We start from the raw sequence: 71,807 nt of genomic DNA on the forward strand, positions 1-71,807 counted from the left end.
ATTTTAGATATTGAGAAAAATATATTCAAAGAAGTATCATAATAAATATATTTTTTATATACTTTTTTTGTGGGCTGACTTGCTAATCTGCCCTTAGGTAAAGCGAGACATGATGTTTTTAGTTCATTTATACTTGACAGACCAACTCAACTCAACCCAATTTTAGCGAACTCACAGTAAACTAAACTTAAATGTGTTGGACTAACCCGTTTTGTCAACCTTATATTTAAGATAAAATAAAAGTGATTACATATTTAAAAAGAAAATTATACTACATCATGCTTATAGAAACTGTGATTTGATATGTTAAATTTTGAAAGACTTAATTGCACTTTTATTTTGTAAAATGTCACAATTGTTTGATTTTAGTTTCGTAGTAATAACACTTAACGGCTAAACTAGTGAACTTATTTAATACACAAAGAAATATTATAAATACACTTTTGATGAAAACAAAAATTACGCATACTAAATAAAATAAACTATATATTATTATTGTTGTATTAGTATATTATTATTTTACAAATATTTTAAAATTATATAATTATAAAACTATTTAAGTTTTAAACATTATTAATTTCATTCATGCATAAAAAAAATTGTATATTTAGTATTACTACATAAATAAAATTTAAATGTGTTATTAATATTAACAATAATATTGAGTATTTACAGGTAAAATATTAAATAAATATAATATTTTATATGTGATATAAATATTTTACAATGAGATTAAATAAAAGTATGTGATATAATCCTTTTGGAAACACGTGATAAAATTATAAATATATGATATAAATATAAATTTTAATGACTAAAATATACAATTTAAATACACAAATCATATATTTATATTTCTTTAAAAGTATATCAATATATACTTTTATATTTATCAGATTATTAGTTAACCTATAAATATTTTAACAATAATATTTATATTAATTAATAGTATATATAATCTTTTATTTAGTAATATTAAATTTATGTTTTTTATATATGAATGAAATGTAAATTTTATATAACTTAAATAGGTTAATAATGTGACATACTAATAATATTATTAACATTAATTTGTCAATTATATTATTAATATTATTAATATATATAATACAATTTTTTATTTAGCAGTAATAATTAATAAGTATATGTAATTTTGGTTCCATTAAACGTATAAATATTATAACTTTTATTGGTATACAAAAATATTTTATTAGTTTAGATGTTAAGTTTTATTGTTGGACGTTAATGTGTGGGTTTCAATTTGAGTCTTTTATACTTTGATAATAATTTTTTTTACATCATATTATCATGTTGGTGTTTAAATATGTTATCTATTAATCAAGCATCACAAAAACTATTAAACGAATTTGAGAACTCAATTTGTTCATTAAAACTTATGAACTAACATCTTATAATTATTAAGAGATTGTTGAGGTTTCCGTTGAAGTACTTTTGTTATAATTGTAAATCAGTTTAATTCCATCAACGGTCTCAAACACGGCAAGTATACCGGCCATTCAAGTAGTAAAAATATCGTATCCACAGGGATTAGAAGGTAATATAAGAATTTATTGACTATTCGTGACTAAAGAATAATTCCAATTTCATAGTTTGTGCAGTGAATTCAAAGTTGTGACTATTGGAATGAAAGCTGTAAATAAATATTGTTTTATGAGTGGAAAAGGTAAGGAATGGTATTATGGTATTGTGAGGTTGTGGGGGTCAGATTTCACCAAACGTAACACTAATGTATCCTTAATCTCTTGTTGAATTCATTGCTTAGTCAACCCAAGAGTTTACTCAAACCTAATCCCTTAGAGAAAGAGCCTAGGTGCGGATATTGAATATCAATCCCTTGAGTACCCAATATCTACACCCACATTACGGGCTAGGGTTTAAGACTACTAATGGGTCAAGCTCTATCCCTAGATACAATCACCACTAGGCATATGTTTCAGAACTAGTTTCAAAGGTTATTTTCCAATACCCATGGAACCTTAAATCATGCAAAGGGTGATCAATCCAAAGCAAGCATTACGAATAGAAACAAACACAACAAAGAATAAAACAACATGTATATATATCATTAAAACCGTAAAGATTACAATAGAGTACGTTGGTTACATCTAACCCCACAAAATGGGTGAAACCACTCACAACGATGAGGGCAAATACAAAATAGAGATGGAAGAGGAAGTGAAGAACCGAAGGAAAGATCCGCACACGGACGATCCCAAGCCCTGGGAATCCCTTCCGCAGCTCCTAGAGGCGCCCAATGTGAGAATGGAGAGAAAGATCCCCGAAAATTGCTTCAAATACGAGCCTGGGAGATCATATTAGGGTTCCGCGCCCGGCGCACAATTCTTCGCGCCCGGCGCAAGTTCTTCCAGAGAAGTCAAGCATTCTCTGTCTCAACACAAGCCCGACGCAATTCCTTTTGCGCCCGGCTTAATTTCTTTTGCGCCCGGCTTAATATAACTGGCAGAGATGAAATACTCTGTTTTTGTCACGCCCAGCGCGGGTTATATTGAGCCCGGCGCAGAACCTCTTCTCTGCTCCTTAGCTTCTTAGGTTTCCAATCCTAAGAGTCTTCAATCCTCAAGTCACTAGCTCAATACCTGCACAAAAAATGAGGTGTATTAAGGTATTGTTAGCTGAATTTGGGTTAGTTATATCTGCACACAAAATGAACCAAAAAGAGAACAATTATATTGCAATGGTTCAGAGGATGAGTGTAATTTGTTCAATAAGTCTCATCTAAAAAGAAGTAAAATTGAGACTTAACAGAGATTAAAATGCAATTAAGCCAATTTAAAAAAATAAAAAAAATTTATATCGAAGTTTAACCCTTTTAATAAATAAAGGGATTAAATGGAATAAATTAAATAAAAACAAAAAAATGAATAACCTATAAAAAATTAAATTTTTAACAAGCAAATAAATTTATTTAATAATTAAAAATATTTATAACACAAGTATTTTTCATGAAGGATAATTTTTTTTTCGACAGCACATAGAATGACTTCACACAAGAAAGTTATCTCTCTCATGCTCGTTATGAGGATTAAATCTAGGTCCTTATATTTCTTATGAAGACGTGATGAAATTTCTTTTCCTTGTAACTATTTCTTATATGTTACGTATCAAATAAAAGATCTTTTATCTATACAGTGATTGAATATTATAATTAAATATATTTTTAAATTCAATTATTATCTCTATGCATTATTTTTATACTTTTAATTTTTATATTATGAATAAATAATATTTATATTGTGAATAAATAATTTTTATATTTATTTCAATGTTTTAGAATATTGTCAGTAATTAAAAATAATTTTGTATCATAATATAATTTACTAGTATTTTAAATTCATATCTAATTTAGTTTTTATTTATTATAATTATTTATAAATTAAACTTTAATATTTTAAAATAAATTATTAATAAACAAAAAAATTGTATTACAATATAAATTATTTAATATATAATTTATATATTTAAAAATATCTATTTATTTAAATTTAAATATAATTTATATATTCAAATATAATATTTATTTGCATACATAATTTATTTTAAATTTTTATATATAATAAAATACTAATAATTATAATATGCATTCCACAACTATAATGCTAATTTTTTTGGTAAAGATAAGAAAAATTACAGAGATGATCGCAATGAGGATTGAACCTAGGTCCTCATGCTTCTAACTATCTTAACCCCTCCCCACCCAACAACTATAATGTTGATTAGTATTTATCTTTGTATTTTATTAACACACAATACAATTTAAGATATTACTTGTTAGCTCAAACCACTCTTTAAATATAAATTATGATATTTTTTTAGAGCAATTTTACGATTTTTTTTATTATTTTATCTCATTAATCTATATTTTATTTATTTTTAAATTAAATTTAATATTAAATTTTATTAATAAATAAAATAATTACTATTATAATATAAATTATTTATCATCATTTAAAATATAATATATATGACAAAAAATTATTTGTTACAATTTTTATTTATACTATATTTTAAGTATTTAAAATTATTTATTTATTCTAAGTCTACGTGTTTTATTTAAATGAGATATAAAATTAACAAAATAGAAGATAAATGATAACAAATATAGAATAATAAAATGGAAAAATAATCATTTGTCGTTACAAGAAAAATTGTGATTAAATTATGATGATAAGTGATGATAGGTATTGATGAGTAAAAATTAAAATTTAAGTTTAAGTTATTTTTGAATTTAAATAAATACAATAATCAGAAAAAATAACTATGATATAAAGAAATGAAATTAGCTATTGAAAAGTAAAACTCTATTTATAAATTATTATAGATTATAGATAAATTTCAATTATATAAAATAAAATATATCTGCAGACAAAAATACTAGTTATACTCAAACAAAACTAAAAGAATATAAAATTTTAGAAAATGTTAACAAATGTTTATATTAGAATATAAAATTAAGTAATTCAAAATGTTTTTTTTTTTTTTTTCTCTTCAAAGAGATTGCTTGTATACTGTTACTAAATGCAGCCAAAAATAAAAGATGCACAAAAAAGAAATGCCGTTACTAAATTTTTAATAAAAGATGTTTATTAATTTCTTAAAAAATTTTCTAAATATTATTTTAAAAAATCAACACTCTAATTAGAAAATGCTGACCTGTTAACATGAAGGAGAAATAATCACTTCGTAGAGGTGTGGTTATCATTTTTAAAAATAGTTATCATTTAAAATTTGATAAATTTATAAAAAAAAATTAGAAAAATATAATTATTTTTTATTTAAAAAGATAATAATATAAATTAAAAATATATATTTTTAATTAATTTAAAAAAATAAAAAATCTAATGGAAAAAACATTTAAATTTTTTAAAAATCAAACAATTCAGAACAAAAATAATTATGTCTTGACAATGTAGATAAAGTTACACAACTTATAATCTAAATGATAATTTTTTTTAATTGGTTATTTATCTCTCCCTCCTTTTCTTCACAAATCAGTATCATATTTTTAGCATGTAAAAACTAATTGCATCTAAGAAACATTTGGTATCTAAAAATTCTCATGGTTATGACTTATCAACGCAATACAATATTAACAAACAACCAAGAAAAAAGAGAAAAGACAGCTAGGAATTCGGAGACAGGGTTTAGTATAGTAACAAAGAAATTCCACACACACACTTTCAATCCAATCCTTTTCAAACTGACAAATTTCACAGCTTCCTGTGACTTTCTCACTTGCCACCTACTTCATATTCCAATTCCTTTATTTATTCAAAGCAGAACAAACGCCTCTCAAATCTCTGACCCCGATAGTTTAGTCACAAAATATGCATGTTGCTTACCACATCTTCCACCTATTTCTTAAATGCTTATAGGACAGGGTAAGAACAAAGTTAAAAGAGAAAAAGCAAACACCACCCTATACCCTTCAATTCTCTCATCTCCTTTCAGTTACTTTTTCTGCTCAATCCATTAATTCAGCCTCATTAATGTGTAACTTATGTTAACACATTATCTTAATATCAAATATAAACTCAAACTCTTAACTTATTCTTATCCTCAGATTTCTGAGCAAGCATTTTTGTTTTTATTCAACCAATTCATTATATATATTTGCACATCCCCACTAGCCAGCACTGCCACAAACACGGTACATGCCATGCCCAATTTCCCGCCGTGAAAACCTGCAAAAAAGCTGCGTTTTCTTCTTTGGAACATTAATGTCTTCATCGGTGCATGTGTTGGTGAAGGAGATTTAACAAGTTTCAGGTTCTGATCCTTTTTGAAGGTTGGCTTTGGTTGGAAAGATTGGTGCTATGAATATGGGTATTCAAGCACCGTGGTATACAAATAATTCTGTTTCTCAGTTTTGCAACAACGATTTTTGGGCTGGTGGACTATCTGATTCTCATCTCAATTTTGACCAGAAACATCATCAACAACAGCAACTATCAGAACAGCATTTCAGAGAATTATATAATTTGAGTCAAGGAATTGTTCAGTCAAATCTTCATGTTCATAATTCAAAACCAGTGAATTGTCTTATGCTTGAGAAGGAGATTGATCAATATATCAAATCTCAGGTTAGAATTCATATACACCCTTGTTACGTTTAGTATGTTTTTGTATAAAGTCGACCGAATTTGTTATTTCTGCTGACTATTTTTTTTTTTTTTTTACCCACCATAACTCAAAGAAATCAAAGCCTATTTGAGTCAACTTTTAGTTAGTACTATGTCGAGTTAAGATTGTAATTTTTGATATGTATTCTGATTAGTAATTATTATTGAGACAGAATGAGGAACTGGGACATATGTTGCGTGAGCATGGTAAACAAGAAGTGAGAGCATTGTTGAAAATGTTGGAGTGTCGTTCACTTCATGTCTTAAGTAAAAAAGATGAAGAAATTGCGCAAGCAGTTAAGAAAAAACTAGACTTGGAAGAGTATTTGATAAGGTTAGAAGCAGAAAATAGAAAGTGGCAGAAAATGGCACAAGAGAATGAAACAATGGCATTGAGTCTCTACAAAACTTTAGAAGAAATGACAGAAAGAGGCTATTTTTTGAACAATGGGGTGGTGGCAAGTGATGCAGTGTCCTTTTGTGGCGAAACTGGGAGGAAAGAAGAGATACAAGAAGAAGCAACAAGGGAAAACCGTGTAGAATGTTGTGGCGAGTTTGAAGAGATTAGAATGCTTTGTAAAAGCTGTCATTCTAGGAGGTCGTGCTTTCTGTTTCTCCCATGCAGGCACCTTTCTTGCTGCAAAGTTTGTAACTCTTTCCTCGAGGCTTGCCCCGTTTGCAGAACACCAAAGAAGGCTACCATTGAGTTGAGACTCTGATCTGATTTTCTAGGCTGATATGAGTACAGGCTTTGATTTTCTAGGCTCATGATATTCCCGGAAAAGTAAATAGCAAAAATAGATAAAGAGCTTAGCTGTGATATTTGGATATGCTAAGATATAGATGTATGGGGACATTACTCATTTTCAATGAGTTCAATGTTTCTAGACTTGACCATAGTTTTAAGTTTTATATCAGATGCTTGTTTACTTTTGTTAGGCCCTTTATGTATTTAGATAAAAAACAATCTAGACCAATACAAGAAAATTTGCTAAATACAATATGTTTTCTTATTCCAACATTTGTGTTAGCTTTGTACATGTTTTAGTCTAGTTTTTGCTTTGGAAATTGCTGTTTTATGTATGGTCAATTAGTAAAATTGTTTTTCCCTGTTTAGCTGACACATGATTGTTTCTGTAGTAAATCTGTGACTGAACAACTTTATGGGGATAGTTGAATTCTCTTGTATGGTTAATTGGTCACTAGTACTATTTATGAAATATGATGACAGCACTTTTCTTAGAGAGCGGTTTGCATTTTCAATATGGGCCGGTGATGGTGGACATTTTGGATTGTATATTTTATTCATCTTTTTTGGGAGATACCAGTACCATTCATATTTTGTACTGATGATGCCTGCACATAAATATAGACTTGGCAGTACCTAATATAGTTTTCGTTTGTGAATTGAGGGATCCAACCATACACTTGTAGATTGAGAAAAAAAAAAAAACTATTCTATTTTTTAGTTATTATCTTTTTATTGCATTTTTCAAATCTGTATTGATTTGTAGTTTGAAAAAGTTAAGTTACACCATGTGAACTGAAAATAAATGTATTGACACTTCAGTGTTACTTTCAGAAAATGCATCTTTTAACATTCCCCAGTAAGGTTTTGATTATAAATTACTTCATTACATTAAGAAAAAAAATTATTCACTTCATCTTTACAGTTGTTCTCATTTTAAATTTTACACTTTATTTGTTTTGATTTAAAAATTGGAAGAAAGGACTACGAAGGGAAAGAAAATAGTACACGAATCAGTCCTTCCATTTTTGTTTGTTTTGTTGCAAACTTGCAATATTTTTATTGTTTGGACCTCCATGAAATAAGACAGAAGGAAGAGATTATTGCCATCTCATTTGAAAGGAAAATGGAATGGAATAAAAAAAAAATCCTTAATTTTGTAACAATTTTGTTGTTGTTGTATTTATTACTTTATATATAGGTTTAATAATCCATCTTTATAATTTTATAAGTTTTGTTTTTTTTAGTTTCTATAGCTAAATTTTTTTATTTTAATTCTTATACTTTTTCCTTTAGTTTTCACCAGATGTTAATGAAGGATAAAGTTAAATTTATAAGATTATAAGTTTTTTTTTTTAAAAAAAAAACATGCATATTAATTAAAATGAAATATTTTAATTATAAAGATTAAAAGTAGAAGTTCATAAAATCATAAAAATTAAAAAAATAATTAAATCTTATATATTTTTTCTCTTTCATTTTTATACAAATAAATAAAGGAAATAATTTTTTTTATCAAGTAACTTAAAAAATCATCTCACTTTTTTATTAAGCTGAAAATACTATTTGACCATATATTAACTCCTATATATAGAATAGGAATAAGTATCTTTTGCATGAAAACATTTTTTAAGATTTGTTGACAATAGAATTTTTAGAGAGTTTTTTAGTTTCATATATAATTTAATTTTTATTTATCATAAATATTTATAAATTAAATTTTAATATTTTTAAAATAAATTATCGATAAATAAAAATAATCTTATGCTACTTAAAATATTATATATATATATATATATATATATATATATATATATATATATATATATATATATATATATATATATATGGGTGTGTGTACATCCGCGTGTTTTAACTATGCAATGTATATATTAAATTTTTATTATATATAACTAATTTTTTTTAAAAAAATATGTATATAAATAAATACTAAGTTTTAATATATAAATTATATTTAAAATTTAAATAAATAGAGATTTTTAAATATATAAATTATATTTAAAATTTTTAATAAATATTATAGCACAAAACTATTTATACTTATTGATAATTTATTTTAAAATATTAAAATTTAATTCATAAATACTTATGATAAGATATGAAATCAACTTTTTAAAAGAACTCTTATCATCAAAGAAAAATTCTTAAAAATAATATTCCACAAAATAATTATTTATATTTTATATACAAGAAATTAGTATCAATAACAATTAATTTTGTTTGAAAGATTAATCTCTTCAGAGTAAACTGTGGAATTCTCAATCCTTGAAATGTTTTTTTTACATAAAAAAATTTAATACGTAAAATACTTTTTTTTTACTGCAAAATTATTTTTTAAAACCTACTTATTGTCGAGTTTAAAAATACTTACATAATATTGCTTTTATAATAATTCACATGATAAATGTTTGTTATATATAACTTAATCTATAATAAATTACATATATATATAAATAAAGAATCAAAATTTATTAACATCAAATATAAATCTAATTTTTTTTATAAGATTTTATACTCTTAATAAATTTTTGTATAATACAAATTTAATTGATCAAATTATTAAATTATGTGATATTATATCTAAGACTATATATATTAAATTTTATATGATTTAAATTTGTGTATATATATATTTAAAATAAAATATTTAAACATCATGTTATATGTTAAAAAAATAATATGATAAACTACTAAATAATTTTGAAATCATATGAAATTTAATATACATGATTTTGAATATAGTATTATATAATTTAATGGTTGGATCAATTAAATTTTATTATACAAAAAAAAAATATTGGAGATATAAAATTTTATTTAAATTTTTGAACTTATAGCAACATATCCTAACCCATAAATAAATACTATATTTCAATATATATATTATATATAAAAATTATATTTTAGATTTACAATAAATAATTATGTTACAAAATTAATTTGAATTATTTATGAGCTATTTTAAAATATTAAAATTTAATATGTAATAAATATGATAAAAAAAACTAAAATAGATAAGATGATATAAAAATCTCCTCATTATTTAAAAAAAAACGTTCTTATACAAAATAATCAACCACAATTAATATATAAGAGTGAATTTTGTGGCATTCAACTTTTTTGGTGCGCGGTAAACATATTTTTCATCTAGTTTAAGACTATTTTTTTAAGCATAGATATCATTCAAGTGAGTTTTATTTTATTTTTCCAGCAACTTTTCATATACTAAATTCAAATAAATTAATATTTTAATATGTGTATTATACCAGCTAAATATTTATTAAATAAAATTAAAATTTATAATAAATTATATATTTTAATAAATATTGTATTTTAAATATATAAAATATATTTAAAATTTATATAAATAAAATTTCAAATATAAAAATTAAATTTGATGAGGAATTCACTTATTTCAAAATTAAGTCTTTTTAGACTTATTGTACTTAATAACTTATGTTCTACATCAAATTTAAATGATTTAACCATTAGATTAAAAGTTTTTGATGTATATAAATAAAGTCTGCAATTTTTTTTTATAAAAATATTTGATATTTTATTTCATTAATTTAAATTGACAAATAATCATAAAAACATCTTATATATTAATTTGAATTAATAAAACTGACTATTAAATAGTTTTCAAAACTTTTAAAATTTGCATAATTAATTTATTTATTAAATTTTTTTAATTTAATTAAATTATTAAAATTTAATACAGAACATTAATTATTGAGTGTAGTAAGTTTAGATAAACTTACTATTGAATTAAGTGAATCTCTTTTCATAATATTTTAGTTTTATGATAAATAATTTATCTTGTGACACAAAAATATTTTTAATTATTGATAATTATTTTTCAATATTAAAATATACTTTATAAACAAATATGATAAATAAAATTAAAATAATTAATAAATTAATCTTTCTAGAAAATTATCTCATAGAAGGAAAAGTACTGAACAACTTTCATGTGAAGAGAAACCCAATCTGTAACAGAAAAAAATATTGACAATTTATTAGTGATTCAGTGAATCAGTATTATAGGTTTCAATTCATTTTCATACATTTTAAGTGATTACTTTTAAGAAAATTTTAATTAGCTATTCAATTCATTCTCATTGCACATCGGCCTTCATTATCCTCTTAATTGTCTACCAGTCTTAATTACTCAACGTGTCATCTATTGAATCATAATATAGTTAAGTGATAATTTATTTAATGTATAAATTTTGACTCAAAATTAAATCTCAACACTTTATTTAATTGGATAGTACTTTCAATATTTATTGTTGTTTACACAGCATGTGACACCCTTTACCCCAACATACATATACAACAATTATAAAAATATATATATAATTTTACATCAATAAAAATCAAATTTCCAACTACGTAAGGGTAAAAAGTTCACATTCATAAACTTAATCCAAATAACATGCCGGTAAAATTACAAAGAAATAAAACTAAATTTTCCAAAATAATTTAATAAGAACATCTTAAACTAATCTTATCTATGTCCCGATGTCACATGTCCTATCAGAGCAAAATCCAACATAGAAGCCTAAGCTTCATCACCAACATCCTCAGCCTCACACTGATGATCACCTGTATAATAGTCACAGCAAAACAACACGAGAAAAAGGGAGTGAGAAACATCTCACTCTGGCTCACAGTGTAGAAATGTATGCCGAATAGCCAAACACAAACAAAACAGGTATAACATAGATAAATTAATAATAACATCACACTCATCCAAGACATAAACTATCACTTTATCACATAACATTAAAAATGCATAAGTATGGACACGAACTACATATTATCATGCATGTGGCGCCAGTAAAACATCACATGGCATATTGCCACTAACAATACACGAAGAGTAGTCTAGGAGTACATGCCGGGTCACACCCTCTGCGCACTCTCACTAGAAGGATATACTACCAGAGTCTCGTCGGGATAGCTAAGTCGCGCAAAATACATCCCATGCACACAATGGGCGAGATTGGGACTTCCAAACCGAGCTATCCCTAAGGACTAATCCCCAAAGCTTTTACACTAGGGGGCCTTCTCTAGCGGTGTATTCCATATCGTACCCTTAAAACACTTATGCAAATGATGCATGTTGTAACACCCAAATTATTATTATTTTTGTTAATGGCATTTTCGTAATTTTAATAAAGTTATAGGGATATTTTGGGTTTCGGAACGGGCCGTTCCAAAAGTGGAACGGGCCGTTCCAAATGTTGAAAATGTGAGGTTTTTGTAGTCCCAGAACGGGCCTGGAACGGGCCGTTCTGGTATGGAGAACGGGCCGTTCCGGAAGGAGAACGGGCCGTTCTTCTGAGATTGAGAACGGGCCGTTCTGGTTTCAGAACGGGCCGTTCTGGTTTTTTGGGAACGGGCCGTTTCGATTTTGGAACGGGCCGTTCCAGTTACAAATTTTGCCCAGATTTGAAGGATCCGGAACGGGCCGTTCCGAAATCAGTACGGGCCGTTCCGGGTGCGTCAGATTGCCTATAAATAGGGGCAGGGGGGTGAAATTTTTTATACAGAGGAAGAAAGTGAAATTTTAGAGAGAGAAAGAGAAGAGAGAGAGAGAGAGAGAGAAAGAAAGAGAAAGAAAGAGAGAGAGAAAGGAAGAGGGAATCCAGAGGAGGAGGCTCTGCCTAAGTTCAGCTCCGCTTATCCAGGTAAGGGGGGGAGTGAGAACCTCGCTCAGGGGTGTAGGGATAATTGTTGGATAGTTGTTTGTCGGATTGGCCCCCAATCCTTTGTCGTTATTCTGTTTAATTTCTATTTACTCTACTTTGCTTTTTTGTTGGAGGTGCCGTTGTTCTGTCTAAATTTCTATTTACTCTACTTTGCTTTTTGTTGAAGGTGCCGTTGTTCTGTCCGATTTTCTATTTATTCTACTTTGTTTTTGTTGAAAGTGCCGTTGTTCTGTCTGATTTTCTATTTACTCTACCTTGTTCTTTGTTGAAAGTAATAAATGAATATGAAATTAATGTTAATAATAAATGAGTTTTAATATGAATAAGAATGCTCTCTGGATCTCTGTGAATACCTATGCGGACCTTAAGAGGAGTATTGATGACATGACCATGTGAAATATGGACAAATGACATGAGACCTAAGAATTGACTATTGAGACAAACTATGATTATGAGACTATGACAAATGAGGACATGATGTACTAAATGAAATCATGTAAAAAGTTAAATATTGAGTCAATGAGATTATGATGGTATGACATGCATCATATGCATATATTATTCCAGGTGTGCCGCTGAGGCCGCATACCAGTGATGTAACATGCTAACAAGGTGTATCTTAGGGTCACCAGTGATGTAACTTGTAACCAGGTGTACCTTAGGGTCACCAGTGATGTAACCAGGTGTACCTTTGGGTCACCAGTGATGTAACCAGGTGTGCCTTAGGGTCACCAGTGATGATATGTGAAACTTCCTTATGGCGCCACATGCATGCATTTATAAGTCAAGATCATGACATCATTGCATGATAAATGAATATATATGTGATATTGATGATGTATGTGTATTATTTATAAGTGACTTATATTTGTTGTGTGTGTGAGTGCTATCTAGCCTTTATTTCTGCACCTGAAACTGAGTGAGATGTTTCTCACTCCCTTGTTGTTTTTGTATATGTTTAAATTATGTTGCAGGTGATCAGCATCATGAGGATGTTGGTGATGAGGCTTAAAGGCTTCAATTGGGCATGCTCTGATAGGATGTGACATCGGGGCATAGTTATTTTAGTTTAATATGTTATTGTTTTTATAACTTTAGTTTCTCTTCTTTTGTAATTTCTAACGAAGAAATAACGTAGATAACATATATAATTCAAGGAAAATATATGTTAAGAATTGTAATTTGAACGTTCTTGATAAAAGACCAAGATGTACATTTTTGTTATATTTTTTATTATATGATTTGGGAGTATAAATTAATTCCTAACCAGGAGGCACTGCCACCTTTACTGGAGTTAATTTATATTTCCTTTATTATTATTTGTATATATATGATTTCTTGTTTTACACTAAATTGTATTGAAAATCTTAACTTCTTTTCTTTTATAATTTTTACACTGGAGTTATGATTTATGAGTTACGAATGTGAATCTTCTACCTTGTTATATTTGAAATATTTGTCAACTATGAAAGATTTCATTTACCCAAAAAGAAGATAAGAAATATTTTATTGTTACATTTGTTGTATATTAATAACGGGGTAGAGGGTGTCACACATGTCATTTAAGACTCTATGCATTCTCATATCTCATTATCATTTCTCATGGTCATTTCACATCATATTTCATTATCACATTTCATATCTCATGTTTCAATCACATTTCACATTATCTCATCATATTCACAAGGCCTCCACATAGTACTTTAATTTATATCAAAACTCATTTATTTATAAAATTAAATACATATTTTTTCATCTTATCAAACAAGAAATATAATAGAGCAATCAGAAATCAAAACAAAAAATATTTATATTTTGCCTATTTCTCATAGGGTTTCCCATAGGAACCCATAGAGCACTCTAAATCATATCAAAACATATTTATTCTCAAAATTAATCACATACTTACACATCACATTCAACAAGGAATATAATAGAGCAATCAGAAATCATAACAGAAAATATTTATATTTTGCCTATTTTTCATAGGGTGTCCCATAGGAACCCATAGAGATCTCAAATCATATAAGTAATTGCATATAAGAAAAATTAATAATAAACAAAACATATACAATTGGGAGAAACCCCTCATACATGAGCATACAAAAAAATACAGCAAACACAGGATTGAGGGCCAATCCCACTACCCAGCATATATTCCCACATCCAGAGCAAGATTTCTCACTCCCCCCTTACCTCGATAAGTAGGAGCTAAATCTTGTTGGTCGCCCCCTCTAGGTTCCCCTTCGTCTTCAGGGAGAAAGGAGGAAAAAGATAAGAAAATGAAGAAAATGAATTTTAAAGAGTGCAAAACGCTCTATTTATAGGCACCAGGCCGCGAACGGCCCGTTCCGAAATCGGAACGGCTCGTTCTGGGCACACAGAACAGGTACAAAAACCTCTCGCAGAACGACCCGTTCCAAAACCAGAACGGCCCGTTCTGGGGTTTCCGGAACGGCCCGTTTCAAGGTAGAACGGCCCGTTCTGAGTCAATACCATATTCTTAAAAACGACATCCAGAACGGCCCGTTTCCAAAGTTGAACGACTCGTTCTGGGTTAAAATTTTACCCATCAATGCTCGCGTTGGAACGGCCCGTTCCTAAAGTGGAACGGCCCGTTCCGGAGCTATGAAAATTCATAATTAGTAATTAATAAATAAATAAATAAATTATATATATATATATCAAATGAAAATAAAATTAAATATGATTTTCTTCAAATAATAATTATAACAAAATATTATAATTAATAATATTATACAAAATAATTTTCATAAATGATTATTATTAAAAACCTTTAAAGATTCAATCAAACCCATTTAATTAATCAAAATAATTATAAGGAAATAATCTTCATAAATATAAAAATAAATAATAATTATTCGTAATTTTAGTAGAAAAATTCGGAGTGTTACACAACATAAATGATATATATATATATATATATATATATATATATATATATATATATATATATATATATTTTATCATGAACTCAAATTCGAGGTAAGATTTATAATTACTCACTTATAAAATTTTCAATTTTTGTTTCTTCATTAAACATACATACATGTTACATGTTGATAGTCAAAATTGTAATGTTGACAACTTTAAATAAATAATATAAAATTAATATTTAATAATATATAGAACAAATTTTACTTTTAATTCTCATTTTTATGAAAATAAAATGTCGTTTGCCTAATATCACAATTAAAACTATCAATAAAATTTTAACTATCAAATTAATATTTAATGAAAATATCAAAATGACAAAATTTATAAAATTAATAAATTAAAATTATAAAATTGAAAATAAAAAGATCACAATTACATATTTAGTATTATAAAGAGAAAAAATATAGTTTAACTTCTTTTTTAATTTATTGTTCATATTTTTTTTCATGACTAACCAAATATGTTACATTTTACCAATATTATTATCAAGGGATTCTAACTCAAAGTGTGTAAGTATTATAATATTGTTTTTATTTTGATGGAATAAAAATATGTGTTGCACTACTTTTTTTTATATTTATAAAAAGGATAATTTTAAAAAAATATTATAGAGTTAGTAAAAATTAATATATATATATATAATTTATTTATTATGTGTGATTTTTTTAATAATAGAGAAAAGGAATAATTATTAATATTAAATTCTTATAAGATTCTGGTAATCACACAAATAATAATAATAATATTTAAATAGATCACATGCTGAATTTTAAAAAAAAAATGGAAAGCTTCTGAAGTGGGAGAAGAATCACATAAAGAATAAATAAATAAAAAATTATAAAGAAAAAGAAAAAGGAGAAAGTAGCTGTCGCTCAAAATAAACCAAGCAGTGCCACCTCAAGTTGTTCCCTGCTATCCGTCGTCGCAACCGCCACTTCCGTCGCCGGAATCCTCCGCACTCTCTTCGCCGCCGGTATCGTATAATTCTCTCTCTTCTTCATTCCTTTCTATTTCTCTCCCTTGTAACCCAACCTGCAACTGCAAGTGGTTTTCGATTCCTCCAATAAAATAATCCGTATAAGTACACTCCCCTGCCTCGTGCCTTCGAAGATTCCGTTCCCATGGAACGTCTTCTCGCTTCGGAATTCGCGAAACAACTGTTTCCGCGTCCGTTCAGCTAGCCAGCTAGGGCTGCAATGAATTCTCAATTTCGCGACTTCTAGATTTGGCATGCATTTGTGATTTGACTTTCGCTAAGTGATTTCACAACATTAAAAATAGGTTGAGCTAATAGTCAGGTTACATTTCCAGAAACTGCTGTGTGGAGAGGGGAATTCATATTTCTGTAGAAGAATGTATACTAATGAAGTTCGCTTTTATTATTTTGTGTATCTTGATGGATTAATAGTTAGGTAGATGAATGCGACTTACTGCATGTTATGGTTATATGTGCGTGACATGGAGTAATGGGAGTATCTATGTGAGTACGTGTCTTTATAGATTTGGATTTCTTACTGGAAACTATGTATGCAGGAGAATATTTGATTGGCAATCCTATACTTATTAGTCAAGTTTTAGAATACAGAGAAGCTTCAATGGCCAAGAAACCAAGACAAAGATCCAGTAAATTATCTGTGTACCTTTACATTCCTAATATAATTGGTGGGTATTTAATTATACTGCTGGATATTTTGCTTTATTTCTCTCGTGTGTACTTACATATTGTAGAAACAATGGGGTGCTTTAATAGTACTCATCTTTTTGCTCTTAGTTCTCCATCAATGCACTGTCTTAACTCGTGACCATGTCCATGGTGATGCAGGATACATCCGGGTTCTCTTAAACTGTTTTGCCTTCTCCCAATGTTTAACAAACAAAATCTTATTCTCCTTTCTCTATTTTTTAAGGTGGGATACAATTTCATTGACTATCTCTGGTATTGAGCTTTTTCATCATTAATATTTTTGGGATATGGAACGTAATTTGGCTGAATTTGTGTTGTCAGCTTTGTATGTGATGCTGTTGATGGCTGGTGTGCCCGCAAATTCAATCAAGGTATAAACTTATTTATTGATGTCAGATCACAACATGTTTATTTATCTGTCACGATTTTCCTATTGAATCATAAATAATGTCAATGCTCAACTAAGAAAATCCTTGCTCACAATTTATCTATGTCCACAATGGATGCCGTTGCATTTGCATACATCACACTAATCTTCTTGCTTGGTTGATAAACTTGGGGATAGCTATGTTTTGACTACTTGTGGTTTAGAGCATTATGAGTATGATCTGTGTTACTTTTTATTTTTTGGTAGCATTAGCTTCCTTCTTTTTTGTGAGAACAGGTACAGCTTGGTTTTTTGTTGACTCCTTTACCGATTAATCCTTCAAAATCATCTGGAACTTTAAATCCGGAAAATCAGTATGAAACTGAAGGAATGTCAAATATATAACAGCTATAATTTACTTAGATATTTATTTGAGACACACATTTACAGTATAAATTTGAGGTGATAATAATTTTCACACAATGATAAGGTTCATTCCAAATAACGTATTTTTCCACTTTTCACTTAACTAAGGTTATTTTAGTGCCAAATGATGAAAATCTAAAGAGTCGACCAAATGTGGACTCATCATGTGCTAACTGCTCAGGTTAAGGATGTTTTTCTTTGTTACCATAATTCTATTCTGCTGACTGTTTGACTTTCACATTTTTTAATAAAACACTTGGTAGGCCATAATCAAGTATTAAACTAGAAAATAGAGGTATAATATGGCATATATGCTTATGAGGGTTGGCTTAATTGGTATGATCAGCCATTGTTTGCGAAAAGGCCTTGGGTTCAAATCCTGCTGGTAGTCTTTCATTGGTATGTGATGTGTCAGTACATCTAAAAGCCAAGCGTGTAGCATGACCTAAATGTGTAATAGGGATAATTACCCATCTCCCTAATTATTTATTTCTTTGCAAAGAAAATTATTCTGTATAATAATTAAATAAATTAATCTAGCATTTTTTATTTATTTTATATTGTTATTTTCTTGATTCAGTGTCAACCTTTGGAGCTGTACTGGACATGGTAACAGACAGGTTTATTCTCTGCTCTCTCTCTCTCTGTATGCAGACCAAAGAAATGTGATGATTGATGCTGTTATAACTTCTTTTTGGTGTTCAATTCTTGTGTGCTTTGAATTAACTTGGCTTCCTTTATACCAGAATTAGCACTGCTTGTCTACTTGTTGTTCTTTCCCAACTATACAAGTAAGATATTTTTCCTTTCAAGCTGTTCATCAGTCTCTGTAATTATTAGCATTTACACCTGACTTTTGGGTTGAACTTGTGTAAAGGCCTGGCCTTATCTTCTTGTCATTGCTTGCTTTAGATATTGCCAGCCACTGGCTGCAAATGTACAGGTAATGTATGTCAACTGTGTTTTTTTCTCCTCTAATTCTGATCGTATGTCTTCAGTTACCGGGTTTAGTCTTTATGTAGAGTTCATATTTGGATTTATTTTCATTAAACGCAGCACTTTCTTGACGGGCAAGGCTAGTCATAAAGATGTAAAAGACAGCAGCAGCTGGCTTTTCAGGGCATACTATGGAAATAGGATGTTTATGGCTTACTGTTGTGTTTCATGTGAGGTAAGTGTGATGAATCTTCTTGATCTTTGGTGAAAAGACTTCAATAAATAGCTTATTTTGGGGAGGATTCTTATCCTTTATATTCTATAGGTTCTTTACCTAATCCTGTTTTATCTTTCGGAGAATCAATCAGAGAAATTGCTGGATGTAAGTGCTCCCTACTGCTGTTAGATTATCTAAGATGTTTCATTTGCTGTGATCATCATAGTTTCTCAATTGTTTCTATTTTCAGGTTATATCAAGTAATTTGCAAAAGATATCATTTCTCTCTCTCCTAATGGGTACTAGTATATTTGGATGGGCAGTCAAGCAAATTATAAATTTTATTCAGGTTCGTACATGATATATTTATTCTGGATTTTTTTGATGATGAGGTGCTGTATATATCTAGATTTTGACCAACCCACTCCTTAATGAAAAAATGGGGATGAAAAAAGAAATTAAAAAGAAGCAACACATCAAATAAGAAAAGAAAATCCCAAGTCCAAAGAAAATAGAGTGGCACACTGGCACTAAATATTTTTTTTTGTTAAATTCATCGAAAGGTTCCTGAACTTTTTGTAAATTTTTAATTAGGTCCCTAAACTTTAAAAAATTGTAGTCCTTGATCTTTTACAATTTTTGTAATTGAGTCCCTGAATTTAATTTATGATGGCTTGAAACTGTCTGAAAAATAATAATTTGTGGCTTTTATTTTTTTACTTCAGGGACTTAATTACAAATTTAGTTTATGGACTTAATTAAAAATTCCCAAAAGTTCAGAGACATACTGATGTGTTACCTTTTTTTTATTTTTTATTTGGAATATTCATCCTGCAAGTATCACAGCAGTACAAAATTTGGAATCTTCAAAAGCCTGTGCATTCTAGTTTTCCTTTCGGTTTAATTATCACATTTCACATGTCAACCTTTTTTTTTTTTTTCCAAAAAGAAGTTCATGTGTAAACATATTTTTGTGTAGTAAGTCGGCACGAAACTTCGCACACTGTATTTTACTGACTACGGTTTTAAAAAATATATTCTACTGCAAATGGTGACATTAGTTCAATTTGCAGAAACCTTCAACTTATGTCTAGGATTGTGTTAGACAGTTAAAATGTTGATTAAGATTGTATTACCAGGTTCTGTGGTGCCTCAATGCACTCTTGCTTGAGTTTGAATGTATTAATATTAATTCTTTAGCATGGCTCATTAACTTCATATTGTGATAATTGAAAACAATTTTCTTTACATTTTTGCTATATAAAGAGTGTCTTGGAATACGAACTGATTCTTCATATATTTATCTGACGTTTTTTTTATTATTATTTAGTTGTTCATGAATTTGAATCCTGCATTTTAATCTGCTCTAATGCCCTTGTGATTCAGATGAAGACGGCAGCAGATGTGTGTGTGCTTTATGACATCGACAAAAAACATAACCACTGATGTTTCTTTCACGACCAGAATCCCTTGCTGTTGTCTTTCAGTACCAAGTTTTGCGCTCAAACATTAATACGAATTATCCTACATGGCAGTTGAACTTGAATTGTTTAGTTTTCTATCATTTCTAATGAGAGAAACAGAACATACTGAACTAAAGAATCTACCTTTCCATGTAGCAAAAAGATTCATTCTGTATTACAAGGTTCAGTGTTTTTTAGTTTACTCGCTGTTAATCACGCTATGTCGCTACTAGAAATTTATTCGGTTCTGAAATTCCAAATCCCTTTATGGGAATAGGATTGGCTGATTGTGAACTTATATTCTGTCTCTTGGGTTGGATGACGTGGGGGTGTATAAACAACTTTATGACAGCTGAACCATTCATTCATATCGTGCATCATTTCATATAAAACTCCCAAGATATTGTTCTACTTGTGTGCGCATGCGATTGATGTATGAATTAACAATGTCACGTCATATGTTCCAATATATTTTGCTAATTTCCGGTACCATTGAAGATAGATGTCATTGCGAATCTTGTTCCCTGAATTGGTATTGATAGATTAGTTTGCTAGTTTGGGTTGGACATTACTTGAGCAAAAGAACAAGTACAAATTTTTTGGGTTGTAATTGGGTAACGGGTGATACCTACTGCTACCTATTTCTTTATGGTGACCAGCATTTTGTTTGTTACATGCATCGTTGAATGCTACTCTTCGGCTACAAATTTGTTTCTTTATTAGTTACTGTTTTTATAAGTTTATTAGAATGCCTTTTATTTTGGTTCAATTGCGACTAGTTGAGGACATGTTTATATAAGTTTATCAATAAGCATTTTTTGGAGAGAAAAATAAAAAGAAAAATTAACGAGTTTCTCTATAAACTAAAATTAATATATACATGAGTTAAAAATAGAATTTTGAAAAAATTAATTAAAAAAATCTACAAATTAGTTTACACATAAATTAAGTTTATCTTATAAAGTTTATTTCATTTTTTTTAATTCTGTTCTCTTAGAAATGTTTTTAAACAATTTTATCCACACATGCCCTTAATATTTTTTAGTATAGTTGTGGTTATATTATTAGAGTGCTTAGGTGTCAAATTTCTGTTGTACTCTTCCGAATTAAGAAAAATAAAAACAATTCAAGTTTCTATTATGGTATTACAGCGGGTTCTCTGTTCTTGTTCTTGGTACCCTTGTTCTTGATAACCATGGATGCTTCGGATGCTAATTATACTCTTAACACAGCGATGCATTAGGGAGAATATCTTTATAGAAATAACCATAATTATCTATAAAGAAATAATAGTTTTCAACTCAGGTGATTGTGTGAGATTTATTAATTAGTAAATGAAATCCAACATCATTTAACGAGTATAATATGAATGTTATCTAATAATAAAGAATTATTTTAATCTAGTCAGTTACTAGCACTTCTCATGACGGTTTTAGATACAAGAGATTAATCTGATTTAAGTTCAAGTGCATTACTTATTTTTTAAAAGAAATAACTATATTTTCACAAGCAATTCTTTCTTCAGGTTTTATCGATACTAAACATGTAATAAGGTAAAAGCAAACACGTGAAAATAAATGAACAAAGGCCATCCCTAGAAGGTGTGCATACATGTCCCTCAGTCCCTGTATACGCTGCCTTCTGGCTACCCTGCGCTTGATCAGGTACACTTAATGGAAACATGAATATACGGGTTTCCAATTCCAGTTCATCTTTTACAAGAAAACCCGTGGAAGAGCGATACGATGCAATAATATTACACCTTTTCAAAAGTAAAGACTAATTTTTCATCCTGTCTACACGACGCTCAAATGCAACTTTATGAAACATTCATAACAATTCAGTAACATATTACTACTGCATGAGAATTCCAAAAGCATAATACAATTACATGAACAGAATACTGGTAAAACCAATCGAAAACTTAAAACGAAACAGCTGCAGAATAATTGAACCTGCCAGATATATACACATTCACAAACATAGTCAAATAATAGACAATGAAAACCACATGTTGCATAAATAATGAGCTTGCTCCAAACAATCAAATTTTTCTCTAACGTCCCTACTATTTCTGGACACCAAAACGATGTTCATAAAAAAGGTTCCTGGCTGATAACTAATACAGGCTAAACCCAAAAAACTGGCTAACAATGATGGCAAATCCGAGGGCTATTGCAACAAGAGAAGAAGCCCAAGTGAGTTTCTCAGTTATTCTAGGTACTCTATCCTTTAGTGCCTCGCTACATGAACCAATAAATACTGTGTAGCTCCCCATTGCAACAACAGTTCCAAGTAAGAACATGATGAGAAATGCGGCACCAGCAATGCGTGAAGGTAGAGCAAGGGCAGGCAACACCATCATCAATGCGTCCGGTTGCAGTCCATGAACTATTCCAGTGGCAAAAGTAGCAAAACCAATCTTCTTCTTTCCTACTACAGGTTTACTATCAGGTGATTCATAGACACTGACATCACATTCACCGTTTTCTAAGGCAACACACGGGGTAGGCACTTCTGAAGCTTCCTTAATTCCCATTGCACCAATTACTAGCAGGGTAAGGCCAACCACACGGGTGCCCCAGGTTCGGATAACTTCAATGTGAAGTCGATCTTTTAGGAGCAAAAATATCAAGCCAAAGATAACTTGACCAGCATCATGGCCACAACCCCAAAGGGCTCCAACTGCAGCACTCTCCATTCGGGTTCGGCCAATTGACAATGGAGCCAAAGCTGCAAGGTGGTCGGGTCCTGATAGTGTGTGCAAGCAACCTGCAAAGAAACCAGTCCAAGCACTGCTTAGAAGCTCAGTGCGAATTAGTTTTCCACCAACTGCAGCAGCGGCAGGGCCACCAGTCTTGGCAGCATTTTGAAACGTTGCAAAAGCTGCCGGTGTAAAAGCTGGCTGGACTAAGAGCAAAACAAGAGCAGAGAGTATCGCAAATGTCCGAGCTGTTAATGCCTGAGAAAAAAAAAAAAAAGAAATGATGATTTTTTAAGCTTTACTAGAATGTTCAAACATCTAAATTCTAAAAGGCAATAACTGGGTGCATTGACTTAATATATATATATAATCAGGATCCATTGACACCATGTGTAAATCTAAAAACTTACATAAAATCTTATACTTTCAATAACATTTTGTATAGTGCAAATTTAATTAATTCATCCACTAAATTACATGATATTATATTTAAGATCATGTATATTAAATTTCACATGATTTGGACTTTTCTATATATATTATCAAAAAATGGATATTTACACATTTTAAATATCATATTATACATTAAAATAAAATAATGTGTCAACAAATTTTGACTGATATAGAGAGAGAAAGAGAAAGAAAGGAGGGATCCACCCACTCCAAGAGTAGGTCTTAATAGACTTATTCCATTCAATAACTCAAATTTTACATTAAATTTCAAATAACCAGCCGTTAAATCAAAGTTTTTAATATATAGATTAAGTCTGCCAATTTTTAAAAATTTTAAAAATTATATGATACTTCGTTCCATTAATTCAAATTAACGGATAAACATAAAAATATTTTATACCTTGATTTGAATCTATATAAAGAAGTATTACAAGGTTTTCAAATTTTTTAAAAATTGGTAAATTTTATCTACACATTAATAAGAATTTTTAATTTAACAGTTGGATCGTTGAACTTTGATATAAAATTTGAATTAGAGATAGACTTACTTTAAGGGTAAGTGAATCCTTCCTCTTTCGTAAGGGAAACCAATGTGTAGATTGGTTGGCTAAACAAGGTTTAAATCTTTTTATAACATGAGAGATTTGTAATCCAGACTTAAGTTTTATTGCTTAGGCTGATACCATAGGTGTAATTTTTGTTAGACCTTAATTTATCTTGTATTTTTTCTCAATGATAAAAAAAAAATATAAACCCTTTTAAGTTGTAACCTTCGGCCAAAAAAATAATACTTGTAACCAAAATGTATCACAATTCATGAATATTAACAACAACAAACGGCTACGTCAAACTTACCAACTTCAACAATGTAACCTTCTAGCCAAACAGTCCATGTTTATCCGAGTTTCAACTCAGTTGCACCCGATTCAACAAGTATGTTAATGATCATGATTTACTTACAAAAGCACGTGATTAAAAAACTGAGTTTGGTTATGATTCAATTCAAGGCCAGCATCGAACAGCATTACCAAAACAGAGAAGTATATTAAAGAAGTATCAAAAACAGAAATGCCATATATAAATATAAAAATATAGTACATAAGAAAGTAACACGTAAGTTTAAAGTTTTTCAACATACAGATTAGGTGAAAGGGTCCGTTCAGGTTATAAAGATTTGTGCATACATAACAATTAACAAATCCCCATTTGTTGGTAAGGTCCCAACTTCAAATGCATTTTTATTAAACGATTAAATTATCCCCTTTCTTTAAAAAAAAAGAAAAAGAGTACAGAATAAACCACATTAATAGAATTTTTTACATACTTAGCATAATACCAAAAAATTACACGGATTCCCCCAAAACCAATGACAACAAGGGTATAAATGCTTCTGATTAAAATCACGAGGAGGATATTCAAGAAGATACTTTTTTATGGTATAGAAAATCACTGTCTTCAAAGTTCAAAATGAACATGCTTTTGGATGTAAACATCATGAAACGCACACAAGATCTAAGGCATAATAACATAACGCACGTACCTTTGGCTTTTGGAGATTCTCGGAAGTGATCTGATTGAGGGGTTGGGATTTGGGTATTGAGGTGTTAGAATGAATAAGTTGAGGGGAGGAAAGGGAAGGTAGGGTTTTGGGTGGCGTGGAAGAGGCGGAAAAGGAAAGGGAAGACGATAATGGAGGCGGGTTTTCATGCTTGGAAGAAATTGAGGTGAAGGAAGAACGTGTCAGGGGGAAAAGATTGAAACTTGGGGAGTGAAATCGGGTGAAAGGCTTGAGATTGGAGTGAAGAGGGGAAGAGGATAGAAGCCTATCCATGGCTTCTATTGGAAATGAAGAGAAGAAGAGAGAAGAGCGGTGGTTTGATTGGATAAAAGTTGTTTTGCTGTGCACAGTAAGTTCAACACTTTGCTATATCATAACACCTCTTTCTTCCACTTTGGTGCTGGTTTGTTATTATTTAAGGAAAATATATTTAAGATTTTGCTTTTATTTAATTTTAATTAGTTTTAATAGTAATAATAATTAGTGTCATTTTATTTATTTGATTTGTTTTTTTTGTTAATTTAAATATACCTTATTCTTTTAGTAATATTTAATTCCTCTAATGAATGATGTTTGATGTATATTAAAAATATAAGATGCATTTATAATTGGTATTTTTTATTATTTTATATTTAATAGTTTCATATTATTTAAGAGTCAAAATTAATACAAAATTAATAGTAATTTATAAATATATCTTTTTAAAGATAAAATTATCACGGTCAAACAAAGTTAAAATGAATAATATTTTAAATATGATGAATTAACAATATTAACAATAATAATATCTATGTATAAATATATGTATTACCAAAAATATTATATATATATATATATGTGGTTATTTTAATTTAAGTAATGATTTAAATTTAAATATTATAATATTATTGTTCTTAATGATTTTATTAAATTTCGACAAAATTGTTTTTCATAAAACAAATTACATGTGGTCTCTAAAAAAAATGCATAGGTACAGAAAAAATTGTTTCAAAAGTTTATATTCATTACTGAGTTAGTTCAGTGGTAAATTAATTAAGTATTTATTTAAAAATAGTTAAACTCATAGTGATAAAAGTTATAAACATTTTATTGGTATATATATTAAAAATTATTTTTTTTTCTGTCAAATGACAATTATTTATAATAATAAAAAATTGTTTGGATATGTAACAACATTTATAAAAACGGTAAAGAAAATGTACTACAACAATGTGTGATAGATAAATGTTAAGAAATAGAATTGGTTTAAGTATAATGTTTTAAAGTAATATATATAAAATCTTAAATTTAAATACTAACTAATTAAATAAGAAAATATTAACAAATTATACATAAGTTAAATAATTAGATATATCAACAATATTTAACTACAAATACAATTATAGGTGTTAAAACGAGTCATAATTCATGAGTCAATTAATCTATGAGATTCAAGTTAGATTGAACTTAAAAAAATTTATAAATTTTAATACTATTAAAAATCTAGTTCGACCCACTAAGAACTAGGCTCACTTGAATTGAACTTATTAATAAATAAAAAAAAATTGAACCCACAAGTCATAGTCCAATAACCAAAAAAAAATCCATAACAAACTCAACCACACAAAGGTCACACACATATGAGGAAGGAAAGTCTGAGAGGAGGTTTGTTGGGACTCATCCTAAGTCCCAAGACAATATCACACTCACACTCACACTCACTTAGGCATTTCCTTTTTGCGTTAGGGACTTAGCCACTTAGGGTTCCTTATTCGTCTATTTTCGCCTCTTTAACGTCTTCGTCATGATCATGCAACCATGTGACCATCACCACGCAACTATCATTGTGTTATCGTCATCGCCTGATTGCCACGTTCTACACACATAGACCCCTCCGCACTACTCATCACCACCCTACAACCACCATCATGCGATCACCATTGTTCCACGCACAACCTCTCTTGCACCATGCACCACCCTTGTATGATTGCTCCTGTTCCACACAAAACCTCTCCTTTTGTCGGAGTACTGAACATTAAAAAAAACATTTTTTATTTTTTAAAAAACAAGTAACTAACTTATTTAATGTGGTAGATCAGGTCGAGTTCCCTTTTTGTAAGCTTACTAAAAGATGAGTCAGGTTAGGTTAATCCACCTATTGATCAACTCGTGGTGAGTCAGATGTCTCGTTTTGATAGCTCTAAACACAATAAAATAGAAGGTCTTTTTTAGTATAGATGAACTACATGATTTGATGAATCAAGTAGAAGTTGATAAACATACAGCATTTCTAATGTTAACGAGGGCTATTAGCACAGTTTTTCAATTTGAACAATAAGACAAAATTAATAGTGTTAATTAAATTAATTAAGTTAGTTTTATTTCTTTTATTAGATGAAATTCAATATAAAACAATTAAAATTGATCTTAATCAGTTTGGATAACATATTTTCATTTTACAAATTTTCTTGATAAGATCAAATCTAATAAAAAACAACTAAATTTGATCTTAATTAGTTTGGATAATAGATTTTCATTATACAAATTCAATAATATGAAAAACAAATAAATTAAAATTATTATTATTTATTTTATTTTATTATTATAGTTATTATCTTAATATTATGATTTATTAGTAACACAATAATTTTATTAGAATATATAAAGACTACTTTATTAGAATATATAAGACTACTTAAATAATGATTGTCACTTAGATATTTTAGTTATGCTTGAAAGACTATCTTAGTTTAAAATATTATAATTCTTTAATTTCAAATATTTGACTATATTTAACTACTTTAATTTCATATTTCCTACATTACTTTTTTATTTGCACTTAAATGTTATTTACACCATTTTAATAATAAGTTTTAATTTTAAATTTTGGAATAAAATAATGAATTTTTATATTTTAAGAAAAAAAATATCTTTCATTTCATTAAATAGTTTAGTTTGATTTGGATTGCAAATTTTCTTCAATAAATCTAATCCAAATCAAATCATCAAAATTGTTTCGTTTGAGTTTTAGTTTATCTCAAATTTGAATCAAACCAATTCGTGAATATCAAAAAAAAAAATACGAGTCATGGACAAGGAACAATTCCTAGTAAGTTTTTAACGGGAGGGACATATAAATGAATCAAGAAATGAAAGAGATTTAGATGTTGTACAAGTATATAACTATACAAATGATAATAACTTATAAGAAAATAAATTATATATCAATCTAATGCATTTAATTTTCAATAACTCGTTATTTAAAATTTTCATATTCAAATGTGATTGACTTGAAGTAATTTTGGGACATATAACTTCGTGAAAAGTTTCTATAAAATGTGAGAGTTTGAAATATCTAATGTTGGTTTGTAAGAATAATCGTCAACCCTAAATGCAACAATGTGTCACATGGAACTCTTTTACATTTTTTTCTCATTCTTTTCCATGTTATTCTTTTCATATTGATATTTATCCAACCACAACCAAAATTAAGATAATGTAAAAGAATTGAAAATGAGTTTGAATAAAATAGTGTTGTGTAATAAAACTCAAATAAAGATAACAAATAATAATAAAATAATGTTGCCTAAAATAACTTCAATAGCTTGGATATAATTATAAAAAAAAATTGTGAGTGACACTTTTTTTAATACTCTCTTATTATTCGTTGAAAATTATAAATTTTAATAAATCTTATATTAAATGAAGAGAGAAAGTTGTTAGATGAAATAAAATTTTTATAAACATTGTGATTTTAAGGTTTAGTAAGTTAAAAATAGTGAAGAAAGAAAGACATTGTATTCTAAGGTGGTTAGACGGTAGTAGTAAAAAGTTGGTAGTAACGGTTATTTATAGAATGTGGAGTGGGAGGGGTCTGTGTGATAACGGAAAAACAAAAATGCGCCACGTGAGCAATAATTCGGATGAGCAAGAAGTCGTGTCTCTGGTTGCACAATAGAAGCTAAGCTAAGCTAAGGTAAGCTGCTTCCTCTCCTCTCCTCTCCTTCATGCTAATGCAAACTCTCTCTCTCTCTCTCTCTCTCCTCTTCATCCATGGAAGTTAACCTCTCTTTCTCTCTCAACCACCACCGCTCCCTCGCCCTAACCTCCCGCACTCCCTCCCTCTCCACTCTCCGCACTCACTTCCTCGGCTCCCTCCACGCTCTCCGCCCTCCTCCCCCCTCCCTCCGCTCCCGCAACAACCGCCGCAACAACCTCCGCCTCCTCCGCCTCCACTCCCCTCGCTTCGTCTTCAAGGCCTCCTTCACTTCTCACTCCGTCATCGTCCTCGTCCTCGTCGTCACTCTCTCCGCCGTTTCCTTCCTCCACTTCACTCTCAACAAGAGAAAGAAATCTCTCAACCAGGTACCCTAACCCTCACTCACTCTTCATCTCTTTCTCTTTTTTCCATATACAATAACAGCGTCGCTGTATTCTACTCGTTTTAAATGGATTCGTATCCAGTAATTTGGAAACTCTTCAGCTTAGTTACGATATTCATTAGATGCTTTTTTAGGTTTACGGATGGAGAATTACTGCTGCGAATGTGTAATTCGTGAGTTATTGATTGCGTGTTTCTATAATTAGCATGTTCCTTACTCTTTCGTTAATGCAGACACGTGGACATGCCAAATTTGTGTTGTCGCCGCAGGGAACTAGTGTTGGGAACCAGGTCATTGATGGACAGATTCTCGGTTTTCCGGAATTTCAAACCGATAATAATAGCACACTGGCTGAAATGGCCAAGTTGAAGGAACACCATGAGGAAGACTACCTATTTTTGAAATCTTCGGTGGTGCAGGAAGTGGCCGTCGCGACTGAGGCATCAGAGTCTTCGTCGTCTGTTATTGACTCCGGTGCCAATAGTAACAGCTCCAAGGTATTGGATGAGTCTTTTTTATCAATGTCTTTCCCGCCAAGTTCGTTGCAGCCTCTAGAGTTTGCTGAGGAAATGGCTATACAAGTGGAAGAAAGTCAAGATAAAGTTGACTCTGATCTCGAGTTGCCTTTGGATATGGTTAAATCTGAGCATACTGCTTCTCCTGCTTGTGTAAATGATGCATTGGCGACGGTTGATGAACATACTAAGGAAAAAATTGAACTAGGTGCCATCAATGGTGATTTCTTTTTCAGTGAATCAGTCAGGGAGGGGCTGTACATGTTTTATGAGGATAACAAGTCTGCAACTGGATCCATGACACCACTGAGTGGTTTAAAGTCATTTTCTCCCCGTGCTTCTTTTATGAATAAAAAAGGATTTCCCTCAGCGATGGGAAATGGCACACTAAAATCATCAGGACTATCTACAGATATTTCTCTTCAAAGGGCAGGTAATTACATGAAAGAAAATGCATTATCATATATCAATTAATTATTGATATAGTTGGTCAAATCTTTGCAAAATATCGTGATGAGCAATCCAAAATTCAAAAGAAAACTCATATGTAAACCATGTTTGTTGATTCAGAACACGTCAAAGGAGCAGTTAAAATTTCCAGTCACAAAGAAGGCTACCCTCCACAACTTGTGAGTAAAATCTTGAGGAAAGGCAGCAGCTCTTTAAGAGACAGGGAAAGGAACAATATGGATCACAATAATAACAATGTTTTCCCCCTGAATGCTCACTCAATCAAGGTGCATGTTGATCAGAAAAATGATCAGATCATGGTGCATGATGATCAGACAATTGATCCTTCAAAGCATCTTAACAAATACAATAATTTGCTAAAAGCTGGCAGGTAATTTGCTAACCTGATCTGCCTCCAACGAGAGCTGAAAAGCAGAATCTTGTTTGTTTATGAGAATACGGCTTGTTGGAGTTTTAAACATGAAACAAATTTGATTTGAATTAAAAAATGAGGCGAAACTCCTTCCTTCACCCCTTTCTTATTTATTGACTAATATGATCATGATGTCCTTCTAACCCACTTTTACTATAACTTTTAAGCTTGGGGAGCTTATCCTGAAGTACATTGATTTTGTTAGGTTACATGAATGTGTGGAATTGCTTAAAGATGTGGAAACAAAGGGTTTATTGGACATGACCAAGGTACGCGCATCTTTCTGACTGTTACTTGATATTCTGTTCTTCAATTGTGTTCCTCTTACATGCCATTTTTACTGGTTATAGGTTTATCATGCCAAGTTTTTTAACATCTGCAAGAAACGGAAGGCTGTTAAAGAAGCTTTTGATTACACTAGGCTTATTCCAAATCCAACGCTGAGTACATTTACTATGCTTATGTCAGTGTGTGCACGCTCCCAAGATTCAGAAAGTAAATATCCTGGTTACCCTCTGAAACGCTCCTTCTTTGTCATCTTTTCAGTTCATGACATTTGTATTGTGTATTCAGGGGCTTTCCAAGTTTTGCAGCTTCTTAAGGATGCTCGACTAGAACCTGATTGCAAACTTTATACCACTTTGATATTAACTTGTGCAAAGAGTGGGAAAGTTGATCTAATGTTTGAAGTACAATATCTCTCTTCAACTCAACATAGCATGATATTATTACATGTAATATATTTTTCTATAACCAATAAAAATGTTAATCTGTGTGCTTAGGTGTTTCACAAGATGGTTAATTCTGGAGTGGAACCTAATGTTCATACCTATGGAGCACTTATTGATGGTTGTGCTAGAGCTGGGCAAGTAGCTAAGGCATTTGGTGCTTATGGGATAATGAGGTCAAAGGTACAATTATTGCAACGTGTCTTTCTAACTAACTATATTCATAGTGGTATGAGTTGAGTTCCTCACAGTTTTTTAATTGTTCATGCTGATATGATGTTTGTATGCAGTAGAACGTGAAGCCAGATCGTGTTGTATTCAATGCACTTATATCTGCTTGTGCCCAATCAGGAGCAGTAGATCGTGCTTTTGATGTGTTAGCAGAAATGGCAGCTGAAACACAACCCATCAACCCAGATCACATAACTATAGGTGCATTGTTGAAGGCATGTACAAAATGTGGTCAGGTGTGGTTTCTTTCTTCTCCAATCACCGCTTATTGTACTTTACTAGAAATCTATTTAATGTGTAACAATACTGATTTTTTTGTTTTTTGTTTTTTTTGCAGGTTGAACGAGCACAGGAAGTGTACAAGATGATACAAAAATATAACATAAAGGGATGTCCAGAAGTTTACACCATTGCCATTAATTCTTGCAGCCAAACTGGAGATTGGGAATTCGCTCGAACTGTATACAATGACATGACCCAGAACGGGATCCTCCCAGATGAGGTACTTTTCTTTTTTTTTTTTTCAAAAAAATTTCTTGGTGATATGGATTATTAAAATATTTAGTTTATGTGGATTTTAAAACTTATAAAACTTTTATTTGTATGGTGGTTTCTTAAATCCATTCTTGTATGTGAAGTTTTATCCTTTCTATTATGTTGTTTGCTTACTGAAGTTGACTCATCATGCAGATGTTTCTAAGTGCACTAATAGATGTTGCTGGGCATGCTAAAATGCTGGATGCTGCCTTTGATGTCTTGCAAGAAGCCCGTAAAGGAGGAATTAATATTGGAATAATGTCATATAGCTCATTGATGGGTGCCTGTAGCAATGTATGTCTGGTCAAGTAATATGATTTAATTTAAGTTGGAAAGAAAAGGAAAACCTTTTGTCATGAATCAAAATATCATTAATGAGTCCGGTGTTACCCTCGGAGCTATCTTTTAGTCATGCAACCCAAAAAATTAATTATTGATATCAACCTTTATATATTAAACACCAATTTTTATTTTGCACGAGAGTGTTTTTAGGGGTTTTTCTTCAATGAGAGGATTTGTAGGAATTTTTTTAACTTCTTATCTAATTTGATTTTTATTTATCAAAGTTATTTATGAATTAAATATTTTAAAATAAATTATCAATAAATAAAAATAAATTTTCTGTTACAATACAAATTATTTATCATAAATCTAAAATATAATTTATGTATTTAAAAATATTTTTGTATATTAATTTTAAATAAAATGTATATTATCCAAACATAGTATTTATTTATACATATCTGTGCATTGAACATGCTAAAATTGTAGAGTATACATAAAAGGTAAAGGAACTTAGTTAGAATGAAGGTCTACTTATGGGATAATAGAGTGCATTTGAATTATGTATTAAAAAACAGATGATAAAAGATGTTTTATGTTTTAAATAAAGTCATTAATTTGGGAAAATTCAATTCATTTAATGACTGTTATTAGGTTTTCTACTAGGGGAATGGGGGATGTAATAAAGGTACGAGTTTTTCTTTAATTACCAGGCATTCTAGCTATTGATTTTAATTAAGAAATATGTATGGATGTAGGATTGTAATCTTTCAGTGTAGTATCTAAGGAAGATGACCATGAATCTAGAAACTAAAAATAATATTGTACAAGTATGACCTACGACAACTACTGTGTACAAAATGGGTCTTTTCCATGTAACTCGTGTTTTTTTTCAAATCTTTTGCTGCCTGCATTGAATTCATCATGCCAAAAAATATGCTACTAACTAGTGGCAAATGCTTGTTCCAGGCAAGAAATTGGCAGAAAGCATTGGAGCTATATGAATATATTAAATCTCTTAAATTGACGATAACAGTTTCAACAATTAATGCTTTGCTCACTGCACTTTGTAAGTTTGACTTTTATCTTTCTTTCTTTTCATTATTACATTTACTCAGGTTCTTTATGCTTCAGCACTAAATGTTTGATTAGGAAGCTGATCAATAGCTTGGAAAAGTAGTTCCTTTTAAAAAAAAATAACTGCAAATCTGAAGTATGTGAATTCAAGGAACTTTAAGTTAATAGGTGTAGTATCTGAAGATGGAGAGATACGAGAGACCAAAGGAGACTCATCACATGACTAGGCAGCTAAAGCTAACATTTCTTAGAAAATTTACTCTTCATTCATTCTTGGGTAATAACTTGTAAGTTATTGCTTTACTTGGGACAAGTCAAAGTTAGGGGACCATTGTCGACAAGTGAAGGCGAGGCATGAGTCACTATTTACAGAGACACAAATAAATCCTGAATTTAAAACTCGGATTGCTTAGTACTAAAATACCTCTAGGAATATAATCTTAACCAAGGCAAGAACTCTAATAACTTGTCACATTTGGCGACCAGAATTAAAACAAAATGAGAAGAAGAGAGAAATAGAATGGTGTGGTGGAAAGAAAGAGTGAGAGAATCAGAGAGAATTTTATTGTGAAATTGCTAATCTGCCTCAACCCCATTACAGTTACTGAGTACTTTTTCGTACATTTAATTGAACTTCTAACTGCAGGAAGCAGATCTTAAAAAACTTGTAACTGAACTTGATTTGACTTTGGTTAATGATTCTTTTCCTAAAACATTTATTGTAAAAGAATTGTGTGACAACCATTTCTACCTTAGTTTTGCTGCAGTTGTCTTCCCAATCTGTGCTGTAGCATTTTTTAAGTTTAGCTGATTAATGGGGAAAATGGAGTTTCATAAACATTGTATGATTTCCATACAGGTGATGGAGATCAATTTCAAAAGGCTTTGGAGGTTTTATTTGAAATGAAAGGATTAGGATTGCGTCCAAACAGTATCACGTACTCAATACTTATAGTGGCCAGCGAGAAGTAAGTGGTCTAAGAGGATTTTGTTATCAAATTAATTGTTTGGTTTAGTTTAGTTTATTTCTCAACCAATTTCCTATTTTGCCTCCCTTGATAGAAAGGATGATATGGAAGCAGCTCAAATGCTCCTTTCTCAAGCCAAAAAAGACGGTGTAGCAACTAATCTCATCATGAGTCGATGCATAATTGGTGAGTCTCATTGTATTTTGTTAGTTTTAACTCTGGCCCTATATTGCTTTACCTTAATCAAGTATTTTCTTTGATTTTGCTTTAAAAATCGCCTGTTTCCCATATTACTTCTATCATCATTAGGGGCTATATTATTATTATGTGATCTTGGCAAATACATTGAGAATTGATATTATACTTTTCACTTTTGCATTTGTTTTTGTGCTGCTACCTATAAAACCCAAATACTTGATACAAATTCTTAAAAATTCAAGATATGAATATGATTAGGTTTAGATATGTTAGCATGAATTAAAACAAAAGCATATTTTACATAAATTTCCAAATGTTTGTAGAGAGACATATTTTACAAATGATATAGAGGAAGAGAATAGACTTGTACTGGAGCTGTGTATAATTTAATCCTATTCAAAGCATCAGAGATGTATTCCAAATGTATCTGTAAACAAAAATTCTTAAAAAAAGTGAAAAAAACTGGATGATACTCCTTGGATATCATACATGCATCTGCATTATATACAAGTATAATAATAATACTTTGTCATTTTTGGAGTATTTGGGCTTTATAGGTTCTTACATATTCTTTCACAATTTTGTGTTTTTCCTATATGTTAATTGTATTCAATGAAATACGAAATATTCCTAAAACGCCATTTCATATAAAAAATACAGAAATCATGATCAACTCTTTTTCCTCCCACCAAATTATAAAAGAAATGCATTACTCTCTTATAATATGCATTGAATTTTATTCATGGGATTAGTGCTTAATTTTCTGTGAACTTCAAGCAGAAAATGTGATGGATTTTGGTTATCTTGTGGCCTAAATCTATTCATATATTATGCCTTGAGTGTTCCATGGTTTCTAAATCCTGATAGCACTTTGGTTTCTCTGAAAGGAATGTGCCTGCGGAGATTTGAGAGCGCTTGCCTTATTGGTGAACCAGTTTTATCTTTTGATTCAGGACGGGCACAAGTTGATAACAAATGGTATATGTTATTTAAATTTTGCAACTTTTCTTAAGACACGATTCTTTTTTAACTGTTTACTTAAATATAGACATTTATATTTTTATTTCTTCAATTTATACATCTCAGAGTGCTGCTTTTTTATAGAGAAACTATTGCATTTCTGTAACATTTTGTTTGAAATTTTCAATCTTACCCAATCGACTTGTCAGAGAAGAAAAAATTTAGTTAATAACACAAGGGAAGTCTGTAAGACACCCTTCCCTGTTTTTTATGATCATTAATTTTCTCAGGCTTCTCTTCTAGATTATTTTCTTTGTGGAAGTTTTTAATTCTGCTTTTACTATTAAGGACATCACTGGCCTTAATGGTGTATCGTGAAACAATTGAAGCTGGTGAAAAACCTACAAGTGAAATATTGTCACAAATTCTGGGATGCCTGCAACTCCCGTATGATACATCTGTGAAAAATAGACTTGTTGAGAACCTAAGAGTAAGTGCAGAAACTTCAAGAAGGTCAAGCCTCTGTTCATTAATAGATGGATTTGGTGAATATGATCCTCGTGCATTTTCAATACTTGAGGTCAGTATGGAGCTGAAACTGATTCTATTCAATGTCTAGTGTCTTTATTGTTTCTAAGGGAACCTGGACCATCATATGATGCTGTAATAATTATGTAGGAATCTGCTTCACATGGAGTTGTTCCATCGGTATCATTTAAAGTGAGTCCTATAGTTATTGATGCTAAAGAATTGCATGCTTCTACTGCTGAGGTGAGCTTGTCAAATTCCTACAATGATTATTTATGTTGCATAAAAGCTTTGCATTTTAACTGTGAAAGGCTAGAGAAAGATAGAACTGTATGTGTGGGATTCATTAACTCAATTATATTTGGGAACTACATTCACTGAATTTCTATTTATAGGAATCAGGTTGGGTACAAGTAATATATGCTTGCTATATTCCAAGGTTAACAAACAAGTTTAAAATTCAATCACGTTGTTTCAGAAAAAATGTGCTTCAGAGTCATTGTACATATAATTAGCACTCAAGATAAATAAATGGAAGTATTTTTTGCCTTTTGTTTTTTGAGAGACTTTCAACCTTTTTTTTTTGTCAGTGTGTGCAGTACTCTTAGGTTTTATTTTATAACCACATTTGATATTTGGTGCATATATACGATCTACTATGACTGATGTGCAAATTTTCTCCAAAAGTTCTAATGATGGATCCAATGGTCTCTCGTTTCACTATTTATCCACTGTTCATGTCTCTCTTTCATACTTCATGTACAACTGAGGCATTTACAAATTTGACATACAAACACATGCACAAGATAGACACTTGTGCCAATGTAAGGAGGCATTTGGTAGATGGAAAGTTTTTTCATACCCAGAATCAGGAATCACAATTCTCATGAATCATTAAATATTTATAAATGTTATTTGGGAATAAAAGATTTTTACTACTTTAAATAAATAAATTAAGGTAATGTAATATTTTTATCGCGATAAAATACTCCTTTTAACTTAGGAATGTTAGCTTTTCACCCACCCCCATGGTAATAATTTAGCGGGAAACCTACATAAAAAAAATCATGGAAAACCATGTTTCATAGGAATGTTACTTTTTAGATGATAAACCAAATGTGAGAAACTAACATTCCCAACTCCAAGTACCAAACACTCCCTAATTGTTAAATCCATATCCCTAAATCCATGCAAATTTTAACAGGTGTACCTGATAACTGTTTTGAAAGGTCTCAAGCATCGACTAGCAGCAGGTATATCCATCATCCTTTATTAATATCAGTGCTGCATTTAACTTGTTAAACTTTATATTCATAGAAATATTCTCCTCTCATTACTTATAATTCTTGCTGATGACTAATAATTCCACTACCTGGATAAGTAAACGAATTAAATGTACAGTGAAAGTTGATATTGTTTTTTTTTCTTAACCTTTTCAATGATCGCATGGAAAGGAAAAGCTGGCAACAGTTGATTAACATGGATATGCTTTATTTTTTTTACTTGAGTATCATTATCTATAACAAAACATGATTGTTACACATAAGCTAGTCAGTCTCCATATATCCTCCATTTCTCAGCACTGCTTTTTCTTTCCTTCTAATTAATGATTTTGCCAACTATAATAAGGACTTGTTTTCTGTACTCAGCAACAAATATTGTGATTAAAACCTTGTTATTATGACATTTTTCCTAATCAATCTCTTAGCCATCCATTTTGAAATTTTCAATTGGTGATGATTTAAGTCTACAACCTGCAGTTTTTGTTTTGAAATACTATTCCAGGATTCTCTTTTTTCTGTTTTAACAATCATTGTTTAGACAAACTGTATTAATAATTGTCAGATGTGTTTTTACAAGTTTTACTAAAGAGAATTGATATATCCTCCGAATCAAATAAGCTGAATCATCCTCCGACCAAAGATAAAAAATTTTAAAATTTAAAATCAATTATTTTATAATCAAATGTAATGACAGGTGTAAGTTTTTAAATGGATTGGCTGTTTTTTCGACTCAATTTTTCGGAGGAATTAGAATTTCTCTTTACTAAACCAACAGAACGCATGTGGTAGAAAATATTGCATTATAGTGTACTGACTTCTTTGGTTGGGGATCCCGATGAAAATATTCTTTGCAGGTGCAAGATTGCCCAATATAATCATTTTATTGCCAGTTCAGAAAACAGAAGTTGTGTCTCCCAAGGGGAAGAAGATTATTAACCTTGCAGGAAGGTGAGATGGTCAATACAAATGCATCCGTTTTGAAAATGATTTTAACCATATAGTTGCATCACATATCTGCAACAATCTACTGTTTAAACGTACAATATAAACTACTCTATTCAAATTTGTTGAGTTGGAAGAACCCACTTTATGTTTAAATGCATGACGCCTATATACATTTTTGGTTGCTAAATCAAATTTGTAAATCTTAACGGACATAACTTACATGTTATTCTGATGGTATTTTGGGGTTATTTTCCAATGAAAACACAGCATTTATATCAGTTATTACATGTTATATTCATTGAAGATCCATTACATTTGTTGCACATTGGCATATTTTTTATATTTTACTGATAGAGATTTTAGTGAGTCATTTACTGTATTTGACACATCCACATGTTAGTTACAAGATGTATAATTGTACATGTACATTGAATATCTTAAGCTTCAGTGGTCAAATGGAACGATCAAGTCAAATTTCAATTTTCCTAATTTTTTCTTTAAGCGGGTGTTTGACTATCCCGGGTAATATGTAGTTGCTTGCAGTTTTGCAGTTTGCACTATATTTTAAGGAGATTGTCATAAACGTGATTTACATGTGAATGAAAAATTGGAAGGTGTTATTGTGTGAAATTATTCAATGTTTTTAGTGTATAAAGTGTCTAGATAATATTGTTTAAGAAATTTGTGTAACCAATGTGCAATATTTTGGCTTCAGAGCTGGCCAAGCAATTGCAGCGTTATTGAGGAGGCTTCAGATTCCTTGCCAGGGTAATGAATCGAATGGGAAGCTTAGAATTAACGGTGTGGCTCTGAAAAAATGGTTTCAGCCGAAACTTGCATCTCCATTTAGTGGTAATCTGGGATCTCCAGCAACATTCAGAGGAAAACAAGGTGATTGGAGCTCATCCCTATCACGACTGGGCAGAAGTATTAGTCTTCAGCAACGAAACATCCGAACTCGCAATCTATCTTTGGACTAAAGTGTTCATGTTTTGATTACCAGCGGAAGACAAGCATTCACTAAACCATGCATCTTAATGTTTTTTCAATATATAAGTTGAAAGCTCCTTCATCCTATCCTAATGGTATAATAGAAGAGTGATTTAGACCCAAGAAAGCAGATAATGCCTTCTTGAGTGCTGAGGTCATTGAATGCTAGGAGCAGGGAAACTATAGGACATCTCAGCAAGTTCATTTTGGTGAACAAGGTTATACCCGCGATAGAATGAATATAAATGGCTCACAACTCTTTCTTTTGTGATTACCTGCAGCTAGGTCATGGCCTTTGCAACGCGGATTATATATATGTATATGTATGATGATAGAGATGCAGATATTTCATGTATGTGCTATCGTTACATGTATTTTTTGTCTAGAACTCTCCAGATGTAAACTAAAAAATCAGACGATTTTGATATTTTTTATAAGATCTTTCAGTATATTCTATCTTCGTATTTGAGAATGATTTGTTCCTGAAGGTATTAAAAAAAGAATGATTTGTTCCTTAATAATCATTCAAAATTAAGTTGGAGTATGAGTTAACATGATTTTAGGTAAATATTTATGTTTTGTATTTAGGAAGCTAGTTTAACTAGTTTTTGCATTAGATTGAAAAATTTAAATTTTACTATTTACTTGTTTTTAAAACGAAAATATCCAAACATGAATTATTTTACTCCAACTTTTTAATGAATTTTGTACAATTAATTTCATTGAAGATTGGCTTTGCAAATGTCAACCGAAACACACTCATAGACGTTCTAACTATTATTAATTTATTATTACTAGTTTGCTACTACCATTTTGACTTCTATCTGTTCAACTAAAAAGTAAACCAAAATAAAAACTGAAAGCCTTTTACAAGCTGAAGACACGACAGGTGAGATAGAAATCTAACTAACCGATTGGAGAATATTTGTGTAGAGAATAATTTTTTTTATTTTTTTATAACAAGTAAGTGTATGTGTGTGTGTATTTTTTATTTTAGTTTTTTTAAAAATTGTTATTGTAATATTTAAATTTTGGTATTAGTTTCTGGCTTTCTGCCGCTACCTAGTTTTTGTTGAGTACTAAAGTAGATAAAGAGTGAGAGACTAAAGTAAATTAATAAATAAAATGTATTAGAGGGATTGAAATAAGAATAAAAATGAACCAAAAATAATATAAACTGGTGTCATGACATTGACAAGCTGAAGCAGCAGCTCATGACAACTAAGTAACGGTACTAGGGGCAAACGCCAGAAGCCGAAAAGTTTAAATTTAATTTAATTTAAGTAGGTTTTATTTATACAATTGTATTTAAACTTTTATGTCTAAGCTCATAAAGTTTAAACTTAAATTATTTATACAATTATATTTAAACTTTTATATCAATCCTTTAAAAAAAATTATACAATTATTTTAACAAAGTCTTTAAACAATAAATAAATTGTGAAGTTTACAGAGAGAGAAGAGAAGTTGAAAGGAAGTTACAGTTGGGCAGTTGGCATGGTTTGATTCTCCTGACTTGCGTGGAGTTAATAAAGTTTAACATAGTAATATTATACAAAGAAAATAAAAGATTGTGTTTGTCAAAATGAGTTAGAAGGAAAATGATGATAGACGTTTGAGTTTGATGATTATGAGGCACGCAGTTGAGTGGTGAGATTGATGAAGGCATCTTCTTTGCAAGGAATAGTGAGGCCACCCATGGGATGGTTGAACCCAAACTCTTGTTCTGCTATGTTGAGCAAATCAATAAACAAAGGATGGTTCAAATACGATATTGGAACCACAAACCTCTTCTTTTGCAACTCTCCTACGTACACCGCCACGTGCCCCTTTGGAACATTCGACGACTTCAACGTACTCTGTTTTCCTGCATTAACCATAAACCGCAAACGAATACCCATTATGCAAATTCAAAATTTTAGTTTGAGAGTGAATGCGTACGTATTTATAAGATGAGCACAGGCACGTGAGGGACCCACGTGATGAATGGCTCACATGGGTCTGTTCTGTTGAGTAGCCAGCTAAGTTCCATCGGAGAAGTCGAGTGTGCAAAAGAGAGTGCCGTACGCTGAAAACGAAAACCCTCCATCCAATATTCATTTCTTTTCTCTCCTTCTCTTCCTTTTTTTATTTTCACACTTGCGCCACACAACATCCAAATAACTTCACATTCATTTATTGTTCAATCCTTCAACGTTTTTGCGTACCAACAATCTTAATATCTTATGTTTCTTGTCTTCATAGACTTGCACTTAATTTAATATATTAATGGTGAACATCCATGGGCCTTATTTGTTCAGCTGGGCCTATTAGGATTACAACATCTTTATTCATTAATTTCCCTTTTACTCTTCGCTCAACTAAAACTTAAGTGTACAGGTTTTTTTTTTTTTTTTTTTTTTTTTTTTTTTTTTTCTCATGCTCAATATTTTTATAAATAATTTTTTTTTCTCGGGTGTAAAAGTTTTACAATATAGAAATGAAGTATAATATTTTTATTCATATAAAAGTATATATAAAGTGTCAATAACAATTTGAAGGAAGTTAAGTTAAATAATTTAAACAAGAATAAAAATAAAAATAAAAACAAAAATAAATATATTAAATTGCTTATAATTTTATATATAATTGATTTAATTTGAATTAAAAGTCAATAAAATATTTACAGTGATATAATAATTAATAAATTTAATTTAAACATTAAAAATAATAGTAATTATTATGAAGTTTTTTTTAGTTACTAGTGTAAAATTTTATACATCATCAATTAATTAAAAATTACTGTGGATATGAATTTTAAAAAAATTATATAAAAATTAATAAATTTATCATGATTCATGATTAAGTGATAGTAAAAACTCTTTATTTTTTGGTGCATAAATTATTTAATCTTATTATAATTTAAAATAAAGTCTAGTTTAATTTTAATTTAATGATAATAACATACTTATATCACATTCTTATATTTGGACAATACATGGTTTAGCATGATTAAAAGTTATTTAGAAGCTACATGATCACTTAAAAGAATCATGTTTCTTCTTCTAGTTATTAACTAATTTTTAACCCAAAACTTTTTAGTATGTTATTAATTTTTTATGTGATAGTTATACAAGTGTTATCCTCTATTTGTCGTTTTATCATTTTATGAATTAAAAAATTATATGTCACTGTTATTCACGGTGGATACTCCAGGGACGAAAAAAAAAATCATATATATATTATTTATTTATTTTGATCATTTAAATAATATTTAATGGTTTATGAACGTTGGAGTCGATCAGTGAACCGACACCAAGATTCGGATTGGGAAGTTAGCCAAGATGGAAGTTTGAGAATCTCATGAAATAGTAATACTAACACTTTACAATCACCAAAAGCATTAAGACTTTTTTTTTTCTCTTCTTCTGATGAGATGTTTAATTAGTTAGTTTTTTATTGTTGATTGGTCATTACAACGATTTCTACGGTCCCACACTATCTAGATATGTCTTCAGCCTTTTACGTACAAAAAAAAACACGGCAAAGTTAAAATCATACGTATTCGATTAGTATAGTACTATTACATGATACCAAAAAAATAATTTAATGAGAATATAGAAAAATTAAATTATAAACGTTTTTTTTAATACAATGTAATTTTAATTAAACATATAATATAAAAATAGAAATGTAATAAAATTTGATTTTTATAAATACATAAAGTTGTTTTGAAAGTTTTCTTAAAAAAGAAAGAAGTTGTTTTGAGAGCAAAATGTAGGAATATGTTAAGTACAAGGCAGTCAAAAGTTAATTATAAGACATAGTTAAAAGTTTAAAATTATTAACTACTAAAATTAATATTTCATATCATATTTCTACGTTAAAACTTATAGTAAGACGGAAGTTAACAAGAATGAAAGCTTGAGAATTTGATGAAATAGCAAATACATTTCAAACATCTAAAGCATTAACACTTTTTCTTTCTACTTTTCATTTCTAGATTGTGTTTCGATTAGTTAGTTTTTATTGTCGACTCTAAAGAACATTTGGGAAGTTGCAATGTAGTGGTTGATGTAATAGTAATAGTAATAGTCCGAAAAGAATATTGAGTGATAAAAATGTGAGAAGATGGAGAATTAAGGTGATAGGTGACAAGAGAATCAGAATGAGAAAGCAGTCACAGAACAATATCTAGATGGTGCAACTTCCGGTGTTCGTTTGTCAGATTCCTGCCACCGGAGAATGTCACACACACCCACCCCCTCACCGATATATTAGGGTTTCATCCTCCTATGGATTCATCCATTATTATTTTATAAAAAATTATATATTATATTTATAATAAATAATTTATATTATAGTATAAAATATTTTAATTATTGATATTTTTTAAAATATTAAAATTTAATTTATAGATAATTATAATGAATGAAAACTAAATTAAATAAATTTTTATGAATGTAATATATTGATTAATTAATCTTTTAATTTTATAAAATAAAAAATGTGGTAGAATGAATGTAATCTTAACACTCTTCTTAAAAGAAAAAAAAATAGTCACTGTCAATTGAGATATCTTCCGTACAAGCTGAGGAAATAAAATTCATAATATTAGATTTATAACTATTCAGAAAGATATGTAGTGGCTATAACTCTTTGGGATAAGAACTATAATTTATTAATGGATTTCCTTGCATGCATGTGGGTCCCTTCAATCTTGATGTGTTTTCTCTTTTTTCACATTCTTTTTTTAATATCCAAAAGCGCTATTCCATTCTATTCTATTCTATTCATTGGGGGCGGGTTTGCAGACACCTTTCCAGGCCCATTTGTTGAGAGTGGGTTGGACTCGGATATGTTTTCCACCGATCCATCTCGCATGGTGCATTTATGTTGGCTTGACAACGATTATAATATTTTAACTTGTTAGGATGTAAGCAAAGTCTCACATTATTCAAAAAGATAAATATGATTTTATATATATATAATTATCTTTATTAATTGAATTTTTTTTTGGATGATATCTAAAAACAAATCTTTAATATGAAGATGTGTGTGTAGTAAGTAGTAACCCCTAATACTAAACATAACCAAAAGTTCAAATATAAATTGTGTGTGTAAGCCCTAATGCTAAACATAATCAAAAGTTGAAATATAAATTGTTTTTTTCATAACAGGTCTGAGATAAACTTAATACACATATTCCACATAAATTGTAATTAAGCATTGAGAGTTCATGTAGGTCATTTAAAACTACGTTCAATTAATCATCATTTTCTTAATTGAGTGAGGATGGTAAATACTAAATAGTCTGAATTATTTAAGAATCGAATATGAGTAGATTTATACATAGATAAGTGATCGCGCTCTCTTTACTAAATTGAATTTAATTTCATATTCAAATTGATTGAACTTGTAGTATAGTATTAGTATCCGATTTGGCGAAAGAATGTTAACATTATGAAAGACAATGTTATCGGGCAAACGTTGTCGGGTACAGATGAATGAGGCATGCATATTGCATATAAATGAAACATCTTAATTCTTAATATTGCTGAATTCATTGCTCACTAATTTTGACGGCATAAACTACAAGGAAGCCCATTTGGTCTGTTCCATAATTTCATTCGCTGTTTCGCTGTGCGGAAACAATCTAATATGCCATTAATTATTTTGTCATCCTATTCCACTCTACCCTTTTCATTATTTCTATTCACTCCAAATTTCTTCTTTTTTTTAGATTTAGGTACCACTGCAATATTGCATTATTATATTTTTCTTGTAAACTCATGTATAACTAGCAAAAATACAAATCATAGTAATGATTCAACCAATATCAACTATTTAAACGAGAAGTGAGATTAAGAAAATCATCAATGGCACAAGGAATGAGAAGATTATCCATTGGATGGTCAAAACCAAAGTCTTCCTCAGCTCGATTCAACAAGTCTTGAAACAAAGGTTGCCTCAAGTACGATATTGGGACCACAAACCTCGTTTTGTGCTCCTCATTTCCCACGTACACTGCAAAATGACTTTTTGGTACATAAAAAATATTGTTTGAACTTTCCCCTGAAAATCGCTGCCTCGATTGAGACCTCACTCGTAAAATTTGCCTTGCATGCTGAAAAATCTCCGGAACCAAACGAATTCCCATTTTTGAACTCTAGTGCCAAAACCACGCACACTAGCTGTATATCAAAATCTGAACCACAAGACATGCATACACATATATATAGTAAACCGTAAGCCATAAGGAAAAGGAATATAAGATAAGATATTTATTTCAAATATGTATATTTATGATTGCATTATAGAGATTATATATGCTGTCAGTGTCAGGTCCAATCTGGTGGCATATTAACTACTTTGCCCACCGTTTTCCCCCCAAAGTTACACTGTTTCTCTGTTGATCCGTAAGTGGCCACGTTCTTCACGTCAGTGATTAGATGAATGTATGTATATATGCCAAGAATCCGTCAATTATTTCTGCTTATTTCAATTTCTTTATCTTTTCCACTCTCATCTTATCGGTATATTCAGATTCTTTATGTTTTCTTTCTCATAAAACAATGTAAACAAACAAAAAAAATTTATCAATGTATTTTTTAAAGTCACAATTATCTTTTACTTATATATATATATATATATATATATATATATATATATATTATAATTTATCAACATATATGTTTCGTTTGATCTTTAAATTTGATTTCGAATTTGAATAATTCTTTTTTGGAAAGAATAATTTTAATGTAATTAAAGTTTTGAAGGATACTAATCCTAATAAAATCAGAAGATATTCTCATCAATACTATAATACTGAAAGAAATATTCTTTTATAATTTTAGTCTAAACTTAAAAAGGTGTATATAGTTATTAAGCTTTGTTATTAATTTATTTAAATTAATTTGGTTTTATTAACGATTCATATAAGACTTGAATTTTTCTTATATATCTTTTAGACTTGATATTATTGAACTTAATGTAAATAATACGACAAATAATTTGTTAATAAATTTAAGATAAATTATATACCATTTCAAAATGTGAATTTTAAATCCTATTCAATATTATATAAAACATACTTGTAAAATTTCTATCTATATACATTAATTTGATGATTGATCAATATGAGACTGAGTTTTTTTAAGTGTACTTTTGATTTTAATTTTAATTCTCATTTTCATTATTTTTTTTTGTCTTTGTTTTGTATCACATATCAACCTTCTTGTTAAAACATTTGTAGCAAGGGATCCTGAAATATTGCATCCAAAGATGCCGTTAACGTTGTACCTATGCATTTCTTTGCCCGTTTATTTATGTATCTTAGTAGAGCTGTCAAAACGGGCTATCCGGCCCGGCCCACCACGGGTTGGCCATTTGGTGGGCCAATCCTACCCGGCTCATTTATCAGTGAGCTCAAAAAAATCGAGCCCGGCCCGGCCCACCACGGGTTGGTGGGTTAAACGGGTTGGCTCACCTTAAAAAAAAATAATTTTTTTATTTTTTTTTCTTAATATACAACTAAAGCCCAAAAATTTAAACTTATTTTAAAAATATGAAATTCTTAATTAAGACATATTTAAATAAATTATTCATCCCAAACATTAAATGATAATTTTAAATACAATCAAATCAAATCTAAATAATCTCAAATAGATAAATATAATCCAAAATTATCTTAAACTTCAAATACAATCCAAAATCACAAAAATTACAAATCACAATCCAACATTAAATTATTATTGTCTCATGTTAGACTGCACCATGACCCAATAATTATTGTATTTTTTCAAAAAAAAATTTAATCACGGGTTGGTGGGCCAGCTCGGCTCACCACGGGTTCAACCCGGGTGAGCCGGGTTGGTGGTGAGCCGGGTTCAAATTTAACCCGTATTAAAATTTTCAAATTTTTTTTAACCCAACCCGGCTCAAACCCGAGGTGAGCCAGGTTGGCTCGCCGGGCCAAGCCCATTTTGACAGCTCTATATCTTAGTCTTACCTAGCAAAGGATGACAATGGCCATGTGGGCGCCAAACTCATCGGTCATAAACGCAGTACAACGGCGCCTACATTATGCTGATGTAATATAAAATGAGTTAATCATCTATACACTGTTAGTATAAAGTTTTTTTATACTTACAATTAATTATATCTTTTAATTGTGCCATGTTACTGTAATAGTGACATGACACAATTAAAAGATATAATTGATTGCCAGTATAAAAAAACTTTACATCGACAGTGTATAAGTGATTAATTCATATAAAAGTATTAATTTCACCCAAAAATATTTATTAAAGGATTATTTTTTTAGGAAAATTACAATGACATACTCATACTTTTTTTATAAGTTAAATGGTATTTTTAATTTCTATTTAATTCTTAATTTTTAATTTAGTTTTTCTATTTTAATAGCATAATTTAAGTTTTTAATTTTGAAAATTATAATTTTAATTCAATTGTTAAATATGCACACTTACAGAGCGTAATACATCAATATATAATTTTCAGAGTAATAATTATTATGTCATATGTAAGTAATATTAAGTTTTCACTTTCTTATAAATATTTTTTTCTCAATTTAAACAGTCAAAACATATGCATATTTGATGGTTAAAATAAGATTATGAATTTTTTAAAGTTAAGAATCAAAATTAAAAATTAATAAACTTTAATTGTGAGTTAAAAATTAAAGAGGGACAAAAGTGTGATTTAACTAATTTTCTTTTTCTATTTCATTTTTTAATTTTTTTATTATATATATATATATTTTACATTTATCATATTTTAGTTTTTTTTCAGCTCAATCTACGTCAAAATAGAATGTATATATGTTTGTCATAATTTTTTTAATGGTTTAACTACGGAGATATTTATCTGATCGGTGACGCGATGTTACTTTTATAATGAAATACTGATAGATGTTAATCATAGCACTTTCCTAGTTATTTTAATAAAAATAAAAATTTCTGATAGATGTTAATTATCAAGTTCATAGATATTCTAATAAAAAAAGTTAAATTTCAGAGTCAATTTATTTGTTATCCGCACCTTAAGCCTAAAGATTTTTGTTTGAGTTTCAAAAGAATTAACTGATGGCTGATGAATGATGACAACACACCAAGGATTTTTAAAAGGTGACAGATTTGGTGTGGCTGCCAAATTTGTGTTTATGATGGAAAATAGTTGTTGCATGATGAAAAATGGTGACCTCCAATGTTGAGGTGCCAACTTTACGGAACTTGCACCCTCACTTCCATGCACTAACTATTATGAGTATGCATGCTTCACTGTTAAATATGGAAAACATTGCATACCATAAAACCAGAATGTATATATGCATTTTCATGATGTGAGGACATCCAAATCCAATCAACCTTGCCAAGAGGGTTCCTGCCTTTTCCTTCTATATGTAATTTAACACAAGAGTTTTAGGTTCAATTTTAGGATTCATTCTGGTTTTTGTAACTATATAATTTTTCTTTAGTTTTTATCCTTTTAAAATTTTCTATAATTAATTTTAGTTCATATAAATCAACAAATTTAAACTATATATATTTGGGTTATTATGTTACAATAGTGAAATATTGTCTAAATGACTATTTTTTTTAATGAAAAATTTAGTTGGACATCTTTAATAAAGATCTCTTCTATCCATGATTTTTTTTCTTTCATTTATGTAACTCAAATTTAAAACTTTATTTAAAAGATATGATCCCTGTTTTACAACCAACATAATGCTGACAGTTTTATAAAGTGAGAGGAAAGGTGATGAAAAAGCATGTAAAATTTGTTCCTTCTCCCATTTGTTTTAGTTTATGGAAGGAAGAAATTATGCAAAAAAGAGAAATTCAATATTTTTGATTTTGCAAAAAAAGTAACAAAAATGTTAAAACGATATTGTTATATCAATATATTCTAGTACTCTTTCTGAACTTACAAAAACAATTTTAAATTTTTTTTAATTGAAATATAAATAAATTTTAACTAAGTCAATCTTATTTAATCTTCTTAATTAAAAAATATATTTATGATAATAAATGAGAATACTATCTATTATGAATGTAGTTAAAACTATTTTAGAAAATATAGTATATTTTATATAAAATTAAAAAGATTAAATGCATTTAATAAATTTTTTAATTCAAATGAAATTAGTTATTTTTATTTATATATAAATTTCGAAGGAGAATGTTGTACTTTATTTTGATTTGAGGAGAGACAAAGTTGACCACTTTTCAAAAAATATAAGAACCAAAACCATTAATTTTTAAAGAGTAGGGACCGAAAACAATTTTGATGAGAGACAGATTTTACCTTTTTACCAATTTTATAATTGATACATGTCTATTGAAAAGATTGCTTTAATAACATTTTTCTTTTAGATTTAAGCACATTATTCGTTTTCAATCTGTTGATTGTTTTAGCAATATTCTCTAGTCTACAATACTAATTAATGCTAAAACAAATTTCTATAAAAATAACTTTGACATTTTAAAACAATAATTGCTTTGTTAACAGTATATTGACGTTACTGTTGTTCTGTTCACCGTGTAATGATGTTATTGTTGGTGCGTATAATTATGTTATTGTTGATATTTAATACACAAGAGGAGATGATGAATATATCTGGAGAAGCTTAATCCTACAATAACAGAGTGACAGAACAAACTACAGAGTTAAAAAGAAAAGCTTTTTTGTTTTTTTTTTTTTGTTGTTTTTTTTTCTTCAGATATTTCTGAGTTAGAAACTAATACATTGCTAAAGACAGTTTATTAGGCAAATTTATGTTACCCTTTTAACTTCAAATTTCATTGCTAAGCCTAAATTAAAATGGAGACAATGCTAATCGAAGGTTACAGTGAAATTTTCAAAGCAATAATTGGAAACATAAACTTGCTTGAATTCAATTGCGAAAAATCTATATACAAATTTTGAAGGCATCACTTGGGATGCAATTGGATTAAGGAGAATCTCCAGAACAAAATGAATGGTAGAGACCATATATTATTGCTCCTATCTAACTTGGTAATCAAAGCAACCAATGTCCAATGGGTCAATTTGATGAAACCATCTCTGGCTTAATTTAGAACAATTAATTAAGAGAAGAAGTTAGACTAATGAAGTAATCTTCAGTACATGGAATAGTGAGACCACCCATTGGGTGATTGAATCCAAATTCTTCTTCAGCCCAATCCAACAAGTCTCTGAATAAAGGGTGGCTAAGGTAAGATATTGGAATCACAAACCTCTTATAATTCTCTCCAACATACACTGCCAAGTGCCCTTTTGGAACATCAGCAATGGCTGAAGCCATTCTGATTCTTTGTGAAAGTGTTCTCTGCAGTTTCTGCTTGGCATGAGCAATTCCCACAAATTTGTTACTAGTCTTCATGATGGAGAAAGCTAAGCTAGATATGAACCAAAGTATAAAGATATTATTAAGTGAGAGAATTTTTTTGTGGTAGAGCTAGATAAGACTTTGGTTTGAATTGCAATCTCAAGAAAATACACATATATATAGGGGTTCAAGCCATGCGCTAACTAAAATTGCTTGATGAGTGTGAAGAATGTTTAGAAACATGTCAGGTGTAAGACTTGGGGTAGCTTCACATGAGTGTGCCTAATCTGGACCAAAACATGAGGACCCACAAATTTTTGGAGCCAGAAAAAAAAGTGTGGTACTAGTTAAAAGTTGTACTAGTTGTTGATTATTGTTTCTTGCTTTTGAACGAATAATGGCTTGGCCCTTGTTATTCTAGGCACGTTCTTGACGTGAAATGCCAACATGAATTGGAAAATATGTTGAACTGGTCTTACCTATTAAAAGGAGCTTTGAATTTAGACCGGTGCTCTCTACTGGCAATTTCTTGTCATCACTAGACAGCCTCTGTTGTGATAATAGATAGGCCTATCTATTGGTTCACATAATATTTGAATTAGGTTAAACTTAATTTGGTCAAAACTGGCTTTATCTAATAAACTTCATTTCATATTTGAAACTGTACTATTTTTATAATTCTATCCTAAATACAATGTCAAATCTATAATCAAATTCCATTATCCGATTCAAACCTACCTAATATCATGTTGGACTAATTCAAACAGGAAACTTTATTTCTGAACTTAATCCAACTCAATCCAATATCTTATAGTAGAGTTTGATCTTGTTCTTTAATCCAGCCAGGACTGGGAACAGTGAAGAGAAGTGTGTCGATCTATTACAAATTATTATGTATGAAAAGTTTATTAACTTTAACAATAACTATCTTAAAAGTGATTGTACCATTATTTTATACTTGATAGTTTTATTTTTTTTTCATTATCAGTACCTAAAAATATAATCACCATATACAAACTAAGTTCAATAGTTAATGGGTGAGCACTACGTCATTATTACAAACAAAGCCAAATAACATGTCTTCAATTATTTGGCAGAAGATTGGTTCCCTGTATTAGACCTGCTACATTTGTTGTTTGCTAAACCAAGGATGGTAACTTGGTTAATTTATACAGTTTCATAAAGTACAACAATTACCCCGTCTCTTCTCAAAATAGAGAGCTTGTGTTTTTTATCTCCTTATAGTTTGCTTGATCACCATGAATCGCAGGGAAAATAACTTAATAGCAACCACATTGGCTTTCTCAAAGGCAAATTAGTCAATCATGCCATAAACAGATTGAGTTTTCTTTCAAAGTGTATACTATTTAGTGTAGTAAATAATCTATTGGCCAAGCATAGTTACATAGGATGCACCCCATCACATCAAATTCAACTTTCATATAGTAAAAAGTGGGCAGTGTTTTGTGTAGCAGACAAATTAGGTGTGGTGAATTACTTGTTATGCTATTATGTAACTTGGTGTGACCAATATATTGTTAACTACATTGAATACTGCACATTTTACATCAGATTGTGGGAAATGAAAAATTCCTTGTTTAGTTAACTCCAATCTGTTTATCCTCCATTGAATTCATAAAGCAGTTCAATAATAGAGCCACTCAATAGAAAACTGAAAACGTCCATGTGATCGCATAAAAGATGTTTTCAACACCGCACGTGAAATTCTCCCACTCTTGGAGTACTGGACCCGATTTTTGGAAACTCATTACTCAAAATTTTTATGTAACAATAGTTTATATATAGTTATCAGTAAAAAGTCAATTAAGCAGTTTACAAACCCATGACTAGGCTCTAATTGTGAAAGAGTTCTATAAGACAGAAATTATTATGAATGGAAGACACAAAATCGACAAGGAACGTGAAAGAAAATTTGGCATATTAGAGTAATAGCTTATAATTCTATCAGCAGTCCTTAGCCCTCCCATGATCTTATAACAAGGTTTAAATTTTTTTATGAATTCATCAAAACTTGATTTTAGTGTTTTGTATTTTTCGTTATATATATATATATATGTGTGTGTGTGTGTGTGTGTCTCTCTCTCTCTCTCTCTCTCTCTCTCTCTCTCTATATATATATATATATATATATATATATATATATATATATTATATTTAAAATAGAGGTTTGTACCCGGGCCTGCCCCATTTCTGCATTTCAGCATTTTAACCTGTTTAGTTGGGCCACTGCAGATTAAGCAACGAGACAAGAGCCCAAAATTTTAATAATTCACCTAAAGCCCAAAATAAAGGCTTACTAGGCTTCAAATTCGTACACATTCTTTTAACTTCAAGTGGATGTACATATCTTGCGATTGTGCTACTGGCTACTGCTAACTTAACTCATACATAGTTTTTTGTTTCATCAAGTGGATAATGTCCTAACAATTGCCGATTTAAGGGATATTTGAACTTTCTATTACAAATTAAATAAAGCTTAAGTTGTTTTTATATGCAAAATATAATTCTCTAGTTAATCGGATTCTTTTTCAAGTTATTATATTTGGTAGTAATCACCACAGCAAAGCAGATTAAGATGCTGACGTGCATGATAAGCTTTAATTGTCCATGCTATCTATGCTTTGCTTTTTATAGTGGTCATGATTTGTCTCAACCACTTGACAGTTCTACATGTAAGGTAGAGGAACGAATTTTTCCTGTATTATTGACTCAACTCAATATTTTTTATAAAGGAAAATTTTAAGTGCATGCAAACAATTTAAAATGCCTTATCTAAATGTTTCTGGTATATGGTATTAGTTGACCGTTCAATTTGAATCAAACATGGTGTTTAAAGTCATGTCTAGAACACTTCATCAGCCATTAAATTGTTTAGACAAGCATTGGGTTTTGATTTTTTTTTTTTAATTATCAAGTGGCTATCTTTTAGGATATCCTTCAAAAAATTGGAACATCCAGCTTCACTTAATTTCTTCATCTTTGATAAAATACATTCTAGACAGTACCATGTGATCCTTCACATCCTTGTTTCTCACCAGACTCATTTGGATTACTCTACATCTATCATTTTTTGTACCTAAGTTTTCTAAAACCTTCTCTTTATGTATATATAGAGATAGTCATGGTTGCAGTTAACAAGTCATGTCCTTTGCATTTTGAAGCATCAAATTCTTCTTACACAAGCCTTTTTGGCAACACTCTCTTGATCCGCAATGTGTTTCTGTTCGCCTGATTTTCAAAGGTGCAGTGATGTCCTAAAGGGCTATCTAGCAGTTTATGTAGGAGAAAACCAAAAGAAGCAGTTTGTGATTCACTAATTCGGTGATTCCTATATCATATTTGAACCAACTTTCAATTCAAGACCTTCTGAGTGAAGTTGAACAAGAATTTGTTGATAATCCAATGAATGGCCTTAACAATCCCTTGTAGAGAAGGTGTCCCCCAGATATCACTTCCAGCTTGCAATAGTCAATGCTTTTTCTCAGATTTTGTCTTTTTTGATTGAAACAATAGCTGTGAGAGGATTTCCAAAATAATGAAGAGTAAGATAGAAGTTTGATATTGAGTATTGGAAAAGATAGGGATTTATATAGAAATTCACATTAAGAATTATGTCATAAGCCACATAACCTGCACCACCATCCAACCATGGTGGTCTTCCATTTCGGCAGAGTTGTATCTCTTCAGGAGGTGTTTTACATTACAATTGAGCCTTGAAGTTTTTATGAGGTTTTATAGTTTTACAATCACTTATCCAATAATGAATTCGAAGTTTTTGCATAAAAAAAAGAGAAGGAAAAAAGGAAATTATAGTTACTTCACAGATAAACAATAGGGAGATAATGTTTATCCTCCAAAAATATTTTTTTGGTCAGAATAACTACATTTTAAATATCACATCCCACTTCTCAATTATAATTTCATAAACAGAAATAAGTAGGAAAGGGATAAAAATATAGGCCATGGGTAATAATAGAACAACTTTTAGCTGATCTCTTTCCACCAAAATGGGCAATATCTTTTATTACTGTTGAGAAATTCAGGGCAATAAAATAGTTATGATAATCCATGTATTGCTGCCCAAGAAACAACTAAAATAATCCATGTGATGGCGCTGCTTGATTAGGAAACCACAAGAATCAATGACCCTTGCAAATGGGAGTGATTTTCCAGTGATGATAGAATAGGAAAGAGCACCAAATTAACTCAAGATTATTTTGTCATTCTGCAAGAATGGACTAAATGGGCCCATGTTATAGAAAGATATGTTCCGTGTTTTGTGATCCATTGTATCAGCCCAATGACATACATTGAAATGCAAAAAGGCAAACATCTATTATCAAGTTTGGTCAATATCTTCAAAGATTTACTGCACTTAATCCCTGTTAAAAGATAATAGGCTGATCTATGTCAACTGAAACTTGATAATGATACTGTTGTATTTGTATATATCAGAAATCACAGAAATTTGACACAAACAATAAGCGTTTTGGCAATATCTTGTATTAACATTCTCATTCAGGTAAAAAATTTCAACTTCACTAAAATGGAAAAAGTGCCTTCTGTACAAATCTATCTATTAACACGATTTACAACCCATTTAAGCGAGAAGTGAGGTCTAGGAACTCATCCTCCTTGCATGGAATTGTGAGACCACCGGTTGGATGATCGTATCCAAATTCTTCTTCTGCTTGACTCAGTAATTCTTGAAATGAAGGTTGGTTCAAGTATGATACTGGAATTACAAACCGCCTCATCTTAACTCCAACATAGACTGCAAGATAGCCTTTTGGGACATCAAGTCCTTTGCGAGTTGCTTGAGCAGCAGAAAATGATGCCCGTCTAATAATAACTGGTACGAAGAAACCCATTGTTTTTTGTTGCTCCACAAACAAGTAATATACCGAGTGGTGTCAAAGAACTTATATGAGAAAGAAAATTTGAATTCTGATGCTTCAGGATGCAAATGACTTGTGTTGCTCGGGAACACAAGAAATAGTGTATATATAGTCGCTAATAGGCCCTATGCAACTGCAATCCAATTCCACCATGAGTGATTTTTGACAGGGCTATGATAGGGTGTATTGAGGGACAAGGGGTCACATGGTGTTGTCTTAAAGATCTCTTTCAAGCATCAGGAAGACAAATGGGAGTGCATACAATACCCCACCTTCTGAGATAATGACCAACATATTTACCCACTTGAACTTAAATACATAAGCAATGGTGAAATCTAATGCTTGTTTATTCATTGAGCTATTGCTATTCCCATGATAGACATGCTTTAGACATCTCACATGTTTCTTTCAAGATGATAACACTACAGATGTATATCTACCATGTACCAACTAATATCTAAGTGACAATGAGCAACCTGTAAACCTTGAAGCTCGAGCTGACCTGGTTGATAGCTTTGAGACAGTGTTTGGAGATAAGAAGAGAACCAAGATTGAATACATGATCACGTGGCACAATGAACCACATTTTTATTCACAACAAAATCTAAGCAACACAACTTGAAATTTGCATAAATGAAGTTTGTGGCTCCTGCCACTGCAAAAAAGTGTCAACATGATCAAATAGATTTTCTTTTTTCATAGATGCATCTGTTTTATTTCAAGTGGGGTAATCTGTTCCAGAAGGTGAGACATGTATTATCTACTATAACTTGTTACGACGGATCATGAGAAAGTCTTCTAAGACAACACCATATGCCTTGTCTCTCATTTGGTCCCATGACTCCAATCTTATAGCCCTCCTTTGCCTATATTTCAAGTAGCATATGGTTTCTTACATATCCTTTGATCTATATATACGTTCATGGCTGCAAGAATTTTGGATCAACACAAATCATTCACGTCAATATCCTTAAGCATTCAAAATTAAAGAGTTTGTTTTGAAGTCTTTTCTTAGACCATTCTCTTCTCAAGTCTCTAACACAATCAATATAGCAATGGGTTTTCATTTACCCAGTGTCAGAAGGGCATTACTTGCTGGCAATGAAGCATCTTCAAAAGAGGTGAATGTGCCAAAGGGATATCTTGCAGCCTATGTTGGAGAGAAAATGAAGCGGTTTGTGATTCCTGTATCATACTTGAACCAACCTTCATTTCAAGAATTGTTGAGTCAAGCCGAGGAAGAGTTTGGATATGATCATCCCATGGGTGGCCTCACAATTCCATGCAGTGAAGATGTCTTCCAACATATAACTTCTCGCTTGAATGGGATATAAATGTTTCACTTTAGATTTTAGATGACTGACATAGATTAGTAGAGACATTTAGTGCAGTATAATAGAATAGACTATCAGAATGCTCTGTCCCTATTTTTGCATTATAACAATGAATTCAGTTATCCAATTGGTTCCTTTGTGTTTTCTGTCCATTAGTTACAATGTTCAATTGCTCACTTGTCCCTTAAGCCAATAACTTAGGAAACATGAGTAAGGTTGCTTGCTGTAGGAAAAACTAGACTTGGCTGTGCTAATAACTTTCAAAGCGGAACATAACATAAAATTCCTTGTCAGGGATGAACATGAGTATATTTCTTAGGAATCAGGACCTAGAGATAGATAACGTTTAGCGAGAAGTTAAAATACATAAGTTTTATTTTAAAAAAAAATCTTTTTTATTTAAAAAAAATGTACACACGAAACTAAGATTTTTGAGGAGCATTGTTCCTAAACACACATTAAGTGCCTTCTAGGTGCTTGCTTTAAGAAACCAAAATTTCTATATTTACTAGCACATAAGCTATTTGATCAATCTCTTTAAAGATGCCTTGTATCTAATTACTTCAAAGAAAGTAGGGAAGCTCACAAACTTTGGCTCGGATCTATCAGCTGGATATTCATCTAGTTGGAGCAACTGAGCAAATCAATAGAAATCTGATTTTAAATTCGGTATCTTTTAGTTACAAGTAACAGTCTACACAACATTTGAAGTCTAGTATTGCAGGGAACTATATAATGGATGCACGTGCACCTGTTGCCCTACTTTTGTTATGTGGCGGAGGGTGAAACTGATCTACATAACCACACCACAGTAGACATTTCTTTTACTGTTTTAGTCATCAGGGAAGTGGTAGTTTATCAACATTAAGAACCTAAGTGTGTGTTTTGAGCCTGTATGAGACATAAGAGGAAGGCCATTATATTGGTTATGCAATTATTCGCTTATTGGCTGTAAAGTCTCTTTCTGAAGTTGCAACCAGGTTGGCATGAATTCTCAAATCTCAACTAATCCTTCCTCAACATTATATAGACAATATCATGTGAAACCTCTTTAGCCCTTGTCTCTCGCTAGACCCCATCAAGCATCAAATAGCCCACCAACCATTCAGTTTAGAGAATTGTTTCCACAAAAACTCGTATATCTATCTATATATACTCACAATGGCATTCCCAAGCAACACAAGTCACTCACCAAGTAAGAATTCAAACATTTCTTTCAAACACAGGCTCTTGCATTCATTGTATTTATTGTTCTCTTTGCATTTCAACTCAAAACAATGGGATTTCGCTTACCTGGCATTAGAAGGTCATCTTTTGGTGTGACCAAAGCAGCTTCCAAGGCTGTGGAAGTCCCAAGAGGCTATCTAGCAGTGTATGTTGGAGAGAAACTGAAGCGGTTTGTGATTCCTATTTCATACTTGAATCACCCTTTATTTCAAGAATTATTGAGCCAAGCTGAGGAAGAATTCGGATATGATCATCCAATGGGTGGTCTTACTATTCCTTGCAGGGAAGATGCTTTCTTAGACATAACTTCTCGTTTGAATAGGCTATAATAAATCATGTTGAAGGAAACTGACATAGATTAGTTGAGTTGCAGCAAAGTGTACAGAAGATAAATTTTATTTTTATTTTTATCCTTTTTCTTTAAGTGGAAAATGCTATCTAAGCGATATAGTTATTAACAAAGATTGATATACAGACAGCTACTGCTGTTATGCATATTCTCTTCAATACATACTTTTTTTTTTCCTTTGCTGTTCTGCTGCTACTGTTGTACAAATAAAAGGAAAATAAATTATAATAATCTCGTTCTTTTAGAGGAATGAGTTGAGTTGTTAATTGTGATGGGACGAAGCACTGCTTGGAATTACACTGTCACTGACGAAATTTATAAAAAAAATAAATCTACTTCAGCATGTTATAATTTTTTCCCCCTGAATTGCACGTTATAATTTTAAAGGAACTAATTCAATAAAAAAAAATTGAAGGACTAAAGCAATTGTTTTTTTTTTTTTTTTTTTTAATTTTAAAAAAAGCTAAAAGTAACTTCAATTTTCTACAGTCACAAAGTCATCCCATGAAATCCTAACTCAAAAGTTGGTTTTGAAGCGTGAGGTGATCATGGCAGGGCCCTACATTAATGGGCTAGGCCCTTGGACTGTGACTTTGAGAACACTTTAAAACTTTTATTTTGCACTCTTCAACAATACTTTTTACACCTTCCTTACTCTAGAAAAGACTAAAATATATCTTTCTTTTCAGCTTCCCCTCACTACCATTAGTTATTAATTAAATTTCTCTTTCTAAAAAAAAAAAAAACCCTTATTCATTAAATTATTTATTCTCAAAATAACAACCTACTCAATTTTTCTTAAAATTTAACGATATTAATTGGACACTTATAAGTGATATAATGCCCGATTAGATAAATGACACTATCACTAAGATGACATGATGATATATTTTATAAAGATAAAATTAAAATGTTAAATATAAAAATTGAACCTTAAAAAGTTAACCACGACACCAATAAATTTCTTTATTATGATAATGAAAATTAAAATATTTATATCTGCAATCCAAAATTGCAAATACATATTTATTACAATTAATATAAAATTATATATTATTAGTATAATTTTTTTCCGTAAATTAATATTGATAATATTAATAGTATATTAATATAGTATTATTTTAAAAATATTTTCAAATTATATAACTATTCACTTTTTAAGATAAATAAATTATAAATTTCATTTATATGTAGCAATTTTTTTATACTATTACTAAATTAATAAAATTTAAATATATTATTAATATTATTAAATATTTATAGACAATTTTATAAATATACATTAAATTATGACTTATATATACTAATCAAATTATGATATATATATATATATAAATTAATAAATATAAAACACTTAAAGTCCCTAATTAATTAAGTTTTTTTTTTCTTTTTAACTTTTAAATTATGATTTTTAAATTTAAAAAATCTGTTTAGTTATAGTTTTCTACCCTGATTACCCCTTTCTTTTCAGAAAAATTACATTAATATAAAAAATTATGTAATAGTAAATTATCATATACCGTGGTGCTATCAGAACCAGAAGCATTCCTCTTTAGGATTTGGAAAGAAGACGCTTGATGACAAAATGGGGCACGAATACGATCATGGGTGGATTTTCATTTTAATCAGAATTCCATTTCATTACAAATTTATATTTATGAATTAATATGATTTATTCACACAATTATGTATAATTTACCAAATCCTAAAACCATTTTTCAGGAAATCATAGAGAAAATTCATACAAAAACTGTTTTTGCTGGACGATTAAACGCGTAGTGTCATATATTTAAATTCCTCAACGTAATCAATATAACTTTGGTTCCTTTACATTTTCCACTTTTGCATGGAAGCAAAGGGAAAAAAACAAAAAAAAACTCTACAAAATTGTTTGTTTTTGAACTAGATACTACTACTGATGTGTATGTTGTGAAGTTTCAAGTGAGAAGAGACATGATATTTAAGAAAACATCTTCTCTGCAAGGAATCGTAAGGCCACCCATTGGATGATGGTAGCCATATTCTTCTTCTGCTTTGCTAAGCAAGTCCTGAAATGAAGGTTGGTTCAAGCATCCAATCGGAATCACGAACCGCTTCTTTTCTTCTCCAACATACACTGCTAGATATCCTTTTGGAACCTCCACACCCTTTGACACTGCTTGTCTAGCTCTTTTAACACCGGGCAAACGAAAACCCATGCTTTATCTTTCTTGTTTCTTACTATAGAAGAACTTGTACGACGAACAAGTGTTTCAAGTCTTATGCTCTATGACATATTTGAGAGTGCAATAAGGGGTATATACATATATATATATATATATATATATATATATATATATATATATATATATATATATATATATGCTGCTTGAGTGGATCACCTTCCTTAGGAATTGAATGGTTTATGGGCTATTTCATGGGTCTAGTGAGAAACAAGAGATCATGAACCATGTGGGGTTGTCTTGCATGTCTTTATCAGTAATTACTGAAGATTTTTAAGCAAATGGCCTACTTTGTAGAAGAGTGGCCAATACAGTTATTGCTTGAAGATGAAAGAGGACTGTACAGCAAAGAACCTAACTATTGTTTAAACTATTTAATGCCCTGTTTCTTTTGTTCAAGACATGCACCAGACATCTCACATTAGTCAGAAACTAGTTTACTTTATTTGCACTTGCATATTTTCATTCTGCTAGAAACTTAAATTCAGTGGTTGCAAAATGCCATTCTTTTTCTTTGTGATAAGCTTGCACGACAGGTCCTTCTGAACAGCACGGAAAGTACTTCTCGTTGCACACTCCATGAAGACCGCACAGTTTCCTACGGAACAAGTACAATGCAACATACAATTTAATTTGAGACTGAGACGTTGTTGCCTTGGTGGTTGGTACATGCCTTTCTTGACATTGTTGTACACATTCGCATCAAGTATTTGGAATATACCTTTCTTCATTTTCACTCCAACTTTACTGCCGGTAACCATAAGGGTGAGAAAATCACTATTATTAACTTCTACTTTTACCACCGAAAGTAAATATTGCCACATGCCTAAAGTCTGACCCCACCCTTATAGGGATTGAATGTTGTATAACTAAGTCTCTCATGATGCCATATCTATTGTGTTCTGTCCGTAACTTTATATTAAGCAGTTTGTCTTGGCTTCCACTGAATCTTAAACCAATCAACAACTCTCCTTTTCTTCCAACTTCTATCATGTTACTATGAAAATGAAAATCTTTGTAGGTGTTATGTCAAATTGCCAGTTGGAAATGGAATGAATGATTTAGCAACATGCGCATAACAGAAGACAGACACTGAGCTGAACTGAGATGGGACCTTAATTTATACAGCTCACAGATTGAGAAGCACCATAGATCCATGGATAATGTGATACTGTTGAATGATATATTTCAATAATCTAGTAATAGAGGTTAGGTTTTTATATTTATTTAAATGTGTTGTTCCGTATCAATTTGCTTAATTTTACAACAATCAGAAAAGGAATAACATGAAACATGCATGCCATGCTGAGGAAAGAAGGTACAGTAAAAATGATCTAGCATCAATTTAAAAAATAAAAGGAATTACATGAATGTTACATTGAATATATATCATGACAAAATAAAAATAAAACATTATTTTTCTAAACAGGTTTAATAGATAACTCTGATTTGTGACCGGATTTTGAGATTGCATCAAATTCTGTAAAATTAAATCAGTTTATTCGCAGTCTTTTTTGTTTTTGGGTCTTGACCCCATTGTTGTTTCACACCGCCTCCCCCCCCCCCCCCCCAAAAAAAATTATTTTCATTTAAAATCGCCAGCCTCGATGTGCATCTACAAAGATGTCAATGAGAATTTCTGAATTCATACAGCCAATTAAGATATTGTGTTCAACATTTTGGGATCCGTGTCCAACTTCATAGACTGAAGTACAATGTGCATTCATAATTAACAGCCACAATCAGGTTTAGGAAAGCTAATCTATATCATCACCATAACTACTTAATAGATAGCATTTCATGCAAAATTGGCGGCAGTACCACATTATGTGAGGCAATATGCAAGATGGTCATCCTGTTTGTGCAGTATGTGTTTTAATTCATTCAGATAGAAAAAAAAATTAAGAATAATATAAATTCAGAATAACTGTTTGGTTGGTCGTCTTGTTACTTAATAGATAGCATTTCATGCAAAATTGCCTGCTGTACAATGTTTGTCTCAACCACAGCAACCCTATGTTAATCCTCTGCAGAACAATGTCGACTATAGCATGTTCAAGCATGAAGCTACTATATCTAAGAACAAATCTTCCTTGCAGAGAATTGTGAGACCTCCCATAGGATGATTGTAGCCGAACTCGTCTTCAGCTTGTTTTAGCAATTCTTGAAATAAAGGCTGGTTCAAGAATGATATGGGAATCATTTTGTCTCCAACATAGCCTTTTGGGACTTCCACAACCTTGTTAGCTGCTTGGCATGTAATTGTAAATGATGTCCGTCTTCCAAGTAAGCGAAGGCCCATTGTTTTTGCTATTGCACACAAAAAAGTACAGAATGATCTCAAAGAACTAGTAAAAGAATGCAATGAATTTGAATTCTGCTGATTCAGTGTAAGAATGAATGACTTGTACAGCTTGTATGCTCAATGACAGATACACACATACATAGATAGATAACCAAGTCTTTCTCTCTTGAATTGGATTGTGAATGTGCTATTTGATGGGGTCAAGTGAGAGACAGGGGTCATTAAGGTTCACATGGTATGTCTTGGATAGGTTACCAGGAGATTACTTGAGTTCTAGTAGATTCTGCCTATGGAAAAGACCTTGATGGCCTCATTCTCATGTTTCAGACATGCTATGACCATATTAAATGTCGTGTTCATGGTTTCTATAAGACAACTGGCAGATATTGGTGCTCTATAGACCTTAAAATCTATTTGTGGTACTAAATCGTTTGATGACAAGGGATGAACTGCTTTTAATGATTTGACTCTAACTAATTCTATGAGTACCTCAGATATGGCCGTACAAATGAGCCATCCATTATGTTATCTTACACGTTACCTTACATGGTTGTGTGGAACTATAGATAGCTACGTATAAAATATCTGAGTCTAATAAAATATATAATATTTAAATTAAAAGATATGCTGATTTACTCAATTTCTCTGAAGCCTAACCAAATGAAAATACACCGAAGTTTGAAAACTTTGAAAACCTATTTTCTGTTGAGCCTGACAAGGTATAATTCCTTATTAGGTTAACAAATATTGAATTCTTGGGTTCTTTCAAGCACTGATTTAATTTATTTTCCCTTTTATTTTGATATTTTCCCCTTTAGCCGCTGAGAAAATTTGAAAAACCAGTATCTACACCATCCGTAAGCCTACTTAAAAGGGCTAAGTAAAAATTTTGCAAAAATTAGAGAGCCCTCTTTGGAACGAATCCACACAGCAGATTTGAAACGGCTGGGCACTTTTGGACCAGAGACAAGGGGCTTTTGATACCAAAACCACTCAAACGGCTCAGCGGATTTTGCGCATTTTTGAAAAATAAAAGCCCATTTCTACTTTAGAACAGTTACTTTGAAAAAAATTTAACCCTCAAGACTTCTCTCTCTCACTCGTTTTCTCTCATCCTCCCTTCATCTATTACTAATATAAAGGAAATAACTTGTGCTTTTTCTCCGACATATTTCTTCATACAAGTTTTATAAAATAAAATTAAATATTTATTATTTATATAATTATGTAATAAAATAATTCATTAATATAAAAAACTGTAAGAGTATCATAAAATATTAGTCACAGTAATTTTAAATTATTGCAGTTTTAATATAAAATTTATATAAAAAATAATTATGATTATATACTAAAAAATAATGCATATTGGTAAGAAAAAGATAGCACATTAGCATAGTCAACAACTTCTACAATAATTTTTTCTTTATGAAATATCATAAATACTAATTATAAAAATATTATTTATTATGTTAATATAAGAAATGTAATTAAACATAATTTTACATTAAAAAATATTACTATTTTTATATAAATTTTTTAAAATAAAATATTCAAAATTTCTAATTCTAAAATTTTTCATCTAAAATAATACTTATAAAATAATAATAATAATATATTAATATTGTAACGATAACATCTTAAAACATTAATTACATTAATTATTGATTATTTGAGTTTTAAAATAAACTAATACAGAAAGTATCATAAAATATCAATTACATTAATTTTAAGTTATTATAATTTTAAAGTAAAAATAATTATTATTATATGCTAAAAATAATGAAAAAAATAGCACATCAACAAAGTGAACAACTAATAAAACAATTTTTTCTCTCTAAAATATCATAAATATAATTAAAAGAATTATTATTTATTATATTAATATAAGAAATGTGATTAAACATAATTTTACATAAAAATATTAATAATTTTATGTAAATATTTTTAAAGTAAAATATTCAAAATTTCTTATAATTTTCATCTAAAATAATATTCTTATAAAATAAAAATATAATACATTAATATTGTGAATTGTAACATCTTAAAACATTAATTAAACCCCAAGCGTGTGGTTCAGCGATAGGGGTTGATCCACGCTTAAGCATGGTCAGGGGTTCGAATTCTGCCTTGTGTATGCAGCTACGTTAAATCTTGAGGCCAGCTAGACCACCCTTTGAGGTGTCTCCCTGTAGCGAGGAGATTAGTCTCTGTTATCGGCCCTGGATGCTCCAGGGACGAACTGAACCAAAAAAATCTTAAAACATTAATTACATTAATAATTAATTATTTCAATTTTAAAATAAATTTAAATAAAAAATTGCATATAAAATATAAAATTAATATATATATATATATATATATATATATATATATATATATATATATATATAAGAAATAACTTCTTCCGCAAATATTTTTCTCAAAAATTCATTAATTACATTAATTTTTAAATTACTGCATTTTTAAAGTAAAAATAATTATAAAACTTATATAATAAATAATTAAAAATTATTATGATTATATGCTAAAAATAATGAATATTAGCAAAAAAAAAATACATTAGTAAAGTGAAAAACTTTTGCAACAATTCTTTTTTTTTTAAAGATATTAATAAAGTAACTATAAAAATTTCTATTGTTAAAATATTAAAATTAAGAAAAATATGCTTTAGAAGGAAAAATCATATTAAGTTGTCAAAATGGTGTCAAGATATGTATATACCTAAATTATCATTAACCTCTTCAAATGCTAGCATTTCATTTAAATATGTGCTATAGTGGTGTTTATAATGAAGTTTTCAATAATTTATAACAACTTTGTATACATTTATTTTTTAATATTATTTTTGATTAATTCTTAATACTACTATGCTTTATATTTATCATTATTGTCGATTTTTATTTATAAAATTAATTAAATTTTATTTCATTTAATTTATTAAAATAAATTGTGCATCACATGAATATCAATCTAGTAACTTTAAATTACTAATTAATAAAGATGATGCAACGATAAAGGAAGGTAAAACAATTTCCTTAGTCTTTTATGGGACCAAATTGTGAAATGAAAATGAAAAGAAATGTGGGATATTGGCCCAATAAAGATATAAGAGAGTAGAATTACATATTGATGGAAGAAATAAAACAACTTTTATTTTATAAGTTAATTTTATAAAGTTGAATTTGTATGTTTAACAAATCAAACATCTAAAATAAGGGATCAATCCCTTACAAAATTGAAATAGATGAACTAAACATACCTCAAATTTCTTTAGCCATGCATGTTATTCATTGAAATTATTGGGAACAATAAACCTTCCAATTAAGGCCATTATAACTGCCTTAGCAGTTGGCAGGGGCGAAATCTCGGGTATGATTGGGGCCTGAATTTCAATTTTACGAGTGTTTGTGTGTAAATCTAAAATATCTTTCAAACCCCTTCCCTAATAAATTGATGCCTCTTTAATACTATATTCTCTGTCCTGCCCTGTTCCGACCTTCTAATTGTTAGAAAATAATTTAGAAAGGAGACTAAAAAATTGAGAAGATTGTATTGCTATTCTCACTTCAGCTACATGAATTCTCTCTATAAGCGTTTGCAATAACAGTATTGAAGTATAATCAGAAATCAAGACCAAAAAAGTGCAATTAGCGGAACAGAAATGCTGTTTAATTTGAGATCATTTGTACACAAAAGAGACGAATATCCAAAAAGACCATTCACATTGGCGCACCACCATACACGGGTAGTTGAGATTCAACTGCGATTTTCAACAAAATATTTAGAATGAATTTGTCATTTTCTTTTTGTACAAACAAGCATTTGTGTTGCTGGGATTGTGAAGTCTGTTTTCATTATTATTTACTAAAATAGGAACTGCGATTGGGAACTAGTATATTCTTAATACCCAAAGCTGGCATTAAGCTCAAGATCAAGAAGAAAAAGGACAATTTCATTCTTGTAAATGAAGATAATCTTTATGTTTCTTTTCTCTTCTCAGGATCAACAAAAGAATTTTATTTTATCTTTAAAAGGTTTTAAACTGACCACTGCTTATTAGTGACCTCGATTTTCAGATTGATAAAATGAAGAGAAAATATGAGAAAGAGGTTCATATGCGAATATTCTCATTCAGATGAACATTTTTTTTACACTTTCCCTGGTAAGATAACATTATTGAGGAAAGAATATATTCCCGAGTTTAGTCTACATCTATGTCAGTTTCATCTTCATGGGATTAGCACCTATTCAAGAGAGACGTGGTATCCAAGAACAAATCTTCTCTGCAAGGAATTGTGAGACCACCCATTGGATGGACATACCCGAATTCTTCTTCAGCTTGACTCAACAAATCTTGAAATGAAGGTTGGTTCAAGTATGATATGGGGATCACAAACTGCTTCATTTTCTCTCCAACATAGACTGCAAGGTAGCCCTTTGGCACATCCCCGACTTTTGAAGATGCTTGGTTTGCAGCAAATGATGTTTTTCTGATACCAGGTAATCGGAAACCCATTGTTGTATGTGCTAGGACTTGGGAAGTGAATGTTGGGAAAAAAAGACTCGTAAATTAGTACAAGTTTTTGAACTTCAAATGCTTTAGAATGTGAATGATTTTTGTGTTCCTAATGCTTTTACCATGAATATATATAGATGAAAGAATTTGTAAGAAATGGTTCACTACATGAATGATTGAGGGGAGAGGACTACGATATAAGAGTCATGGGACCAACAGAGAGACAAGGGCATATGGTGTTGCCTATGAGGACTTGCTGAAGGATCAATGTGACACTTTACAGTAGATAACATGGGTCCCACCTTCTGGTGCGAATCCCACTTAAAATAGAACAGACGAATGATCTCAAACCTCAAGAATATGGCGTTCTATGATGATCTCTCGCTATCTGAAGCCTTATAATTCGTCAACTAGAAATTAATCTCCAGCTGTACTGTACTTCAATATTAGACCACGTGAAGAAAACATGTCCAAAGCATGTTAACAAAAATATGGAATACCAATTAATGTATTGTATGAACAGACTTCAGGTTTTCACTTAGACACATCACATTTGGTTACATGTGGAGGCTTTATGTTGATAAGGTGGGGGTTCCACACTTCACTACTTTATGCTTGATAGGTGATACAAGTTCTGAAGACCACAACGTGTGATATCACATGTATACACCCTCCTTCCTTTAACAGTCACTTTCTCTAGGAATTTGGTTTCTGGAGAATCTTAAAAGCTATATATACACTATCATTTACCTTCACAAACAACACAAGCAATTAGCAACCTCAAGAATCAACATTTAGGCTCATTCTCTGTAAATTTGAGATTATTCTTTCCAAACAAGAAAAAAATATGGGTTTCCGTTTTCCTGCTATTCGACGGGCATCATTCACAATTAGCCAAGCAGCTTCAAAATCTGTAGAAGTCCCAAAGGGCTATCTTGCAGTCTATGTTGGAGAGAAAATGAAGCGGTTTGTGATCCCAGTGTCATACGTGAACCAACCTTCGTTCCAAGATTTGTTGTGCCAAGCTGAGGAAGAATTTGGATATGATCATCCCATGGGTGGCCTCACAATTCCTTGCAGTGAAGATGTCTTCCAACATATTACATCTTGCTTGAATGGACAATAAATCTCATCACACTGTAGGACACTAATATAGATTAGTTGAGAAATTTTGTTCAATAGGGATCTTCTCAGCTTGTAATGATTATTACCAATTTTTGAGAAATGACAACGAATTCAATGGATAAGTGTTTCTCTTTATCAATTAAAATGTTTATTTTCTTCCTGCAATTAGAATTGTAAACAGTATTAGAAGATTGCTTGGTGAACAAAACAAACACGGGCTTATTTGTTCTCATGAATTCCACAGCTTAACAGCCCATGGGCTTCTGATGAAAAATGAAAACAGAATGATAGGAAGAGTGGAGAGCAAAACAGAGCAAGACAAGTTCTTAGTGGGAAATCAGTTTTTCATTACGTTTTTCTTCATATATGCAAGTTACAATACAACAACTTCTGATGTTACAAGCTTGGTATTCAAAAAATGCATACATAGTTGACTTAGTTGTACTACCCACTTTTATCTACTGCATATTTACCAAAAACATACTCCAAATCACCTACTTTTCACCTAAAACAGATTTCTGTCAAAACAAGTACAGTACAACAGATTTTGTATTAAAAAAAAATCAAGAAAATTCTCAAAGTCTAACAGCTTCACAGTCTAGGCTGAGTTTATAGTATTTTGCTTGGACAAACAGAAGCATCACCTTATTTGGGATGGTTTTGATTTTTGAATAATTTTTAATTGTTATACACATGTAAAATTAAAATTCATGGCCCCAGACCCCAGTCATACACGAGATGTTACCCCCACCAACTACCAAGGCAGGTAATAGTGGACTTAGTATCAAGATTGATTCATTTTATTGCTTTCCTTAACTAATTTTCGTGGTATTGCCGCCAATTCTATTACTAGCAAGAGTCAAATATTTAATAATTTACTTAACACTGAAAAATGTTTTTTTTTTAATGACAAACGCATAACGTAATGTTCATGTAATTCCATTGATTTTCTTAAATTGATCTTATTATATCATTCTTCCTTTATCATCTCTTTCTGCGGATGCATAATATTGCTAAGGGTAACAAAGATGATATCACTTGCTGAATTTTATGATCTGAGCTGAAATATATCGTTCAACTGTGTCACATGATATCTATAGTGTTTCTCTATCTTTGAGCTGTACCAGTACTTGATCCCACCATACAACAATGTTTCATTATCCAATTCAATTATATGTTGCATTGTACTCTCCATAATCTTCACAAGGATGGGTGGTTCAAGTTGTTATGATAAATAATTTCTTTGTTTTTTGACTGGAGACACTGTCGTGTGCAGCCACTGAATTGAATTGAAGCTCCTACCAAACAGATAATGTGCATATAACTACCAATAGTAGAAGCCATTTCTTTTAGCTTTCATACAGCTATTGTTAAAATGTACACTTTATTATGATTAATCCATAAAGTGACCGAGAGATATGCATGAGTTGAAATTTTTTCGAATTACCGATTAATTTATCACATAGCTCTTATTCGTTGATCAACTTAGCAGTTAAAATCCAAGAACTGCTCAATTCTCAGATGGACACTTGGAAATACTTTGTATAAGCATGCTAATCTAGTTTCCTAAATGATAAACGATTCTTCATTTCTGTGAGTCAAGCAGCAGCACTATTTTCACATGCTCGTGTCAGTTGCTTTTACGGCCACACTAGACGATATGCTAATGATGGGCTCTTCATTAATTGAATATTCTTCAAACCTTGAACCATTTGAAGATATAACCCGTCTTTTTCTGGATGAAAACAGAAAGTATCTTAATCCTTGAATGGGGGATTAAAAATGGAATGGAATGGGGAATTAGGTGACAGCCCCAATTTGAAATTTGGGATCTCAAGATGATGCAATGACAAAGGAAGGTGAAACAATTTCCTTAGTCTTTTATGGGTCCAAATTGTGAAATGAAAATGAAAAAAAAATGTGGGATATAGCCCCCAATGAAGATTTAAGGGAGTGGAATCATAGAGTGATGGATGAAATGAAGTAATTGCTCCATTTTCTTTTCCTTCCATAATGTCTGTTTAACAAATCAAAAAACCAAAATAAGGGATGATCTCTTACAAAATTGAAATGAGTATGATTATGAATATAATCTTCACGCAGTTGAACTAAACCATACGTCAAATGAATATGAAATTTCTTTGGTCATGGATGTTATTCATTGAAAGTAATGGGAACAATAAGCCTTCATATTAAGTCCACTATAACTACCTTGGCAGTTGGCAGGGGCGAAATCTCATGTATCATTTGAACCCAGAATTTTAATTTTGTGTGTTAATTTTGTAAAATTTAAGAATCTTTCAAACCCTTCTCAAGTAAACTGATGCTTCTCTAATACCGTAAGCTCTGTTCTGCCCTCTCCTGACCTTCTCATTCTGTATACCATTCAAATTGCAGGGATGGGTGAAGTAGTGAACATTGTAATTGATAAACAGAAACATTTAGCAATTGAATTCGTTGTCATTACTCAAAAATTGGTAACAATTGTTACAGGTCAGAGAATACGCCTATTGTAAAAAATTTCTCAACTAATCTATGTCAGTCTCCTAAAGTGTGAGCTTTATTGTCCATTCAAGCGA

At 30.4% G+C, this 71,807-nt stretch overlaps 9 protein-coding genes across 12 annotated transcripts; 5 read left to right on the forward strand and 4 right to left on the reverse strand.

Moving 5' to 3' along the window:
- Window positions 1-5,322: 5,322 nt before the first annotated feature.
- On the forward strand, window positions 5,323-7,284 carry LOC109798855 (putative BOI-related E3 ubiquitin-protein ligase 3). Its single transcript, XM_020359261.3, has 2 exons — window positions 5,323-6,122; window positions 6,335-7,284. Exons 1-2 carry the CDS (start codon window positions 5,856-5,858, stop codon window positions 6,878-6,880), a joined length of 813 nt encoding a protein of 270 aa, XP_020214850.1. The 5' UTR covers window positions 5,323-5,855; the 3' UTR covers window positions 6,881-7,284.
- Window positions 7,285-12,386: 5,102 nt separating this feature from the next.
- LOC109798755 (putative CDP-diacylglycerol--inositol 3-phosphatidyltransferase 2) lies at window positions 12,387-21,109 on the forward strand. Of its 2 annotated transcripts, none has more exons than XM_083062239.1 (11): window positions 12,387-12,626; window positions 17,139-17,267; window positions 17,428-17,512; window positions 17,611-17,660; window positions 18,663-18,702; window positions 18,829-18,873; window positions 18,960-19,025; window positions 19,139-19,253; window positions 19,344-19,400; window positions 19,486-19,584; window positions 20,622-21,109. In XM_083062239.1, the coding sequence occupies exons 2-11, from the start codon at window positions 17,201-17,203 to the stop codon at window positions 20,679-20,681; spliced, it is 684 nt and encodes a 227-aa protein (XP_082918365.1). In that variant the 5' UTR covers window positions 12,387-12,626; window positions 17,139-17,200; the 3' UTR covers window positions 20,682-21,109. The 2 variants fall into 2 exon arrangements, with proteins under 2 accessions (XP_082918365.1, XP_020214730.1); XM_020359141.3 differs by lacking the exon at window positions 12,387-12,626 and adding an exon at window positions 16,331-16,578.
- Window positions 21,110-22,644: 1,535 nt separating this feature from the next.
- Window positions 22,645-25,789, reverse strand: LOC109798243 (chloroplast protein FOR GROWTH AND FERTILITY 2). Its single transcript, XM_020358445.3, has 2 exons — window positions 25,396-25,789; window positions 22,645-23,660 (listed from the first exon to the last, which is right to left on the reverse strand). Exons 1-2 carry the CDS (start codon window positions 25,684-25,686, stop codon window positions 22,818-22,820), a joined length of 1,134 nt encoding a protein of 377 aa, XP_020214034.1. The 5' UTR covers window positions 25,687-25,789; the 3' UTR covers window positions 22,645-22,817.
- Window positions 25,790-29,292: 3,503 nt separating this feature from the next.
- Window positions 29,293-40,363, forward strand: MRL1 (Pentatricopeptide repeat (PPR) superfamily protein). The gene is made up of 19 exons (XM_020358599.3): window positions 29,293-29,757; window positions 30,008-30,722; window positions 30,860-31,130; window positions 31,378-31,441; window positions 31,523-31,667; window positions 31,746-31,861; window positions 31,955-32,083; window positions 32,194-32,367; window positions 32,469-32,633; window positions 32,822-32,962; window positions 33,920-34,019; window positions 34,887-34,995; window positions 35,090-35,181; window positions 36,081-36,171; window positions 36,502-36,733; window positions 36,832-36,924; window positions 37,886-37,934; window positions 38,819-38,912; window positions 39,625-40,363. Exons 1-19 carry the CDS (start codon window positions 29,446-29,448, stop codon window positions 39,887-39,889), a joined length of 3,357 nt encoding a protein of 1,118 aa, XP_020214188.1. The 5' UTR covers window positions 29,293-29,445; the 3' UTR covers window positions 39,890-40,363.
- Window positions 40,364-41,304: 941 nt separating this feature from the next.
- On the reverse strand, window positions 41,305-42,312 carry LOC114915925 (auxin-responsive protein SAUR22). Of its 2 annotated transcripts, XM_029271418.2 has the most exons (2): window positions 41,879-42,312; window positions 41,305-41,766 (listed from the first exon to the last, which is right to left on the reverse strand). In XM_029271418.2, the coding sequence occupies exons 1-2, from the start codon at window positions 41,997-41,999 to the stop codon at window positions 41,528-41,530; spliced, it is 360 nt and encodes a 119-aa protein (XP_029127251.1). In that variant the 5' UTR covers window positions 42,000-42,312; the 3' UTR covers window positions 41,305-41,527. The 2 variants fall into 2 exon arrangements, with proteins under 2 accessions (XP_029127251.1, XP_082919085.1); XM_083062959.1 differs by having other exon boundaries at window positions 41,305-42,312.
- A 3,405-nt stretch (window positions 42,313-45,717) lies between these two features.
- On the reverse strand, window positions 45,718-46,038 carry LOC145950756 (auxin-responsive protein SAUR21-like). Its single transcript, XM_083062450.1, has one exon. The coding sequence runs from the start codon at window positions 46,036-46,038 to the stop codon at window positions 45,718-45,720; it is 321 nt and encodes a 106-aa protein (XP_082918576.1).
- A 4,734-nt stretch (window positions 46,039-50,772) lies between these two features.
- Window positions 50,773-58,916, reverse strand: LOC109798482 (auxin-induced protein 15A). 2 transcript variants are annotated; one of them, XM_020358799.3, is made up of 2 exons: window positions 58,778-58,916; window positions 50,773-51,301 (listed from the first exon to the last, which is right to left on the reverse strand). In XM_020358799.3, the coding sequence occupies exon 2, from the start codon at window positions 51,283-51,285 to the stop codon at window positions 50,986-50,988; it is 300 nt and encodes a 99-aa protein (XP_020214388.1). In that variant the 5' UTR covers window positions 51,286-51,301; window positions 58,778-58,916; the 3' UTR covers window positions 50,773-50,985. The 2 variants fall into 2 exon arrangements, with proteins under 2 accessions (XP_020214388.1, XP_082917982.1); XM_083061856.1 differs by having other exon boundaries at window positions 50,773-54,765.
- On the forward strand, window positions 57,067-57,952 carry LOC109798490 (auxin-induced protein 6B). The gene has a single exon (XM_020358807.3). It carries the CDS (start codon window positions 57,206-57,208, stop codon window positions 57,482-57,484), a length of 279 nt encoding a protein of 92 aa, XP_020214396.1. The 5' UTR covers window positions 57,067-57,205; the 3' UTR covers window positions 57,485-57,952.
- Window positions 58,423-59,173, forward strand: LOC109798486 (auxin-induced protein 15A-like). The gene has a single exon (XM_020358803.3). The coding sequence runs from the start codon at window positions 58,762-58,764 to the stop codon at window positions 59,038-59,040; it is 279 nt and encodes a 92-aa protein (XP_020214392.1). The 5' UTR covers window positions 58,423-58,761; the 3' UTR covers window positions 59,041-59,173.
- The last annotated feature ends 12,634 nt before the right edge of the window (window positions 59,174-71,807 follow it).

The sequence above is a fragment of the Cajanus cajan genome, chromosome 8, assembly GCF_000230855.2.
Source record: "Cajanus cajan strain Asha chromosome 8, NIPB_CcT2T_4, whole genome shotgun sequence".
Taxonomy (NCBI): Eukaryota; Viridiplantae; Streptophyta; class Magnoliopsida; order Fabales; family Fabaceae; genus Cajanus; species Cajanus cajan.

What these genes read in the sequence shown, in the direction of transcription:
- LOC109798855 (XM_020359261.3), top strand. Translation starts at nt 5,856, where the DNA reads ATGAATATGGGTATTCAAGCACCGTGGTATACAAATAATTCTGTTTCT. An exon ending in ATCAATATATCAAATCTCAG is followed by an intron (nt 6,123 to 6,334) that starts GTTAGAATTCAT and finishes TTATTGAGACAG; the next exon opens with AATGAGGAACTGGGACATAT.
- LOC109798755 (XM_083062239.1), top strand. Translation starts at nt 17,201, where the DNA reads ATGGCCAAGAAACCAAGACAAAGATCCAGTAAATTATCTGTGTACCTT. An exon ending in TCCTTTCTCTATTTTTTAAG is followed by an intron (nt 17,513 to 17,610) that starts GTGGGATACAAT and finishes TTGTGTTGTCAG; the next exon opens with CTTTGTATGTGATGCTGTTG. An exon ending in AATCAGAGAAATTGCTGGAT is followed by an intron (nt 19,401 to 19,485) that starts GTAAGTGCTCCC and finishes TTCTATTTTCAG; the next exon opens with GTTATATCAAGTAATTTGCA.
- LOC109798243 (XM_020358445.3), bottom strand. Translation starts at nt 25,686, where the DNA reads ATGGATAGGCTTCTATCCTCTTCCCCTCTTCACTCCAATCTCAAGCCT. An exon ending in AGAATCTCCAAAAGCCAAAG is followed by an intron (nt 23,661 to 25,395) that starts GTACGTGCGTTA and finishes TTTTTTTCTCAG; the next exon opens with GCATTAACAGCTCGGACATT.
- MRL1 (XM_020358599.3), top strand. Translation starts at nt 29,446, where the DNA reads ATGGAAGTTAACCTCTCTTTCTCTCTCAACCACCACCGCTCCCTCGCC. An exon ending in TGCTTTGCTCACTGCACTTT is followed by an intron (nt 34,020 to 34,886) that starts GTAAGTTTGACT and finishes ATTTCCATACAG; the next exon opens with GTGATGGAGATCAATTTCAA. An exon ending in GTGCATTTTCAATACTTGAG is followed by an intron (nt 36,734 to 36,831) that starts GTCAGTATGGAG and finishes ATAATTATGTAG; the next exon opens with GAATCTGCTTCACATGGAGT.
- LOC114915925 (XM_029271418.2), bottom strand. Translation starts at nt 41,999, where the DNA reads ATGAATATTGGATGGAGGGTTTTCGTTTTCAGCGTACGGCACTCTCTT. An exon ending in CCATGTGAGCCATTCATCAC is followed by an intron (nt 41,767 to 41,878) that starts GTGGGTCCCTCA and finishes TGGTTAATGCAG; the next exon opens with GAAAACAGAGTACGTTGAAG.
- LOC145950756 (XM_083062450.1), bottom strand. Translation starts at nt 46,038, where the DNA reads ATGGGAATTCGTTTGGTTCCGGAGATTTTTCAGCATGCAAGGCAAATT.
- LOC109798482 (XM_020358799.3), bottom strand. Translation starts at nt 51,285, where the DNA reads ATGAAGACTAGTAACAAATTTGTGGGAATTGCTCATGCCAAGCAGAAA.
- LOC109798490 (XM_020358807.3), top strand. Translation starts at nt 57,206, where the DNA reads ATGGGTTTTCATTTACCCAGTGTCAGAAGGGCATTACTTGCTGGCAAT.
- LOC109798486 (XM_020358803.3), top strand. Translation starts at nt 58,762, where the DNA reads ATGGGATTTCGCTTACCTGGCATTAGAAGGTCATCTTTTGGTGTGACC.